Below are 56,543 nucleotides of genomic sequence, written 5' to 3' on the forward strand. Positions count from 1 at the left end.
TCTGTCCAAGGTCGCCTCTGTTGTTTCCAAAAATATCTCGAAACAAACGCAAGAGGGGCACTTTGTTGGGTGTTATCTAGACATATATAGTTTCAATCAAATTCTTCAACAAGTGTCAGAGTAAAAGTCAAACATTTGTCTGACACTGCCAAGTCACCGGCAAGTGAATCCCCTCAAAGGTTGAAAATAAATTTGATAACAGAATTATGAATTATGGGATGTTTTCTCTAAAGAAAAAGCCACGTTAATTTGGGATTGTATTGTAAACACCTTTTAGACATTTCATAAAAGGGTTGTCTAATTCTTTCCACAATACTGGGTGAAGTGATACAAGGTTGTGTTCACGACCCCAGGAAAATATTTATAGTGCTTTTTCCAGTATATAAGTTCCCCCCTTCCCTCTCTTTGTGTTTTATGATCAACCTTCAATTAAACTAAGAAGCAGAAAAGAACCTTCATGGTATGAGATTTTGAAGTGGTGCATTTCCCATACAAATGGCTGAAGTGCAGCATAGTAAATAAAAACCACAAAAGGAGCAGTAACACAACAGCAAGAACCCACTGTGAGTGAGCCACACTCCATGTCACTGTTAGAGCCTGGTTAGGAGCTGTGGGAGACGTTTTCTGAAGGAGATTTAATGTCAGGATGATGCTGTTATTGCCCAATTTTCCTCACTGCCCCAGGAACATTAACTGGCTCCTTTGCTGCTCCCTGAGCCCACGGGAAGGGGAAATGAAGGAGAGGAACCCTTAGGGCCAGAAGATGTAACGTGAATGTAAAATATTAGTGGAACAGGTTGTCTGTGGGTGACTTTCGGTGTTCTGATAGTTCTGTTTGCTTTTTAACGCGCTATAAAAACACGGCAGGCTCTAAGCACGGAACGAGGGAGATGGGGACAGTGTTTTATAAATACTTTATAAAACCTCCAGGGTTTTAATGCTGCAGTCCACAGAAAGCTGGTTTGGAGCACTGCATCATTTAATAGCAGTTAATAAGCAAAATGTACAATTTTAATATGATTTTACTTTTAAATGTTTCCATTTTTAGAATCCCAAGTTAATCAGCCATTTTTGCTCTTGGTAATTCTTCACTAATGGCTCTAAAATTTCTGTGATAACTGCAAAGAAATGCCTAAACCCTGGTTTACTCACCAGAAAATGCTGTAGTAGTGTAAACCAAGTAAACCGCCAAATTATTCATACTTTAGAGCTTCAACTGCTGTTTAAAAAAGAGTAATCCAGTTTCAAAAAAACAAACATTAATCCCCCCCCCCAATTTTAATTGCAGAGAATCATAATGGTTTTTAGGGTTTTTTCTGATTGAACCAGTTGTAAAATGTATAAAGAAATTGGGAGATTAGTTCCTTCATTATTTCCCTTACTTGGTCATTATTTGTATGCAATGTAAATCTTTATGGTTTTGTTGTTGTTGCTCCCAAAGTGCAAAGCATATTTCCTATTCCATTCCAGGAAAAATAAGTAGGGAGAGAGAAAGGAATTTATCTTTGATAACGGGTAAGATCCCATTTTCCATGTTCCTGTTAACTGCATTTTTCCTGGTATTAGCAAAATGTGCAGGATTTGGCTTTATCCTGTTTCAAGAGTAGACTTAATTAAGTGCTTATTGTATAAATGAGTGGGTTTAGAACTCGAGCAGTTGCAATAAAATTTAGAAGCTTTAAAATGACATCTTCTTGTGTAATAAGAGACTGAATTGAAGCAGGAAAATAGACATTGACTTGAGTAGATCCATTTGCAGGAAAAGAACTGCAGCTCCTGGCTTTCAACAAATGCTGGAAGTGTGTATCCTAATTAGCAAAACCAGAGTTTTTCTTTAGTACGCAGAATGGAAGGTCAAAAAAGGACAAAAACACACTTTTAAATAATAAATATAAATAATGCCTTTAAATACGAGGTAAAGAATACAGTTTTAATCACATGAGAAACGCACTAAATAGTTCCAGCACTGGATTTGTGCAACAGCCTCTCATAAATGCCTACTAAAAATCAAACCACGTTGCTCAAGACTTGTTATTTCAATTGTTTGTACTGAGAAAATCTTCCACAAACACTTAATTTTTGTTATAAATTAGAACATGTCCAATGGAACATTGATTTATGTTGGATGAAAGTCATTCTTTCAGATAATTACTGTTATTTTTATTTGCAGTGTGCTATAAATCTGATGATGGGCCCTTTAATTCCGGCTTGTTCTGTCAGGATGAAGAACGGAGCTAAATCCAGCAGACCTTGTTTTGGCAAAACTCCCGCTGAAGTCAGGGAGGGTTTTGTGAAAGGAAGGCCAGCGTGGTTTGTCTCCCAGTTCCTGCTGATTATTTGGGACATGTTTGCTCCCTCTCCAAGCCCTCAGAGCTGCTCACCCAGGGTGACACCACCACGGGAATCAGGGAAATCAGTGCCAGGCAAGTGTGAAAAATGCCCTTTTCACCCACTGACCTTGGAATAACACGGATTACCTCGGGAGTTTGAAGACTGCCACTGTGAAACTACTGCTGCAGAGACAGGCACAGAGAATTTGGAGAGCCCGCTTTAAATTCACGCTGAGAATTTAAAGAACTCTTTAAATGAGCTGGAAATAGGTCAGATTCTGATTGTTAGAAAACAACTACCCACGTGGGTGTTGCCAGACAGGTGGGACCTTGTGATAAAGTTGTTGATTCGTGTAATACTTCCTTACTGGAACTCTGGCACGGCCACGAGAATGTCAGTCCCGTTCCCATTGCACTGGAGAAAGGCAGCTGAAGGGTTAACGGCGTTCCCTCGGCAGGAACCTCCTGCCGGGAGTGATAACGCCGGGCACAGGGCTTTGCTTTTTACAGGAGCTCTGAGCAAACACAGGGCCAGAGAGAGAACCCAGAGCCACGGGCACCAGAGCTCCCCTTGTCCCAGACAGGGTGATGGAGAACAGCGTCCCACACCCCGCTGTGGCACAGCCTTTCTCCCAAGGGGACACTCTCAGGTGACAGCATCCAGTCTGTGTGTCTTCAGTCAGTCACCATCTGCCTTCATGTGGGAGCTGGCTCCAGGCTGGCCAAGCACTGCCAGGGAGGGATTCAGGCACTGCACCGAGCCAAAGGGCTCTGCATCGATGGCTCGCTGGGGACAGTCACCAGGCAGTGAACACTGAGCTGCTTCTGGGCCAGACACCCATCAGTGATCCAAGGAGCAGCTCTGACCTGCATTTCCAGCTTGCTCCAGCAAGGCACTGGGAGAACAGATTCCATATTGATTCCATAGGTAGTACATTATCCATGGACATCTCCAGGCACTGCTGAACACCTCTGCTGCAGCGTGTTTGTAACAGAGAGCAGCATCCCACTGAAGGGAAGTCTTGTCAAGAAAGCTCTGGAAATTGGGATATTTAAACATAATAGCAGGGCCTAACCTTCGTGACTGTGGGCAACTATATGCATGTGACATCCTGAGTAGTAATTTCCGTGTGAGTAAAGAGATAGAAATAAGTAATCCTAGATTTGGGTAGTGAAGGGAGTCTAAGAACATCCATTTTAGTTATTAGAGTTTAAATGGAAGTACGATGGTACCTCTAATATAAACCAAATAATCTGATACCCAGATGGTAAATGGCTGCTCCCATAAAACAGTGGATGTGCTGCTTTCTCATGCCTGTTTCTGATGCCTGGAACTATTTCATCTCTTAGGTCCATGTGGATCTTGCCGTAGCTCCAAGGACAGCTGAAATCAACATCACTAAATCCCTCAAAACTGCAGAATATTACAGTAGTTTTATAGCTGGGATGCTTCCTCATCCAGTTCTGGATAGGGATAAGGAGAAGCCTTTGGAAACATAGTGAGCTGCTGCTGATCATAGTGTTTCAGCTGGGACAAATTTGGTAAGTGCTGCAGCCCACAATTTACCTAAATTTTTGATTTATTTGGACCTTCCCAACAGAAATGCAAGTATTTTGCCATACAGGATGTTTAATCTTATTAACCAGTTAGGCTCTTAACAAGTACAAAGTAAAAAACTGGGAAGTTAACTTTTTGTTGCAAGATAGGAAGTAAAGATGAAACTGTGAAATTTGAAGATTTTTGAATGCTCCCATCAAATCCTGAACTAGGTGGAAAAGCCAGTGAACAGAATCCATTAAAGCTGCATTTATTAAATGTCCACTTGTATAAAAAGCTAAAAATAGTGTTTGAGTTTTTCCAATTTTCTTTTGATAACAGTTATTATGATTTTCTGCTTCATCTCAGAAAGTCATTTTGCTGCTGCTGCTGCAGTGTATAATCTGTGTGCCCTTTCTTGGTGCAGCACAAATGACAGAGCACTAATCAGATCAGAACAACAATCACGTCATCTTTGAGTAACTAGCAATAAACTGTTTTTATAAGGAAGAAAGATGAACTATTTTTAGGGTAACTCAGAACAGAAAACCAGAAAATGATTGTACTCGGTCTTACTCCACATCACTGCTGTGAATTTCCAAGGCATTGCTTTTTCCTGGGCTGCAGGCTAATCCCTGTCATACATCTTTGTGTAAATGGTCCAGTCAAATAGGATTTCTAAGGTTTGGTTAAAAGTTTTGACTTAAGTCTATGAAATCCCCTTTTTCCTTGCCCTGTCTAGTGACTCTGAACCACAGACTGATTCCTAAGTAACCTAAATGTCCATTTTTGGTGATTATCCCACGTTTTCAGCATGTCTCATATCTCCTTGTCTGTGTTATTTTACTATTGCTGTCAACCCTTCAGCAAACGCCTCCGTTGGAAGTCCAGGAATGGGACTGCCGTGGCTTTTCCAGCTCTGCAGCCCCAAGGAGCTGTGCAGGTGCTGTGTGGGAATGATGGCACAGGGCAGGAGGCAAAAGCATCCAGGTGTCTCCGGAGATGGCTGTGCCCACCCCACACAGCCTGGCCTTTCCTGAGCTTCTCCCTGCCAGAGATTCCTTCTCTGCCTCACTAAATCCCGCAGCAGTCAGCTCCTGGAGGCAGGGGGTGGTGGCACAGCTCTACCTGTGCCTTCCTTCCACCCTGTGCCAGAGGCACCCTGCTCTTCTCCCTGGCCTGAGGAGGGTCAGTGTGGAGCTGTTGGGAAAAACTATCTCCAGCTATTCGTGGGAGGGCTGGCATGAGGATGTCCTGGGATCTATGGATCTGAGACCCATTCCTCACACTCAAGGTGCACTGTGAGCCCTTAGGAAGCTTCTCAAATAAATGTCATTAAATAACCCATTTTTCCTGTGGCCCAGCCACCAACAATTTCCTTCTTTCACCTAAAAAATGTAAAAAAAGAAGAATACCATACAGTCAAAATGTAGTTTTGCCAGCTTTTATTTTAGTCCTGTTAACAAATATGTTTAATGCAAAGGCAAACCAGGAACTCTATAATTACCATATTCTCTGGATATAGAAATCAGCAAAAGATCTCATAGTTAGGTATCAAAGAAAGGAAAATTACTTTTTTTTATATCCTGAAAAGACATTCTACTTCAGGCAGGAAAATCTATAAAAAACCCCACCAACCTATCTAGGAATCCAGTAAGCCAAAGGAGAACAGCAGGATTTCTGGTCCCATGAATTATCTCTGTGCTGCTGATCTGTGCCGGGGGCCAAGAGCTGCTCGTGCAGAATGGTGACGTGTGAGGGACACTCTCAGTCCTCACCTCCATCCCTGTGCCCCCGGCTTAGCCGTGGGGCACCTCTGAGGGCAGTGACAGCTGCCTGTGGCTCACAGCTCAGGGCTGCACTCCAGGCCAGATGCAAGAACCACTGGGCCATATCTACATCCATGGATAACCTCCAGCCCTGGGATGACCCTCTTTGGCTGTGTAATCCCTTTGGAATTGCACTGTGCAGACAAAACAACTCAAAACTCCTCCCTGGGGAAAGCTTCAGCCGAGCTCCCTTTACATTTTCACACAGGCAACTCAGAAAATGTGAAGGAGGTAAATGTGCAAGAAAAATACTTCTGTTAAAAACAACAGCAACAAAAGATAATGGAAAAAGCTCAGAATCCAAGTGATTGTTCTCCAGGCTGACTCCTGATGCTGTAGCAGTGAGGTGTCTCCTGGAAGCACAATCAGCTGAGCCCAACCGTGCAAGGAAAGAATGACCAGGAGTGTTCGGGCCAGGGCGACAGCGGCCCCGCTCCTGCTGCCACACTGGCTGGGTAAGGACAATAGGGACAGATAGGGCCAAGCCAGGAGGGCCACAATTATACAGTACCAAGTCCCAGCCCTTGCAAAAATGTAACCTTAACGGTAGAGAATGAGAGGCAGAGCAATTACGTGAGTTTTCTGTGACCCTGCAGAAGGATTTGTTTCCCTTTGATCTCCCTACAGTGCGTGCCATTCCCAGCCTCATAAAACACGGATTTACGAGCAGGTTCACCCCAGTGCAGCCCTCCCAACAGCTTCCAACCATGGCACGTTGTCACTGAAACAGTGGAGCAAAAGCTTCCAGAAGGGTTCTTTGCTCTCTCTGTTTATGCACCAAAACCAAACCACGTATAAAAATGGTAGAATTGATGAAAGCAACAGTATTTAACATTCCTACTTCATGTGGGTATCAGGAGGAAGAATTCATAACACAAGCCTATCTTTACCTCCTTCCTGAATGACCTGACCAATGGCTGCTTGATTCTGTTGTTTCAGAAAACATTCTCTCTTACATTCCATTAATTGCTCGAAGTCCTGCCACATTTTCATTTGCTTCATATTTGGCCCGTGACTTTCCCGTACAACTTTCTGTTTCTCTCGTAGTTTCTGTTAAAAATATAAAAATATCAGATTTCTGCAACAGCTCTACACCACAGAAGTTGCTTGCATAGGCAGCTTGGAATGACAGAGATTTTTATATGCTATGGAAGTATTGTTTTGTTCACATTGATAACACGCCCTGCAAGTGCTAAATGTATTAACACCTGGGATTTAGATCTTTGTATGGATTGACAACTATTTCCATGGTTTCTAACTGTCTGAATATTAATCTTATCTATTTGAGAACTTATGCTAAAAATCTGACATCATTTCCATGCAAAGCTCTCGCAGTATCAAGGTACAACGCACAATGGATTCATATCATGATACTGTAACATTAAATCAATGTTTTACAATTAAACCCCCTGCTGATTATTAATAGTGGCAGCCCAGACCTGTAAAAATCACTCAGACTTACTGAGAAAAGGAAATTAATAAAAGCTGTTTGGTGTGACTTGCTAAGCCCAACCTCGTCCCTGCTGATCTGAGCTTCATACAAGATTAAAACTGGACAACTGCTTTAGTCTGACGCCGCTGATGCCCTGGCCTTTAGCAGCAGTGATGAGGTTGACAGGCTCAGAATTTATTGTCTTCAACAGGTTGCTTTATATACAACAGAAAATCTGAGCTGGCACAGTTCATTATGCCCCTGCTTCAGGGTCTTATCCAAACGGTTTTCAGGGAATGTGCTGTCACACTGAGCTGTTTGCCTATCCCTTAGAGCAGCTTGTGCTATTCCCTGCAGGAAATCAAGCCCTGAGGAGGGAGCAGGATCCTCTTCCAGGGTATTAGTTACCAATGCCAGCAGTGATGGAATTTTCTTTGTAGGCTGCACTATGCTTTTTATAAAAGACTGACCACAGCCTTTGGGAATAAGCCCCACAAAACTATGAACTGTACAATGTCTGTACAAGGTAAAAGCCTCATTCTTACCTTCCCAAGGTTTTCTTGTTCAAGGATGATTCGTGTATACTGTTCTCTAAAGGAAATATAAAATGATTTTATCAGGATTTGGTTCTGTGTAACAGGACAGAATAATGATGCCAACATGGAAACTAATGGAAGTATTGGGAGGTTCATAAATGAGACAGAAGAGGAAACACAAAAAAACCCATTTTTGTCATTGGGCAACACATGTCGTAATATGAAGGATCACATCTCCTTGTCTCAGCTGTGCAGCTGGGAAAAGTGATACTGGCTAAGGTCTCTTACATTTTTGAAGCAGGCATGATCACTGCTCCTTCCAGCTTGAAGGCAACAGCGAGACCATGCAGATGAGATACTCCTGATGCCTTTTATAATGCATTTATCCTGGTGACATCCCGAGGTGAGCCACGGCCTGGCTTGTACGAGTGTCAGAGTTTACAGACCCAGAGCCCTTAATTGCTGTGAATGCAGCACTGGAATGAGTGGGAAAGTACAGGAATGAGGGGGAATGGCATTTCAGCCCAGGTCTGACAAGTCCAGTGAGTGCAGTGGGAATGCTGCACGTTCCTCTCCCAGAAAACAGCCCTCACATTTCAGGGCCTCAATACAGGCTAAGAAGTGTTAATGCTGACATTCAGCACGGAAAGCCCTGGCTGTCCACCCCTGTCTGTACCAAGTGGCCACATCACTCTGCCATACCCAAAGCTGACACATGACCCTTGACAACAGAATATGCAAACCACAACAGCACTGTCCACAGACAGCACTAGGACGTATCTTTAGTTTTTTTGAAATGTGACAATAGAAAAAAACCTGTGCACTGAGCCACTTGGAAAAAAAAAATCAATTGTATTTTCTGTGTAATTATTATATTCTTTGTGTGTGAGAGTCAGCTAGTGGAATTCAAAATAACCCAGCTCATTTAAAGAGCTTTTCAAATTGCTTAGGGCAGATGACTTTTGCATAGAGAAATCCTAATTTTGAGAAAGAAATTTCAGCCTTCATGATGCCAGAGCATGAAGGTTTCCTGGAGTGTGAAAGCAGCTGTGTGGACCCAAGGCATCACATTCCCTGATTCCTTCCCTTTCTCCCCAGTACTCCAGGACTTTGACTGGAGCACTTGGGCCTCGGGCCAGCTGGTCTTGCCTCCACAGGAATGGATCACTTTAGGATCTCTTGCTCTTGGACAATTCCAGCCAGAACAGATCAGAGCTGTGCTGAGGCTGCTCCAGGTGCTGTGTTGTCCCACTGATCTCAGCAATCCTCACCCAACTGGAGGTGAGGCTGAAGCTGCTTCTTTGCCCTGGCACACAGCACGTGTTCTCACACATTTGGCCTCCAGAACACCCTCTTTTTTTTTTTTGAAGTAGAGTTTTCAAAGTAATCATCAGAGGATTTTATGTCTTTCCTAGTAAGTTTTTCTTTACTATTTATAATGATGACTGGAAAGAATGTAACTTAATAACTTTGTTAAAAACCCCACAACTTTCTATTTTTAGAAAAGAAAATTAACTTTTCACATTCCTAACAAGTGACTCCACGGAACAGAGAGTTTATATTCAATAAAGAGGGTCTGAATTAAGACATTTTTTGTTCAATATGTTGTTAGGAAAGTGCAAGTCTATTTATGGTTCATTTTTACTCCGTTTACATTCCAGTGCTTGCTGAAAAATACATTCAGGTTCTAAAGGGATGTCTAGAGAAAAATGTAATCGTCTCATTTTATATTTTGCTAAGATGTCTCTATTGAACTTTGCTGTAACTCATTGAAATGAGACAGCACTGTGACCTCTTAGAAAGGTCAGGACTGTGGCTGGTCCCTGTGGGAGGATAATTTCCACAGTCGGGAAGTGAAATGGGGACAGCACAGAGGGGTAACAGCCTGTTCACATTCCCTCACCATACCTGGGATTACATGGCTGGGCTCGTGCTCCATTCCAGCACTGGGCTCTGATGGCTGCTCCGTGTGAATCCCCATATCCTGGATGTTCAATTCCCAAGTATTTGAGTTGGAGTGAACCAACCTGAGCTCCCACTCCCTGCTGTCTGACCCTGCTGCCTCAGCTGCTCCTCATCCTCATGAATATTCATATCATCACTAAGGTTTTATCTGTTCATCCTTCTGCTTAATTTTGCTGTTTCATCATTCCTTCATTAGTTAAATGTTTATTTCCTACAGCCTTCCATTATTTTGTGAGATGGAGCAAGAGGCCTCTCAGCCTCCAGCCCCTTCTCTCTCCTCGTCCTTCTCTTCTCCCTCCCCAATATTTGTAGTTTTGATTCTTTTCTTACTCTTACTTTCCACTGTTTACCACTCTTTGCCATACAGTGTTTGAACATTCCCAGGCCTCACATCCTTGCAGAAGGTCATCTCTCATGGATGTTACTCTGGTCCTTCACTTCCTGGTGATCTCTGCCTCCTGTTCTAGAACATGGAGATGCAGCTCCACTGGTACCAGTGCAAGGGGCTTCAGGAAGGGTCTGATGGATTCCCCTGAGAGAATCCCTGGAGTTTTCTCACTGTTTGACAATTTCCCTGTCGATAGCCATAAAACCGAACAAACACCAATTTTAAAACTGTTTTGATAAATGTTTTTGTGACTGAGAAATACTGTGGTGGGAAAGCAAAGACCACCTTGTAAAGCTACTGACACCAGCTGGATTATTTTGTCGACAACAAGGCTCTAAGATTTACTTTTCTGGAAAACAGAATTTCTATTTCATGCAGTATTCTGAAATTTTGAAAAACTAATTATGAAGAATAAGCCCCGGGTATTTTGACACTTTTACCAACTGGAAATTATAAATGTTTTGGGTTTTTCTGATGCTTAATCTTGAAACAGTTTGTTGACTGTTGCCTGAATTTTGTTTCAGCTTTTATGTTGTATTAGAAGATTGAACATACACAAAATTTTCAACAGGATACTTTTACAAAAATATTTAGTTAAGTGTAAAAAATCTCTATGACATGGTAACATCTAGACTTAGCACAGATAATGAATCTGAAATATCTCATTCTCAGAAAACATTTCCATCTTTGGCAGGAAAAATTTCTATTTAAAATAGAAAACTACACCAAAAATAATCAGCAGCTCAATTTATAGTATTTCCTGTTTCTCTCCCTGCCAGTCAAAGGCGAGGGGTCCTGAAAGAGTCACGGGATGAAGGAAGTGGCTTTTTACTGGAGTCAGTGAAACTGAGGGTAAGGATGGAGGTTCATGGGATGGTGCAGAACCATCCTCAAAGTGTGGGGCTGCCAGTTGAAGCCCTATCCCAGGCTGAGAACCTCCAATGAGAAGGGCAAATCTCCTGGTATGTCTGAGAGAACTTGTAGGTTTACAGCAGTATAGGCTGGAATCCGAGATGCTTATTTTTAGATTATTATAGTGTTTCTAAATTTATCAGGTGAACTCCTCTGGTCCAAATGCCAGTGAGAAAATTCCTGACTTCAGCCTCAGTTTGTGAATCTCCTTCAAGTCACCCCAAGGGGAGCACCCTGCCCCGCTCACCGAACCGCCTTGCGCCGCTCCTGGGGGTCTGGGGACACATAGGCCTTCATCTCCTCCTTGGCACGCTGCAGCTGGATCTCCAGGGTCTGTAAAGAAATCCACAATTTAAATATATGTATGTGTGTATATATTATAATTGCTATTCCATTTCACTGGGAACAATTTGTGCTCTTACCCTTTTCATGCAGTTAATGTAATGGTAGTTGCTCTCTTCCTGGGCACACTCCTCAAGAAGCCCTTTCACCTCCTGTGGGAAAAGAGTAAGATTCCAAAGGATATGGTGACTGAAAGTTCCCAGGAGATGCCCTGTGTTGCCATATAAACCACAAGAGTTTATAATAATAATAATCCTGAATTGATAATTTCTCAAATGTTTATATAATTTGGGCTTCTCACAAGTCACTTTTAAAGTGAAAGACAACTGAATGGCTTTACATTGGCAGCCTCAGTCACAGTCAGAGATGCAAAATGGCTGTTAACAGGTTTTTATTAATGCCTGACTTCTAACAGACTCTTCAGCAATGCTGCCAAGACTCCTGTTCCTCAGCACATCTGAAGTGCCAGGCACAGCTGTGAACAAGCATTTCCTGGAACACATCTGCAAAGTGCATGTTAGTCTTGCCAATAGTATGTTAATCAGCAGTCAATAATTACATGGAGGAGGAGTATGGAGATAGTGGGTTGCTCCCATCTCTAAATGGTCCATCCAAAAAAACCCTCAATGGAATTCCTGTACACATTCCAGGCTGCACAGCATTTGCCATTCCAGAGTTCTGTCACTGTGTGATTTTCAGACCATCAGCTGGAAAACTGAATTCTACAGTTCAGCTCATGTCCAGCTCAGTGAGTGGATGTGATTGTCACCACATGCTAGAAAATGACTACGAGTTGTCTGCCAAGAAAAAAAGCCTTGACTGCTGTTGTAAAATAGTTCCTTTGGAAGGTCCATTTCACACCAGGTCCATCTGGTGTGAAGGACCCCACAGAGGAACTTTTAGAGCAGGAAAATAACTCTGTATATCCACCCACACTTTAAAGGTACTCTCTGTTTATCTTGCAGTATTTGTGGGCAAGGCCTTGAGAAACCAAGCCCAGTCAAAATTCACAGGAATGATGGAGTGAGACAAAGGAATACAAGACAGTCCCATTTAATGAAGTCTCCTTGCCACCAGTTTCAGTCATTAATTATCCATTGAATTTGTTGCTAGTGCAGTGAATCTGCTAAATGCATATAAAGATTTGTCTTGATCAATTAATCTTTATTTTACGTTCAAATTCTTCCCTAACAGATACTGTCCAGGGCAGCAGAATTTCTGGCAGATGCACGTCCTTGCTGATCAGAGCTGGATGAAGCACCCTGAGTCCATCTGCTGCTGTTCAGGACCTGTGTGACTGCAGCCACCCCACACAGCAGCTTCAGGCATGACCTGTGGGTCACACTGACTCATTGACTGGATTTGTACTTTCCACATCCCAAGGGAAGGCAGGGAAACACTGTACCACAGCATTCATCCATGAGCAGGAGCCAGCCCCACCTCACCTGTTCCAGGGCCGAGCGATTGGTCTCCAACCCGGCCGCACAACTGTCGTACTGGATTTTCTTCTCATCACATTCTTGAGTTAATTCCTTGGTGAAAAGGGCAAAAGGGCACATAAATGAAATCTTCCTGTGACACTCAGGCCCCTCACACACCAGCCCCAGCTCCTGGCACACTCAGGAGTGTGACCCTCACTGGCACATGGTTGTGGTTACACAGGGAAGCCACCAAGCCCCTCACATTCTGGGGATCAGAGAGAGGGAAATTTCCTCTGTACAGCACATCCATGGCTTTACCCTGCCAGGGTAACAAGGCTGTATTTGCAAGAAGAAAGAACAAATAATGATAAAAATAGACATTGAGAAAGGATCAATATAAGTGCTCCCTATGAAAAGCCAAATTTCAATTACAGTTGTGCACAACCAACCCCTTCACTGGATTTCATCTGTGACACTTTGAATGGAACCATTAAATGTAGGTTTTCTGGAAATTTCATTGATAGATAAATGCACCAGTTTATTTAATTCCATGGTAACAAGCCAACTTATGGCAGCTGTAGACCCAAAAGACTTTTTTTTTTTTCCCAGCTCTCTATAAAATTTTGAAAACAAATGGACAAATTTGTCAGTGCCACAGACTAATGCAGGAATTGGAGCAATGTATCCAACATTTGGATGGGAACATATCTGCAATCCACTCAGAAAGGACAGTGTTGGTTGGGATCATCAGTGCTGAAATACAGAAATAGCTTTGCAACTAATCTGAAACTAACTTTGCTTTGGGTTTGAACTATGACTTTTCACATTTTCCCCTGATGTAGTAATTTTTAAAATTGCTATAAAGGACTAAATTTTGTGCCTGCACTGTCAGCTTTTACAAATTCCAACCTTTAGCATGTTGCCTGCTGCAAACGCTGTTGACAAGTTCTGCTGTTTCCAGCTTTCCCTCAGAGTTGATCATGTCCTTGTAGACCACTTCAGAGATCTATAAACTGGATTTATTTGGGGGTTTGACTCGATTTGCAGAGAAAGAGAGGAGTGTTTCTACAAACCTGGCAGTTCTGACGCAGCTGCCTCAGCTCTTTGATGACGGGAGCAAGGCTTGCCTTCTTCTCTGCCACCATGGCATTCAGTTTCTTCACCTGAGAAAGGGACAAAATAATATTCATTAACTCTGTGACCCTAATTGTACATTTATGTAATTAGGAATGTGAAAAGAAAGGGAAGTAAACCAAAATACAGAGAGAAAAAATGTGTGATGAAACCTTAATTATGTAACTGAAGTTCAGGCCTAACTAAAAAAGGGAAAGAGCCCATCTGGCAGTGGGGTCACTCCCACAAATGAGGTAAATTCTGCTCCCATTGTTCCAACTGAGAACATCCCAGAAAAGTCCAGGACACTGCCCATGTGCCAGACACCAAAGAGCTGAAGGAGTAGGGCAGATGAAGTGGATGCACAGAGGGGGCTCAGAGAAAGGAAGAAATCCTTAAGAAAACAAATAAACCTGCCTAGGTTAAATAAAGCTTGAAAATGCTAAAACTGAGTGACTTTGACATACTTAGACTGAAAATTCAAATTGCATCCACCTTTCTGTTTGAGAGTAATTCTATTTTAGTTACACCATTTTATTTTCCTAATGAGTTAAAAAGATGCTATTTTGCTTTTTGCTCTCTTATAATATTTTCTAATTAGAAATTCAAGCTCATTCTTGCTTCTATGGCTATGTGGGCAGGTAAATTAAAACATGACAGTTCTAAGGACAATTGAAAATCAGGCTATAGAGAAAAAGACAAGCTATTTAGCTCTTTAAGCATATTAAGTATCTTTTCAACAAATGCTTAACTCCAGTGATTTACAAACATTTTAGAAAAACCCTCCATTACAGATTCAAACCATTTGTCTCTTTCAAATAATGTGTCAAATAAGAACAAATATGAAACCACTTCTGAAATCACAAAAAAAGTAAAAATTCAAAGACAAGAAGATTTGATATCCCTAAAGTTTCTGAAGGGGAGAAAAGAAGCATTTATTTGTAGGATTTTAAAGACAAGAAATGCACATTCTAGTAAACTTTGTCAAGATTATCTTTGCAGATGTATTTGTTAGAAATATATATATATATATATATATGTATAAACACAGATTAAAGGAAAATTAGAAACCCAAACAAAAACATTAAACTGGGTTTTATATGCTGAGGACCCAGATACTCAAACTGAGGAAATACAATAGTTTAAGACCAAAATCACCATTTCAGACATGTTATCTAATGTCTGGCCTTTCACTTCATCCATTTCACTCTTCACTGCAGAGACTCGTTCCAGCTCCTCCTGGGTGTAGCTGTATCCAGAGATTCCTTTCTTCTCCTCAATTGCTTGCTGCAGACACAAACAATAAATGCTGGATGTGAGTCCATTAACCAAGAAACAGCAAATTCCTTCTTGGAATATTGTAAAGAAGTGAAAAGGGTAAGTACTGCAATCAATTTATTTTATTAATCAATTGATTATTATTAATCAATTTATTATAATTAATCCAGCTGCCAGAAAAGTAGATTTTATCTCATGCCTGAACAGCACGACAATAAAAACTCTCTGTAAATACAATATTTGGTCATCCAATGAAGTGAACAGAGAATTTCCACAGGGTAAAGTGAGCTGGAGGTCAGGCTCTCTATAAGTTCAATGTGTAAAATCTGTCTGCTTGATCAGAAGATGCAGCTAATTATTTTGTAAAGTATTTTGGTAACAAGAATACAGGGATTGGAACAAAATACCACAGAGTGTTCCTGCACTTGGGATGCTTACAGTTATCCAGAGCAGAATCCCTTCTGCTGCTGTTCTGGCTTAGGAAAGATTCATCCAGTTTTAAATTTAAATGCATTTTCTTCTAAATATTCTGGGGTTAGAATGTTTCCTTCCTGCCTGCTCTTTCATTAAATATCATTCCTATATATTTTACAGCAGTAACTTGGATCCTATTTGCCGTTGGTCATTCTCTAAGCCCTCACTACATCTGTGGATACCAAAAAGTAATTTAAGCATCCAGCCTTGCCCTAAGCAGCATTTGTGCAGATTTACCATCAACTTTAAAAAGCAGGGTCGGGCCCTTCAGTCTAAAAAGAAGCTGCAGAGCAGTCCTGATGGACACGAAGTACAGCAGCCTCCCAGTCAACAGGCAAAAGTACCTTTTATACCCTAATGGCTCCTTCAGCAGGGGCAGCGGGAGCTGAGGGGGATACACATCAGAATAACCCAAGCAGCATCCCTGGGATCCTAAGGCTGTTCCCGGGGCAGGGAGGGCTGGGGGAGCAGCACGAGCTCGTGTTACCAACTGCTGCTGAATGGCCTCGTGGCGCTGCCTCAGGAGCTCCTCAGTCCTCTGGAGGATCCCGTACTCCGCTGTAATTTCTGCTATTTCCAGTCGCTTCTTCTTGTAAAACGTGTTCTTGCTCCGGAGCTTGTTCACGTACTGCTTGAACTGGGGGAGAGAGAGAGCAGGAACTCACTTCACTTACAGCCAGGCAAGCCTCTTACTGCATAAAATGTAATTATCCTCTTTGTCCTGCACATTGAAGATGCAGTGTTTGGAACAGAGGGCTGGAATTCAGGATTCCCAGGGTCTATTTATTTTCAGCTCTGCATTTGTTCACTGAGCGAGATCAAGAAAAGCAGCTCCACTGCTTTCTGTCCCAGCTCACTCATTTGCAGGCCTGAGATCACTCCCTTCTGCTCACCACCATTTGACAGCTGGAAAAGTAAATACTCCTTGCAAAACGTTATGGGAGTCATGGATAATAAAAACTTAATGCAGCAGTAATTTGCACTTGTAACAGAGCCCCAGCTCTGCACTGCACAGCCCCAGCTTTGCAGACCAAAACATGGTAACAGAGAGCAGCAGAATTGGAAGGGAAGAGGACATGGGAAAACATTTTATTTCTTTTTAAAATATTCTCAGTAGTTTAAACGTGTTCTACTCTTTCCTTGACTCCTGCAGACCTAGATGATATCGCTGGCTAAGTTTTCAAACACAGGAAAATAAAAGCAGAGTCCTTGCATAGAAAGAGAAAAATGCAATATTTATTTCACTCAAAATCTAAAGCAATGGAGAATTTATATTTGTATTAAAGACTGAGCAAAATAATAAAAACCCTTACAGTCCAGCAGCCTTAGCTAATTTATACCTGAACCTGTGTGTGTTCAATTTGTAACACAAGTACCAGGGGTTGAAAGAAACAGGTAAGATTTTTCTGTGCCTTAATGTTTTCCATCTGTCGTGCAATCTTAGCTCTTATTCCTGGATTTTACATGAGAGCTATGAGGTAAATGCCAATCACAGCTCAAAAATGCATTCTGATCCAGAGATGGAAAGCAAATAAATTTTATGAGAGTAAATGATGTAAAAACAGGCTTCAGAAGGCTCCTGAATGAGGAGGAGTTCAGTGTGTGCAGGGAGCACAGACCAGGCAGCCCCAGAAGGAAAATGAATCCCACTCCCACTGATACAGGTTTGAAATTCAAACATAAATGAACTGAAATTTTGGAATTTACATTAATTTTTCTTTTTGTGAAATTATCCCTCTCCCTTCTACAGAATAAATCCAAACCCCCAGTGTGACCATAGGCTAAGAACCCCCAGAGTAACTGTATGTTCTATAAAAAGTGTCCTGGGCAAAATGCCCACAATGAAATCAACCCTGTTCATCTGCCATCCTGTGCAATATCTAGGCCAAAGCTGCCTCTCTCTTGCTACGCTCCAGAACTATTTTTAAAGCCAAAAGCTATAAACGTTTTTGGTGAAAGAACAAACCCACAAATTACTCAATGTGCTCTATGCAGATTGGCCTCTGTGTGGCTTTGGGATAACATCCTACATCCTGCTACTACCCAGGACAAGGATAGACAAGGTCACCTGAGCCCTGTCACACTCTCTGGTACATTACTGGCACATTTCATACAGCAGTACCAAATTCATTCCTTTTCATAGCAAATTCAATCACATCCTCTTAGTTAATACAAAAGACTTTTTTTCTTTCTTTCTTTCCTTAGACAATACCAAGCTTTCTGTGATTTCCAAGTGATTACAGAAGTATAAATACAATCTCTGTCAATTGAGGAAAATCTAAGGCAAGCATAGTCATCTGTCTTGATCCCTGGGACATTTCATTTGACCACTGGAATATGAGAAAGAATGAGGTAAAGGATTAAATTAATACGTGACCACACAGAGCTATCAAATCTGAACAATCTTCTGTCAGTGTATCCCAGGATGAAAAGCAAACTATTATTCTCTTCACTTTTAAGGTCTTGAAAATAGCTCGAGTGGGAGGTAGAGTATTTGCATATTCAATATTCAAAGCATAATGTATTTTACAATGGAAGTCAAAGGATCTTGTTGATTAACGAACCAATTCCACCACTGTTCTATTATTAGTTGATTAACTTAGGACTATATAATACAAATTTCATCCAAAATGAACTACAACTTGCTCACAGTGACAACTGAAATCTGTTCATTTTAGGAGGTGGATGTCAGTCAGCACAATCTCTGGCTTTTTAAAGCAAACTTAACCTTTCACACAGCTTTTATTGCAGCAAACAACATAAAACAGTTATAAACAACAGTAGGAAAATGATCATCTGTGTAGAAAATCAATCAATAATTTGGCAAAATGTTCAAAAGATCTGATCTACTCCAAGGGCAGCACAGATTAGCCTCTCAAAATCTCACTGCCTGAAGGCTCCTTTAGATCCAGGGCCAAGCTCTTAGATTTGACTCTACTTAAATCAGAAGCTTCTAGGGATCTTACAGCAAAATTAGGTTTCTTCAGCCTAAAAGCTGAGAATCATTTCATAGGTTTCCAAAAATTAAAAGAAAATATAAAATACCAATGTTTTTCATCTGTGTGAGCATTGCTTCTGAGGCTTTATACACCTCATGTGTACATGAGAAATCAATGCCACAAAACACTGCATTTTACTGTGGTGAAAGGTCTTTTAAATAATTTGAATAGTTCACAGAGAAATAACATTGTTTGGCTACATCACTTTCAAGTTGAGTAACCAAAGGAATCCACTTCTGAGCAGCAGCATTTTCCCATAGACCAAGGCAACTGCTCCCTGTGTCCAAACTCAGCAGGCTCATCCTGTGGAATTCCCATGGATCTGCCCGTGCAGTGATGTTCCAGTCAAGGCCACGTCCACCAGTAGCTTTTCTTTCTCAAGCAATTTAACACAAGCAGTTATTTCAGCTTCAAAGATTAAATGACTGGACAAGAACCAAGTGCTGGCACTGAGGGAGCAGCTGAAGCAAACCAGCCTGGAGCCCATGTCAGCTGAGTTAGAGCCCCTGGAGACACAAAAACCATCCAAGGGAAAGCAAGCAAAGATTCTGCCTTTTCACTTGGCTATTTTTATGGGGGACTGTAACATAACAAGCATGGAATGCAGATTATGGAACATGGTGAATGAAAACAGGGCTTTGATCTCTCACACAACGTCCCACAGCACCCACCATCCCTGGGCAGATTTCCTGGATTATGCTCCATTTTTATTGGAAGAATCCAGCAATGCACCTACTTTATGCTTCTCCATTTATTAGAATCTGGAAGAGGTTGGTATCACCAGATTCAGTCTCTCCACACTTAGTGAAGTAATTATTATAACAGTTCTAAATAAAAATCAAATCTGGGGTGTTGAAATGGCTTCTCCAAGGGCATCCAGAGCCTGACAGGTTATCCCCCTCCAGGAAAGGACATCACCCTGGTGACCACGTGCCCTCTGTGGTCAGAACTGGGACCAGAGCCCAGCTCCTCTATGTCAGCCTTGGCCTTTCACTACAAGCTCTTCACCTCATCTCCTTTAACCTCACACTTGCCCCAGGAGAAGTTTTCACAAGGTTCTTATTCCAAGATTATCATTAAAGGAGAAAATGGATAAGCCTGTTTACTCAAAAGAACAAATCACAGATAAATCACTCACTTCAGAGTCAAATCTTTTAAAATAGTATTTTCTGGATTAATGCAGCAATTTGATTGTGTTATTGTAATCAAAATGCTCTTCATACGAAAGTACTACAGAAAATAAAGTATTAATTGTAAAAATAAAGTGTTTCTTTATGAAACACATAACTAAACAAGGTTTCAAATAAACAGTTTAGTTAAGAAAATTATTTGCATAAAAAAATAATTGCAGGAAATCTTAGCTGACTATATCTGTTTCCATTAAGAACCGAGGAACAGATGTTTTAATTTCTAACTAGACTAATTAATGGATACAGACTGTCCAAAGTACTAAAATTCAGTTAGGAAAAGTTCCTGAAAATGACAGATTTTCCATACTTTTTTCCTAAGAGGCTCTAAATTTAAGCTAGTACAGCCAATGTTGGACAGAGTTAATAACTCAGACATTGAAGGATGGGCTTCTAAAAGATAAGAGCAGTAGAACCTCGGTCTAATAAAATGAAAGTATCCTACAGTCTGCTCATGGCACAGCTCAGCCAGGAAAACTCCTTCTTAGCATTTTCTAGGAATGCTTGCTTCTGCTTGCAAGAAGTATTAAAGCAGCCATTAGTAATACTTTGAATCAATCCAATTATTTATAATGAAAACCCATTTTCAGTGCTCAGGGAAGATGTACAGATCAGTGAGAACCAGGATTTATCCGTGGCAGGGGGTGCTGAAGGAGTGCTCAGCTCTGGGAGATTTTCCTGAATCTCTGCATGTTTGGTTCAGGTGACAGGAAGCTTCCCACAGCAAAAATCTGGCAGATTCAGGTGGATCAGCAGTTTTTGAGGAAAAGTGACAAGATCTTTGGTCTGAGGCTGCTTTCTCTGTTTGCAAATGGAAACGTTTGTCTTGTTTTCCCAGGGGCAGGTAGGCATGGATGAGCATTTGTATGGAAAAAAGATTAAACTCCTTAAGTAAATGCATATGCAAACCTCACACACCTGTGAACAAAGTGGGAGGACTTCTATGCCAGGTTCTCAAAACCAGACTAATTCCCACTCCTGCAGCTCAGCACAGCTGAGACAACTCCGAATCGTTGGGAAACTCGATGTTCTTGGGGCCCTGTGCTGGACTCTGGAAAGTACAATGGGTTGTGTAAAGGGCTAAAAATATCCCAGCTTTACCTAGGATCACTTGTAATTGAACCATCCAGCATTCCAAGTGCCAACATGTGATTCCCTAATTTTCAGGATGTGACAGCTGCAGCGAGGAGCTGCCAACTGTGCCCCCTGCTCACTGCACTTTGTTTGAAGTACTTAAAAAGATTTCATAATCCCTGAAGCAGACAATTTATTCCTACTTTGCTGTGTTTGATGTAAATGAATTGGTTATTCCCTGCTGTTTCTCCTGAGTTCTACCCAGGTGTACAACCTCTCAAACCCAGTGGAATGCTTTTCATGATTATGGAAGAAAGCAAAACACTGGCACCTAAAAACCTAGGCCAGGCTTGACCTTTTGGTGAATGAAGGGCTAAGACTACCTCAACTGGAGATCCAAATGCTGGTTTGGGAGCACAAGTTAGGAAGGTGCTGATTCTTCTACTGCCTAGTCTTGAGAGTGCCATGGGATGTAAGAGGACAGAGTAAAGTGAGGTAAGGCAAAGATTAGAAATGCTGGGTATAGGAGAAAAACAGTCCTTTGATTCAACTGTAGCATGTTGATAGGATTAAAAAATCCATTTACATTTAAGACAGCAAAGCTATTTGTTAAAAACCCCTCTTTCTCCCTTCTTAAAAATGGAGGAACTAAATGTCAAATGTGTGACTGAAGAGGAAAGTGTAAGGAAGCTCTGGGCTGTCAGAGTGTGAAGGTTGAATGTACAACTCCTCCTGTCCCCAGGAACCCCTGAACTGCAGCACTGACTCACCACGACATTAATCAACATTTCCTTTGCTATTGGCTCAAAGCTGGAGCAGCAGAGCACTGAACCAGAAAATACAAATCCTAAAGCAGAACATATCAGAAACAAACCTACAGCAGAAGGTTGGCTGGGAGTGAGGAACCAAGACTTTCACTGGGGAGGGAGAACCTGCTCACACCACTTTTGCTTCATTACCTCTTCCGTGCCAATCCTGTCTCTTCTCTCAGTCCTGGCTCCTCACACCCCAGTCTGAGGCAGGACTGGCTCTGTGCATTTGCCATGGACTTTGAGGAGATGCAGAATCTACACCACCAAGGCCCTGTGCAGCAATTTTGGCAGTAGACATTTACAAAGAATTAAATATCACTGTCTCCACCTTCCAGATGAGGAAACCATGACCTTTGAAACAGAAATGATCAAAAACCATCAAGAATTCAAATCCTTTCCTAGCTTTTAGAGACAGGAAACACCCTTTACACTGGTGCCTGTGAGTACCACTGCACTTCACTGAAGGAAGTAATAAACACGAACAGGACATGGATTTATATATTGGCTTCCTTGCCAATACACATTTCCTTGCAGAAAGTATTTTACAAACAAGGAAATGCTTCTTATGAAAAGACAAACAATTCTGATTTTAAGCCAATGGTTTTCTCCAAATTGCTCAGTCATTTATCCTTCACTCTGCAAAACGAAGACTTGAAAATATTTTAAAAATCAAAAGCAGAACATATTTGACCAAAAGGAATGCAGGTCATGTCCAAAACAGGTCTTGTCCTTTTTCTGTATTGAGCCACTTCCTCGTGTCAGACAATTAACTTGAGCTTTTCATTACTAAGCCTTTTACAAGGTTATGAGGTTTCCTTCCTACCCTGTTCTCCTCAAATTTCTATGGATCAGTTTCTTGTCTCCCTGAAGAATAGGCACAATTATTTCTTACCTTACAGTGCCTGTGCAGATAATGTAGAACATATGCTGCTGTCTTGGTAATACATTCTTGTTGATTAATTAAACACTTCTTTCCATCACATGTCACAAAACACAAATTATCATATTTCTGCTTTTAGTTTTGCTTAAAAACTTGTCGAAGACTCCAGCAACGTGCCTAGTGGAGCTGAAAACCTTGGAGTGGAGAGAAATCTAATGCAGGGGGGTCCTTATTATTGCTACCTAAGGAAAGGGTACAGTGTGTCATGGGAAGAGAAACCAACATCTTCATTTTCCACGTCACAGGTAAACTTCATGCCATTACTCCCACCTGTATTTTCATCCACACTTTCAGATTCCTTTAAAAGTAACTGATTTTGAGGAGCAGGCACATCCTATGGGATTAGGAAGGGAGTTCCTTCTAAAAAGGGCGTTCCCTGTATTTAGTAGTATGTAAAAAAAGCACAAAAACAAAGAACAAGCAAGCAAAGAGTGTGTGCCTCTGGCTAAATGATGGCAGTGCAAACAAAGACAATACGTGAGAGAATGATATTAAGTCAGAGAAGGACGCAGATAAAATTCTCTTCAGTTTAGTGATGCTGCCTGTAAGTTCCCTTAGCAGGATTCTTCCCGACTGGGAAAAATTAATGTCTGAAGAAAAGCTAATTTATTTTGCTGACAAACCAGTACCAAACTGCAGCTCCCTTATTCTTGGCAAACTTTTGAAGCAGAAAAAGCTGCTTTGAGAAGTGCAGCTGCAAATCTCACTTTGCCTGGGCCAGACTGTCTGTGCCAGTCAAAGTCGGTGTCGCAGGTAAACTTCAGGAGGGTCTGGGAAATCTGGGTTTTAAGTAAGAACTTTTGTGGGTAATAAATACCAGAGGACTAATTACATCTCTGATAATCACTGGTATTATGCTTTATAATCATACAGAGTTTCTATATTATTTATAATCATACTGACCTTTATAGTTAGTTATTCACCATCACACCACTGTGATGGTATTGCCATTATTTTGGCTGGAATGTTAAGACAGCCCAACACTGAGTCCTTGTATACCTTGCAATGGATTAGGCACAATGTGAATAACAGAAATCAATAACTTGAAAACAGCTACAAATCCCTACCTCCTCCTCAGTCAGGACTTCAGAGCCTTCCAGCTCATGGGCCTGACTGCTCTTCTGCTCCATCTGCCTCTCCAGGCTGGACATCTCTTCCTTGGCAGCCTGAAGCTCTTCTGCCTTGGCTTCCTTCTTCCGGGAAATTATAGAAGCCTGCAAGATCATTAATGTAAAAATTGCCTTGTTCAATCAGGAGAAAAATGATTTTTAGAAAAAATGCATAAATTACATACAGCAAGTTAAACCACGACCTCACTGAAGTTGGCTGCAGTATCCCAACTTTCTCCAATTTGGATAAGGTTTCCAGCACAGCCTTTTTTCCCAGATTCAAGCTGATCTATTTTACATTTTAGATTTACATTTCTTCACCTCATCTTTTCATTTTCATTGAGGAAAAAGGCAGGCATTTTAGCTGCTCCATTTCTTCTGCTTAGTCCCTCTTGGTGCATATGTAAGGTACACCAACATGGCTTAACTGGAAAGTTATCCAAGATTTCACAAATGTCATAATACAGATTTTTATAACTCCAACCTACTCCAACCTACAGAAATATGTTGCACTAAAGCAGAACTGAGCCACTAAATCTTGGCAAATAGCTAGAAGATGATGAATAAAGCAATAAAGTACAAAAATAGTGTAGATTACAGATTTTTCTTTCTTTTTTCTGACTTAGAAGATAAAGCACTTAAAAAATAATGCTTTATACAAGATTGAATATTTAGTAGTACCTGAGTTTTGACCAGAACAGATTTGGGAGCAAAAGTATACATTAGTTCAAGGATTTTTTTAAAAAAGCATTTTTCTCTTGCCAAAGTATCCTGTTGAAAAATATTCTAAAATAACACAACACATTCATTTAGATGCAGGTGCAGGAATTTAAGGCATGGCTGGTTTCTTCAAGTGAAAGGGAAAACTTAGAAAAAAAACGAAGCCAAAACACACCAGCTTTCTCACACTCAGCTGAGAGGACCAGCTTTCTTCCTAAAAAAAATCTCCAACAGAATTGTGCTGGGGTGGGAGCTCAGCTCTTTGCTGCATGAGGTGTCTGTGGTGACAAACCAGGGGACAACAGAGCTGATTATTTTGTGAAACAGAACCCAGGCCCTGGCAGAAGAAAGCAAAGAGCACCACGGGCTCTGAGCTCCCAGCAGCAACCTCAGCTCCTGGGGTGGACCCTCCTTGGTCCCAGCACATTCCAGAGCAGGATTTTCTTTCAGGAAGAGCATCTCTTCCAAAATAAAACGGTGTTTCACGTCGCGGTTGCAACTGAACTCCAGTACACATCTTATCCCCATTTTTTCCCTCCCACTGATACATTTTCCTTAAGTCTTTTATTTTTCAAGCCTGTCACCATAAGCATCACGCTGAAAATTGTCCATAAAATTAGCAGTGGTGCAGGTTGCCTGGAAAAGGAAGCGCTCAGGTTCCTGCATAAGCTCTGAAAATCTCTGAGTTCATAAATCCTTTTTATAACTTGGGAATTTACTAAGCCTGGACCAGCCAGCCTATTTTGTAGCAAGATTATTTTACAGCCTCAGGATGAGAGATCAAAGAACTCCTTCTTATGAGATGCAATGGAGAAAAATGGCATGTGGTCAGACACAAGGAAGGGACAGAACTGCAGCAGGCAGCCCTCATGCTGCCTTGTAAGAATCCATCCACAGCTGGAACTTTACCGAAATAGCTCCTGCAAAACGCTCCTTCCAGAACTGCTGTGATGCAAGGACAGCAGTCAAAACATTCACTGAAACGACTGAAAGCAACATTTGACTCAGCCCTAAACATACATATGTTCAACAGCTCTTTATTTTCCTTTTGTCCTCCATTATTCTGTATTTCTACTGGTTTCTGCTCGATAAATCAAAGGAAAAAAATCAGCACATAAACCAATCAGTGACTGATTTTCTCTCCTGCTTCTGCTTAAAACACATTTCGTTCCTTCTTACCTGCTGGCGATACATGGAGAATTTACTATCAGTTGGCTCATACTTCATCATCCTTTTCTCAATAAGCTGATTCATTTGTGCATTGACTTCATTTATCTGCAAGACAGAGTGGAAAACTAAGGAAACAGAGCTTGGTGTCTTTGTCTTCTCCAAGAATTAAATGCTTTGCAACCCAGATTTACAATCCAGGAAGTTCCTTTTTTTAAAGCAGAGAAACAGACCCAAAAAGCACCATGAGTCATTAAGTATTGGCCAGGAAGAGGCTGTTTTTGGATTTCCAGTTCTGTGACTTTATGATAAGGCAGAACCATGATTTTGGCCCTGAAAATGAAGTAAACTGGTGCATGTGGAGAGAAAATGCAGTGAGTTGGTAGAAAAAAGACTGATATTGCCATATACTGAGTGATAAATGTGATTTTATTGACATGAACTAAAATTCCCTTTCATTGAACCCTTTAAACATAAGTTCAAAGGGAAGCAAATAAAGATTAAGTGATAAAGATTTCATCAACACTTTGTAGAGTCACAGACCATCATATTCCAGGTCTGTAGTGCCTTCCTCCTCCTGCCACAAGATGCACTTGATTGTCTTTACTCCCAAACTGCTGAGCTTCATTCCAGTCAAAGCTTCAGAGCTGCTGCACCTGGAGCTCTCAGCCACACACCAGACTGCAGATTCCAGCTTTCCCAGTGCACCAGGACTCTCACCAGCCATGGCAAACACAGTCACAGCAACCTTCCTTTAATTCTCTGCCACTGCTAAGGCAGCAGTGCAAACATGTGCTGCAATGCTGTGGAGTCAGACCATAACAGGGACAGTGCTGGGCATCACCCTGGCAATTCTGGGAGCAATATCCATGTGCTTGAAAAACTGAGAATCTCAAATAAACTGCTCAAGAGGACTAAAAATACTCTAACACCTGGAAAAAAACCCCAACTCTCCTGTGAATTCTATGTTATTAGTGGTAGAACAGGCTTGAATTTTAAAATGGCTTAAGAATTCCCTTCTGTGAATAAATTCCTGGGTTTTATATTGTAAAATGCATGGTGGAAACATGCTTAGTGCAGTTCAGCTCCTTTTTAAGGCACTGAGATAATAAAAGGCTGACTTAAAAAAAAAAAAAAAAAAAAGCTGCCTAAGGCCATGCTGTGATAACAGCCAAGTGTATGACATGTTTCTATTATCTTTCAAGAAGAAGATACTTCCAAAATATAACAAATCAAAGGTTACATCATGGAGAAAGAGGAAAAAACATAAAGCTTTTTAAAATATTGCCATAAACCAAACAACAGTCTTGGAAAAGAAATGTGCAAAACAGGGTTTCAAGCATGCCTGAAAGACATAACTGCAGCCACAAATATTGTTTTGATTAGAGGAACTAATCTAGGAAAGCAGAGGCTGAATTACAGAGCTGGTTTATTATTTCAGCCCTAATCTGCCATTTATTAATGCTGTCATCCCTTAAGATGGATACTCTGTTTCCTCATTATCTCTATTTCATGGCAAAGCCTGAGCTGGGAATCCCAGGAGTATTAAACTGGTAAGAGAAGACATTTATGATGTAGGACTACTCTTCTTGCCTCTAACATTGGTGTAAATCTTCATCATATCATCAGTAGAAATACTAATAATTAGCATTCCTCCAAATTCTTCTAGGACATAATATTTCATAAATTATCTTTCATTTAGGATTATGCAAATATGAAAACTTCATTGAGTGAACATATAAATGTACTTCTGTGGCAATAAATCCCTCTGCATGTTCTGGATATATCTGACAAATAAGGGTTTTTCTAAGACTATTTGCCTTTAACTTATGAAAAAGCCTAGAAAGGTGAATCAAGTATTTGATGCCCAAATTTTCTTTGGTCTTAAAAACTAAACCAAACAATGCAGGGCTCTTCCAAACACTGAGGAGTTCTGAGCCACTGCACATGGATTAAGGCACCATCTTGTGAGAATACATCCCTCAGGGAATGCTGTTCCCTCCATAAGCTCTGTACGTGTTGGTATAAACCCCCTCGATGGCAGGGAGAGCTTCAATCAAGTGAAATCTGAAGAGAAGAAAAATCAGCTCTTTAGTGCTAAATTAACACAATTTCCTCAATAGCACCTAAGGATATGTTTGGGTTTGGGGTTTGGATTGGGGTTGGTTTGTTCGTGTCTCTTTTGTGGGTATTTTAATAAAACCTTATCAGAGAGTTTGCATTTAGTGATTAAGACACCTTTGGTTTTACAACTGAAGGGATGTTCCTCTGGGAATGAAACATTTTCTCCAGGATATGAAGTAGGGATAAGAACATTGCAAAGTCCAGGAAGCTCAGACCATGCTACAGAACACAAATTAAGTGTGACCTTGGTCCCTCACCTCACTTTCCAGTGCAGTGAGATCAGCTTGAGTCATGGCTGGCTCTGCAGCCACCTTTTTTAAGAAATACACTGAAGTCTTTTTACTTTCCATCTCTCTGGGCATTTTTTCAGTAACCAGGTAGGAACTGAAATTCATCTCCTCTTCTAGTTTCTTCATTAAACCTTAAAAACAAATCAATTCAGTGAGTGTCTATAAAAGCAATGTAGCAGATAACTAAGTTTGATTTCCCCAACACATGAAAGTATTTAGCAGCTGATTACAATAACAACAGCATAACATTTGAGTCTTCTTTTCAGTGCTCAAAGAAAGGGGGAGTTACTGGATTTAAATTTTTAATCTGGATGTTAAACAATATAAGAGGATTTATTATGCACCTCTATCTCGAACATATAACTATCAGCTCCTTGAGAGACTCTTCTCACTAATAACAAGTAAACCCCATCTCACATGAAACTCCAGCTGAATCAGATAAAAAATTCAACACACAGCACTGATATAAACAGCCATTGAACCCTTATCTGTAGAAAAATCTTAATTTGTCCTACCTCATTGACAGATTTATTATATCCTTGGAGAGTCATGCTTAAAATCAAACTTTTTTCTATCTGGCATCTAAAAAGGCCTTAAAATGGGCAAAGTTTAATGTATGCCTACTTTAAGGGTCCTTTATATTGCTGGAACCCAGATTGCCTCCCTGTGAAGATTTCTTCTTGCAAGAACAAACATTTAATCTCAGGACAGTTTATAGACTGAGAATGCAGAAAATAACAATCCAATAGAAAAAAGCAACCCCATTTATAAGCTGTGCTGGACACCAGCCTGATGCACCTACACCTTACCAGGCTTAGGAGGACTTGGCTCTTTCTAGGCAGAGTAATTCAGGCTCCTTAACAGATCATTTATAAATAAACCCAAGTACATGCAGATAAGAACAATTCACAGAGAGAAAAATGCAACAGAATAAAAGGAAACATCTATTTAAATTACACTGCACAGTCTCCACTGACAACAGGCTGTTCAGTGCAATTATTCCTCTGAGACAACTGTGCCAAGGCCTACAAGATTTGGAAGCTGCACATCAGATGAGAGTGGGAATGAGTATTTCAGAGAATTTTTCATGATCTAGGTGACTGAAAGGTAAGCATCCAGGGTTCTTTCTCCTTTTCAAACAACTTGCTAGGGTTGGGATTTTGGTTCTCTCCATATTAGGGAGAAGATGGAATTGTGATGAAATGCCAAGGAAAACAAGAAGTTCACAATTTCCATCTCTTTCATTTACTGCACAAGCAGAGAAAAGTTGAGCACAGAGATACAAAAGTACAGCTGATGCTGCTGAAACAGAGATGGGAAAGGATGTAGATGAAAACAGCTTTTGGTTCTCAGGCTGAGAAGCCTGACTGCCAAAGGGAAAGGTCAGGACAAAGTGAAAGAGCCCAGGAAAAGGGGCCCCCGTTTTTCTGCTGCCATTTACCTCTAAATCAGTGTCCTGAGAGATCCTCCTGAGCCCTGCTCCCAGCCCACTCTGACAGGAAAGCTGCCAGAAGGGAAATAAGCCATCAGCTCTTGAGAAAACCTCAAGAACTGGGAGAAAGAAAACAGGCCCTGGGGAAAGCAGCACTGCCAATGAAGTCGAGTCAACAGAAAGTAAAAATGAGTGGGAATTCCTCTTTCCCAGTTGGTTGATTTTTGAGTTTATGGAAAGCAACACTACCACAGGACCTTTTCCCCTTCGTGGAAGGGTCATTTATCAAAACAAACAGCCCCCAGACTGGTTTTGGAGTGGGAGAGTGGAGTTGCTCTGCCTGTGGAACAGCCATCGTGCACTTGGCACTGCAGCTGCACCCTGGGAAACACACTGGGACTTTCTGGGAGAGATTTCCCACTTCTTTCCTCCAGAAGAACTCGATTCCAATCTTCCTCAGCCCGCGACAGAGCTGGGCAGGAGGGACCACATTTTATGTCTCACTAGAAATCTCCCACCTCTGCAAATGCAGCAAAGCTGCTTCCCACGTACCCTGTGAGCTGAATTATCACCTCAGAACTGACTGGAACACCACTCCCAATCTGATATTTATAACCAAAATCTTTGGTGTGGAAATCAATGTGATATCAAATTATTCTGGTATGAAATATTAATAATTTAATCAATTTCTTGACTTTTTTAGCAGCAAAGAAACCTGCATATATAACCTATACTTAATTTCTTGTGCTACTCCAGTTTTCTGATAAAAATGTACATGCCTAAAGGATTTGTTCTAAATATGACAAGAACCACAAGAGCTTTGATAAGAGCAGAGACCTTCTGACTTCACAGGGTATAACCTTGATCACAATCTGATTTATTTCTCAAATAACCTCGGAGCTGCTACCAAGTCCTGTTACCCCCTGAGTGGTTCTGTGTCATCCTGAGTCCTGATGGAGCAACAAAACAAGTTAAAACTTGATATCCTGATGGGGAAAGACACGATGTCAACATCCCTCATGACTAATGTCATTTCTTTCCTGAATACATTGGATATATTTTTCCTCCTATACAACTCAACCCATGGAGAAGTAACTACCTAAGAGCTACTTTTGCCTCTTAACACAACCTTAAAAACCAAAACACAGGGCAGCTCCTGGTTTGAGGGTTTTTTTCAGTGAAAAACATTCTTTTGCAAATTCCCAGGCTAGAGGGGAAGAAAGGCCAGCATACTTCAGATCTTTCCATTACACATATAAATTCTGTTTTTAATGTTTCAACATTGACTTGTGGTTACAAAATCTACACACGTAAGCGGCACAGAAATCTGGCGCTGTGCCCTCAGGTTATTTTAGCAAGCTTCTGCCAACCACGTATTTACATGTGGAGAGCTATTCAGAGCAACTCCTCATGTTTTCCATTCAAATTTTTTTATTATTATTATAAAGAGAGGGATGGGAGAAAGAGTTTATTCGTGCTTGCTCAGTCATGTAGAAGAGAGGCAATTTTCTCTCCATAATTCTGTTAATGGAGCTAAAACTTGATTAACCTTGTGCTCAGAATCCCACTTCTTTTCCCTCTACAGGCTGCCAACTGGGCATCCTGGACCAGAACCATTTGCAACAGGAATTCAGTTTTTAAAAGGGGGGAAAAAAGAGAGAGGGACACTCATTTCATAGACTCTCTGCCAACAATTTATCTAATACCACATGGGAAGGCCACGACCAAGTCCAGAACAGACTTCCAGCATCAAATCCTTCCCTTCCCTTTCTGCAGCCACAAAGGCTGAAATGATTCCCTCCACAGCTTCCAGTAACACCACTCCCACTTTCCCTCTCTTAAACAGAGACCTGGGACATGCAAACACTGGCAGATCAATCATCCCTTCGATATATCCTTGAAAAACCAAAAAGCTTCCTGAATTTGTGATTCTAAGTTCTGCTTTTCATGTTTGTAATTATTACCAGAGCTCTTTGAAACCTCTCTGACCTTTCAGAGCTCTTCTTGAATGTTGAATTGGCCCGGGGCTGCAGGGCTGGATGTACCAGAGCCAAACCCAGAGGCAAAGAAACTCCTCTGGCATTTTCTCCCAGAAATAAATGCAGGGAAGGCACCCCATGTATGACAGTGGGAGCTCCAGCTCTCCCATTCTCACACCTGACCCACAAATTCTTCTCAGACACTTCTTAGGGAAGAGCCCCACATGCCATAAATATCTTGCATATACATTATTCCTAGAGGAATATAATGGAATTTTGCTATTCTTTAAAATATGTCTTGTTGGTATGGGCTTGGGTTCCTGAGTGATGATGGTCACTTCGAATCAACAGTCTCCTCATTATTCAGTCATTTCCCTATTTTTATTTCACCAGTGATCATTAGTTATTTTCTTTCAAGAATCTGGTGTAAATACCAAACAAAAAAGAGCCAAACACCCATTCCATTTCTCTAAAACTTCCACTAAACTCCTTTTAAGCCTTTTAACAGAGACCACATTGAATTTTTGCTGCCTTGTTTGTTCAAAAGAGTTAATGACCTTAAAAAAGTCAACCATAGCAACACCACCAATTTTACCAACCAGACTTGTCTTCTCATCACAGATATCAAATTATCTTAAAAGTGCTTTACCACGACCTTGCATCAATGGACAGTGACTTTATAATAAAAAAAATCATTGCAAGATGAAATAAAGTTCCACCTAAGCCAGTCTCCTTTAGCAAACAGTTCTATAGCTTTAATTGTAATGTGTTCTGCAGTGTTGGAGGAGATAATTTAAATTTGGAATTTTAGGAAAAGATCATTGTGTGGAAGAGAAAAATACTAATTTTTTATACCAAGTGGAATATTTAAGTAATAGGTTCCTAAATTTCATCAAGAATGAAACAGGCATCTGTACAAAGCAATTCCTCTTTGACAAGTATCTTTGAAGTTCTCAGTGTTCTAAATCTATTTCTACATATTAACTTAATGAAGTTTATAAATTACACATTTTACTGTTCATCAACAAATCATTTTAACACATTCTTTTAATCAATATTTTCCAGCTACTCATTCCCATCTTCATATTTCTGCCAATAAAGTACCAGTAATGTCCTGGAAAATGGACAGAGATCAAGAATTCAGTGATTTGGTTTGTTTCTTCATGTTATCAATTTCTGTTTGTGCAGCAGAGATACTCAAAGCAAGATGATGTCAATCTTGCAGAGCTGGTGTGAGCTGGGTTGTGGTTATTCAGACCAGAGGCCAGGGTTCATAAAAACACTGTTCATATTCAGTACAACAAAGACCACAAAAAACCCCTCCAGAATATGAAAATTTATATTACTTAGTGCTACCAGCAGCAAATCCCTCTCTAAACAATATCCTGAGTACAACTGAAGTTATTAAACAGGGAAAGATTGAAGTTAATAAACAGGGAAGGACTCAAATTAATAAACAGGGAAGGAGTGTTCTGTGAACCAGCATGATCACTTTCAGCTGTTTTGTAGCAGCTCATAACAATTAATGATACAATTCAAAGTCTTCTAAATATTATGTTTCTAAGAGTTAAAATCCTACCAACCACAAGGCATATTCTCCTGGCACAGCTCAAGCAGGCTGATGCTAATTGCATGCTAATGATACTCATGAATATGTGCTAGTTGCATTCCTTACAGAGTTCCTTTACACTTCCTTAAATGTAAAATTAATTATAAAGTGAAGTAATCAAATCCATAAGACCAACAACAAAGCTTCTGCTCATTAGCAGCAACTTTGAACATTTTATCTTGTTTAGGCAGTAAAAACACCTGAAGTATTAAAAATGCAAGAAGTTTCTTTTAAAGGGAAGGATCCAGTGAAAATCCAGCTGTTGCACTGTCAGCAGACAAGGCTACACTGATACCAGGAGGCAGCTGAGGTACCAAACTGCAGCCAAAGGGAATTTTCAAAATGAAATAAATTGTGCTATCTTGTAGACCAACAAAGCTTTTAAAATAAATGGAACCTATTCAGTGCACTGTGGTCACCTAATTTCAATTATTAAAAAACCCCACAGTTGGCATTCTGTAATTGCTGCTACAGGCAGTGCCTTTGTAACTGGGGAAAGCAATTACAAAGCTGAGTCCTGAGGTCTTTCTTTGGGCAAAATTTCAACACAAGTTTTCTTAAGTAATGACTCCAAGCTTTGATTGGGAACATCTAAATACTTTTTGTTTTTTCTCCTGCAAGCAGGACTCGAGATAAGGAAATTAAATATGTTAACTTTATTTTCATCTCAATGATTAAATGATATATTTACTGGCTTTTTATTATGTTACCTTTGCTTCTGTGAACTGAACCCACCGAGTTTCCATTGGCCTTAAAAAAACCCAGGAACTGAAATAGAAATGTTGACACAGCTTTGCTGTATAAACTCTCAGACAGCTACTGCAAAAAAGGAACAGTTATAAAATCCACTGCAAGTCCCTGTGAGTACAGAAGATGGTTCAGATACTCCTTTAGTTCCACTTGTGGTTCAGTGGCAGATGAAAATCATTAAAAAAATCAAAGTTAAATTACAAAATAATAACAATGCTACAAGGTGGTGACTGAAAAAAATCCTTTAACTCAGAAGAGCTGCCAAAGTAGTTGTGTGATGCAACTGAAATAGTAAATGCTCTTTTCAAGAGTAGGACAATGACTCCGTTTACTAGATTTAAATTGAGAAGTAGTCAGATTCTATCATTTTGGAAGTAATTTATACACCATTCTTATAGCATGTTTTGCATCACACTAACCTAGGATGCAACAGGAAAAGCCCCACTTACTTTCTGGTTTTGAATCTGCCACCACGTGCTGCATCTCCTTCAGCTGGACCTGGGCTCTCTGCAGTCTCTGTTCCGCATGGAACAACTTTGGAGAGACAATTGGACACACACAAGCTCATTCCTTGGAAATCCATGTGCAAACAACTAAACCAATGGAGCCCCAAAAAAACCCCAAACACAAAACATGGCAGCTCTAACATCTGGTGATTTTCTGTTTCACAAGGGAATGTGCCAGACCAAATTTTCAACACTTGGCCTGAGTTTACTTGGTATTCCCTCCTGTTAATTGAGAAGAGTGTTCTTGTTCTCCCAAGTGATATTTTCTCTGATGGCAGAAATTCATCCAACAGTTTTAAAAAAAAAAATATGAGTGGCTTGAACATTACAACAACAAAAGGCAGCAGGCATCAGGATTGCAGCAGATAACTCTCCTTATCCTGCAATGCAGCTGAGCTGCCACAGCAATCCACTGTCCATCCTGAAAGCAGTCTGGAAAGCTTCCTGCCAAACAAGACCCAGCTGATTTGCATTTTTGTGACTTAGAGAGATGTGTAGGAAGAACTGGAATTAGCTGGACATCACATTCATTTTAGTCGTGATCTCACTCAGGCTCAAGCAAAGACCCAGTAGCCTGAGAGGCCACTGATTCCCATTGATCCCACATCCAGACACAGACTGCACTATGAGAAATCTGAGGGCTTTTCCCATTTTAGTGAAGTTCAGGCTACAGAATTTGGTGAGATGGTGTAACAAAATGGCACTGGATTTTACATAGGTCAGGAATAAAACCCACCCTTACACCTGGATGTCAACAGCTCTAAGGGCTTCTCAGGACATCATTTTTCCCAAATTTAGGGGCGTAAATCCCAAGGCTGCTCCTGAATACATATTGCCCCCACCCAAGAAAAAGATGAGGTATTTGCTGCATTGCTCAGCCCCTGAAATCTTCGTGCAGATCACAGAGACAAAAATCAAACTAAGGAAAGATTTGCTCACTACCATAAATATGAAGAGTTCCCTTCGGGTGCTCCGGCAGTAAGTCATGGAACGTTTCCTAGGAATGCTAAAGGATGATGTCAGTGGGAGCTGAGGCAGCCAAGTACCTTCACTGTGGTGTTCAAAACTTGCAAGGTCAAGCAAGCCTCTTCTTTTAAAATGTACACAGATCTTTTACATGGGATTTAATTTTCTGGGGTTGGGAGAAATTCTCCCAACTACTGTTGATCCTGATGTATTTCGAAAATGCACGATTCCCAAACAAACATCAACAACTCTTTATTTTAACAGGTATGTTGTTATGCCAATACCTGACTTTTTTGTTCTTGTTTCTGTTGAGCCAGAGATTCTTCTCTCTCTTTCTCTAAGCGAAGCTGTCTTGCTATTTCAAGCATCCGTTGATGATTTTGTACTGTCTCCACCTACAGCAAGCAGATAAATAGTGCATGTTGCTGTCAGATAGTTGAGAAATACATTAAAGAGATCATATGTCTCACAAGCCCACTTAGCACTTCACTTCCATACACGTTACTACTCAGAAACGACAGCAAAGTACTGGACTCGAGATTCTTAAAAGCTCTGGATCAACGCCTGGGGAGATTCCCTGTAGGTCAATTAGTTACTTGATTCCTTCCTAGACATACAGTGTGTTTATCTTAATCCTTGTTTGCATTCCAAAATCAGAGTTGCAGGCCAAGGATTATGACACTGAAATGTAGGAGCGTTACTTCTCTTATTACCCTCTTCTTAAGACGCTCTACTCTTTTGGCCAGTTGATCTTTCTCCTCTTCCATTGCACTGATGTCCTAAAAAGTAGGAAAAACAGATAAAGAAATATTAGTTTATTCCCCATGTATATTGGATTGGACTAAATTCTCTTCAAATTGATATGAAAATCAGAATTATTCCCTGAATACATGGAGGCGGTTATAATTTTATTGATCTGTGATCAAACATCCAGGATTCCAATCTCTCTTCTCTCTCACTTCCCCCACAGTTCCCACTCTCTTTATGCTAACATTCTTCATCTGCATCCTTGAGTATTAATGTGAACATTTAAAATAAAAGCAGGTGGAATTCTCTAAAATAAAAACAAACAAACAGAAACCACCAAGGAAAAATCAGCATGAATTCAACATCTGATGCAGTCTGACATATGTTCTTAATGTCACCAGCATTACCCACTTCCTGGCAGACCAATTTGCATGAAGTTGCTTATGAGCGATGTCTGCTGCCACTTTTTGTATTAAAACTGTCTTAAAAGAAACACTTTCTAGTGCTGAAACATGTATCTGATTATTATTCTCCTTTAGTCCTATTTTACAACAGCAGGGCTCCACAGATTGATAGTTATGAGAGAAAGGAAAATGAATTCTCCAAATGTAGACCTTATCTCAACATTTGCTTGGCTTGTCTGTGTGTCCACTGGAAAGCTGTACACAAGCTTAATTATTCTGCTGAAACAGAGCAAATATCTCTACTTAACACTTGAGCCACGTGGGTTCATCATTTCAGTTGACTTAAGCTCTTAGTTCATTCAACACCCTCTGGAATTATTAGCCACTATCAGGAAAGCAAAAGGCTTTGTATCAGTTTGCATTCAGAGGAAATGGAGCTCTAATATTTGGAAATCATGCTGCACAGAGTCTTGGCAGCCTCGCTCCCCAATCTGCTTCAGAAAGCTCAGCTCTAAACACGAGCGAGGACTTTCTGTTTGCCAACAGAGAGCAGTTTCAAGAGGCAGCTGCAGTGCCCACCAGCTCTGGCCTCTACGGCTTTCACACTATCCACAAAGCCAACAAACACGGAACCGACATTCAAAAAACCAACTACATAAAAAATTGTGGAGTTTTTTTACCCTTCTTATTTCTGCAGTAGATAAACCAGATATTTTGAGCTGCTCGTGCTCCTTATGTAGGTTTTTAAATGCTTCCATGAGTTCTTCATACTGTAAAATGAAATGGAAATCAGGCAGAATGAGCTCTGTGTCTATGGATTTTCAGATCAACACACTGTTTTACCACTAAGACAGTAAATGTAGACATAGAAATATGGTGAGAACAAGATAAAAAGGCATTTTTTCACTGCAAAAGCCTGTCAACTTACAAAGCAGAAATAAAAATAAAATCACAGTGCATTATCTTCCATTTGAAGGGACAATCAGAACTTCACAATTTCCTCAGTATTTTCATCTCTTGTAATACACAGTGTATTTGCAAAATAGGAAGATAAGACATCACCTGAGAGGGACAAATTAACAAATTACTCTCTCTTACTATACATCTGTATATACCAGATATACAAATTTATCAGCCCCAAAAGGAAGAGTTTGCTCTAACAACACTCTTGATGGAAGCAATTGCTGACTTTCCAGAGTGGCCCAAGAACAGAGCTGAGTTAACATGTGAGAAATGGCTGTGACACGTTGCATAACCCTCAGAACATCCCAGAGATTGATAGATGCAGCTCAGCACTCAGAGACAAGGAGACAGTGTGCTACTTCCACACCAGTACTTTGCCCACCAGGAATCTTAAACTGAGAGGCAGTGTGAAAGTCTGTGTGGGTAGAGAAATAACAGGGGACAGCAAGAGTTTAGAAATATGGAGAGGAAATAAATTTAGATTCGACTCGGAGAAACGCGAGCTGAGGTATAAGGAAAGATAATCTCCACAGAAACAGCCCTTCAATGAGATGGAAAAATCTAAAAGGAGAGTATCAAGTCATTTTTTACTTCCTGGAAAGAGCAGTTGATATGAAAGGTGAATACCAAATAGCAACAGCAAAGACGAGTTCAAATAAAGGCATCACAGCCCTGAGCAGTGAAGCAGCAATTCCCTTCTATAAAACCCTGGGGAAGCAGCACCCAGAGCATTCTGCTCAGGTCTGGTTGTTTCAGTATCTAGCACACACTGACAAGCTGGAAGGAATTTTTAAAAAATAGCAATAAAATGGCTAAGGAGGAGAAGATAAAATCATAAAGAGCTGGATTAAGTGGCAAATAAAGGTGTGACAAGGAATGCACAGGCTGGACAAGGAGAAACGAGTTACAAAATGCAAGAGTAAAGCCCAACTGGCTTCCACAATACCCCTTCTGCACTCTGGAAATCCTTTAACAAAAATTAAAGAGCAGATGGTCTCTGAGCAACTGCATTCCCATTGCTGGTGTCCAAGAGTTTTCCTTTGTGTGTCTACCTCTGTCAAATGAGGAGTTCCATAAGTCTTTTCCTCATTGGAATGTAAAATTTCAAGGCCAATGGCAGGATTCAAACAAGAACAGAGCACAGTTTGATGGATCATAACAAAAAATAGTTCTCACTTTTCACTGTGGGTGCCCCACCTGTACCTGAAATAAAGGACACGCTCAAATGACCAAAAAAACACCCAGGTTTTTGGATATGGATATTTCCCTATATGGAAAGAGAGATATCTGGTACCTGGAAGCAACTCACTGAAGCCTAAACAACTAGATTAATGCCTGAAGTTGCTTATTTCTTAAACTATATATTGCAGGCAATCCAATGTCTAAATCACAACACAGCTGGGAAGGTGGCAGGTTGCTGAGTATGTTCTACAAGTAATTTACAAAAGTACATTTGAGTTTAATTCTACACACCCATAAAACTTGACCATGTTATAAGGTGTCCGAACTCTCCTTTTTGAAATTTCCCTTAAAAGACACCACTGCAAGACTGTATCTAAATAATTTAGGCTAATTGTTTAATTCATTAGTATCTAAATATTTGCACTGTCATGTTATATTGCAGTAAGGCATTTTATTACCCCAGCTTCTGTTTTGAATTAATCAGCAGGGTATTAGTTTAATAAGATGGTTCTATTACTGTAATCCCAAAAAGGAACGCATCTTACGTAATGGAAATTATGGAGGTGGATATTTATACACATTAAAACTGTGACATACTGAACAAAACATACAATCTGCATTCCTTTCTCTCTCTGCTACTTCTGCTGAGTTATTTCAAGGTATAAATCCAATATTGTTAGAGGTAACAAAAAAATAAAAGGCTTAGTCAAGCCTCAGTCAGACTGTTCAGCTTTGCTGGTGCACAGTTAATAGATCAAGTTACCTCTTACAAACACTCAGAACCACTGTGGTTTTACAGAACAAAAGGCACAGAAAACTGGAAAAAAATTAAGTAAATATGTACCTCAGGTAATAAACCCAAAACTTTGGTGCACTTCGAGTTTTACATTTCAAACCCACCCAGTCTATCTAAAACCAACATTTAATGCTCACAAATGAAATGGGAACATAATAAGTAGGAATGTCAGCACAGAAAAAAAGAAATCTTGTCCTTATTCACAAAAAAATAAATGGTTAAAGTGGAAGTGGAACGAGGCTAATACAAGTATTAGGCGTCAAATACTATCAATTGACTATCATGACTACCAAATACAATCAACGGACAATTAGGTCTTCTTCTTCTGGTCATAACATTTTCTGGACTTGTCTGAAGTGGTAATTCATAAAGTTAAAAATATCCAGGTTATATTTCATAGAGAAAAACCCCAAACCTGTTCAAAAATTAAGAACTATAAGTCTGTCTGAGCCAACATGGCTCTGAACATTATTTGGCACCCAGTACTTAATGGGCTTAAGGCCTTTTAATTCAATGCTACTTATTAATATATAATTTCAGGGTTATTGGAAAAAAAGTGGTCAAGACATCTACTTTTTATTATGAATCTTTGCTTATCCTTGATTCCAACAAGCTCCTAACATAACTCACTTGAACATGTATCCCAGCATTAACTCCCTGATTCATTTATCCCTCCTCCCATTGGCACGTTAATTAATGTAAAATGTTGGCATTCATGAGAAATGGTACCTGTTTGTTGAACTCAGCCACAGTATCATCCTGTAGGAACTCTGCTGGCACTTCCAATTTCACTAAGAAACGTGCCAGGTAAGCTCTTTTCTTGAGTTCACTGGTCCTCTGAAGAAGCCAATGTAAGACAGGATGAATTACAAGTTTGCTTCCAGTAACCAGCCCTTGGCGAAAAGCACTCCTGTATGGAACCAACCAAGAGAAAATGCCAATAAATCTCAAACAAAAGAATGCTGGCTTGGAACAAAAAATCTGCAATGTTTTGACATTCCTTCTCCACTTGCCTAATGATTTTCGTAATGCTGTTAGAAGAGGAAACGCTCTTGATGAGGCTGAGAATTGGGTTTGATCAGCCTGGAAAAGAGAAGGCTGAGGGATTTGCACATTCCAGAACCTGAAGGGAGCACGAAATAGAGATGGAGAGGAACTTTTTACCAGGGCCTTGAGTGCCAGGACAAGGGGGAGTGGCCTCACAGTGACAGAGGGCACAGTTGGATTAGATATTAGGAAGTAATTCTTCCCTATGAGGGTGGTGAGACCCTGGCACAGGTTGCCCAGAGAAGCTGTGGCTGCCCCATCCCTGGAAGTGTCCAAGGCCAGGCTGGATGGAACTCTGAGCAACCTGGGATAATGAAAAGTGTCCCCGACTATGGCAGCGGGTTGGAACAGATGATCTTTAAGGTCCCTTCAAACCCAAACCATTCTGAGCTGGAAGTCTTCAATTTAGGCTCCCAATTCTTCTACCCTGAGTCGGATAAAAACCCCGTAAAACACTAAAAGAATAAAGCCAGCAGCGACAACTCCTCGTTTCCTGTGACAGCCTTGGGGGATGCCGGCAGAGCGGGGGGAGCGCGGGATTTGGGATCACCTGGCGCAGGTGAGACCGGGAGCGGGAGCGGGACCGGGAGCGGGAGCGGGACCGGGAGCGGGCCGACCCCGCCGGGCGGGCGGCGCCCTCTGCCGGCCGGAGCCGCCGCTGCACCTGCGCAGGTGCGGGCAGCGCCCACCTGCAGCCACACCCGGGATCCCACCCCAACACCCAGACGGGGCAGCAGTGCTCACCCCAACTAAAGGCCCTTACCATCTAACCTAAACAAGGCGTTTTAACACGATTTGTAGGCAAAAAAGGTACTCACAGGTCCGGCACAGTCCCGGGAGGTTTGTATTTGAGGATTCCAAGGAGATTCAGCATTCTTTTAGCTGTTTGTTCTGGCAGCTCCTCTCTAATGTCGACAGCATGCTAAACGGTTTATAAATTAAATAGGTAATTTTTCTTTATTAATTGCTATTAATATAGTAAAAATTATTGTAACTATTTATTATAAAACAATCAATGTAATAATTGCTAATTATTAGGATAACACTATATTATTTACTATAATCAATTGTTATTATTATTTTTATAAACTTGTTTGTCCAAGTGATGTTAATTAACTGGCAACACTGAAAGAAGTGACTTTATTAATTTACCAGATGATAGTGAGATACTCTGTAGGGAACATCCCTTAAATCACCAAACTTCAATTCTCTTCTAATGGATTTTCCTGCAACATGAGCATTCAGGTCAATTTACTCCAGGAATACCTTCTCCCTGCTCATGGGATCTCATCTATGCAGTCACACTGACCACATCCACCCGGGAAGTCAGATATCCTGGCACTCCAAGGCACAGATATCCACACCCCAGGTGTATGAATCGTCCCTTCTGGTCTCACACACACTTTTGGCAGCCTCCAAGGAGAGGGATTTAATCTCCATTGCAACAGCACAGTCGTGAGGTTCAGTTCTTGCTCAGTTCCTGCCCTGGCTGTGTGCAAGACACAGCCTGACTTTGACTTAACACAATTGTCAGTATGAACCAAGATCTGTATCCTTAATTTCACAGGAAAAATATAGTCATCAGCCTCTGGGGGACAAGTATGCTGCCTCCCTGTCCCAAGAAACAACTGCGGGTTTGCCAAGAGCACTCAGATGCATAGGCAGGAAGGATCCTTGCCAGGCACATTTATTTCCTGGAAGATTCATACAAGCTGTTTTGGTGAAACAAACACGCCGCGGGATTATACTGAGCCAGACCTAAATAAAAGCAAATTCCAGTGTCAAGCCACCTCAGGAGGTCTGAGCACCTCTGAGTGCCCTCCTTACCTTCGGGTCAATCTCCCCCAGAACATCACTGAGCAGCTGCAGCAGCTGCAGCGACTCCAGGGAGTCAAAGGAGATCAAATTGTAGTTCTTCCTGAAGGGCTCCTGATTGAGCTTCTCAACAATGAACTGGATTTGGTCACCCATAACCGTGTCCCGGGAAAACCTCTGCAGAGAAGACAGAGCAGATGCCGGGGGGGCGGTGACCGGGTCCGGCCGCCCCGTCGGCGCCGGCAGCGGGGCAGGCAGCGGGGCAGGCCGGGCCCCGGCAGGGCAGGCAGCGGGGCAGGCCGGGCCCCGGCGGGGGCTGCGGGCGGGGGGGCCGGGCCGGCAGCGGGGAGGCCTCGACCGGAGCCTCCCGCGCGCCGTTACCGCGGGGACGGTTGCCAGGACATGGCGGTGACGTCACTACCGGCGCTACCGCTGAGCGGCGCCAACCGAGCCGGGGCCGGCCGGTGAGGGGGCGTGGTCACCGGAGATGGGGCGGGGCCGAATTACGAGGGGGCGTGGCTTGGTCATGAGGGGGCGCGGCCGAACTGTGAGGGACCGCGACCGGCACCGGGGCCGGGACCGGCACCGGCGGATCGTGGATTGCTGCCCTCGCGAGCGACCGCGACAGCGTGGAGCCCGCCGCACCGGGAGCCCTCCCGGTGTCCCCACAGCATACCCCGGGCAGTCCTTCCCGCTGCGCCCGGCGGGCCGCTGGAAAACGCAGTCCCGTCCCGTCCCGTCCCCTTCCCGCCGCGAACAGCCCGGGAATTGCGGCTGAGGCCGCTGGCGAGGTGTTGGGGCGGACACGGCACAGGGCAAGTCTCTGGTGGGGCTCCTTCACAGCACAAGCGCGAGGAGCGGCAGAAATAGGTCCGAGATTCAGCCTCTGGAGGATAAACTTGGCTCTGCGGCTCCTTCTGAGGGAGGTTGTTGTCGCATGTGTAGGAGATGTACAAACAGATTGCTGCAGTTACCCAATTAAGATTTCTGGCAGCCTTTGACAGCACAAAGGGATGTCAAGTGTGGCTGATGTACGTGTCAGGTGAACGGTTACTTAATTCCTTTGAAATGGAAAGGTGCACAGAGGATCTGTGTGGAACAGGAACAGCCAGTCCTGGGCCCAGGCTTCATCTGGAGCAAATGGCAAATTTATGTCCTCGAGGCTGAACATCAGTTGTCAGCGTGCCTCAAAGCAGCAATAAATATGTAGTGCATAAATCTGAAATAAGGACAGCAGCTTTAAAAACACCAAACAATCCGAACCAGACTACAAATTAAACTCAAACTTGCTCATGAAATCTCTCAGTCTGCAAGTTTGTTCTCGCAGATCCTTCAAAAGCCATGCTTAGGCCTGAAATAGTTGGATTTTGGAGCCTCTTTGCTATTTCAATTAGGTTCTTGGATAGTCTTAGAATCCCATGTGAGTCCCCAGATGATGGATTAAAATATGCAGTGAGTCATGTTAAATTGGTGCCAATTGAAATGCACAGGTTGTAAATCACTGCAGAATTTGACTCAGTAAGTAGCAGCCATAAATGTAATACTTTGCAATTCTAAGCATTGCGACTATCTTAGATTATCTCCTCTTTTCCTTCTGAGAAACAGAAAACGCTTCATAAAATAATTTCATAAAATTTATTGGTCTTCACAGGAAGGCTGAGAAGTGACACTGATTGGTGTCCGAGCTTTTAACTGGTTAAATGAAGTGACAAAGGGGATGGGCGGGTGCCTTGAGGTTGGGCATGAAAGCTGTGGTAGAGCCAGGAACATAATCCAAGTCTCCTGACTCCTGGATTTGAACTTTAAAACCAGATCATATTTCCTTTGTGCTTTCAGTCCATATACTGACCTTTAGGAGTCGTATTTACCTACAAGTTCCCAGAAGAGATCTGCTTTCCCTTGTCATGCTTTCCTGGTATCAGTTACAGTTTTTTCTGATGAGTATTTTGAGCATGTAGAACACTGACCGCAGATGAGAATTTTATTTCTGATGGAAGTGCTTGTGAGTTCCCCATCACTTAATCCAAGAGAAACACTGTTTCTGTAAATACTGATACATATCCTTCCTTCCTCCGTGCTGAGGGGAGGGCAATTGTGGTGAGGATGGAGAGGGATCTGTGCTGGGTACAGTGCAAGGCTGCTGTTCTAAGATTTTCCTTTACATGAGACTATTCCAGTCCTCACACCTTCCAAGAAGGAAAGGACTGTTCACCTCTTCTCATTTCTCTGTAACATTAAAGATAAAGAAGAGGAAGAATGAAAACTTTAGAAAATGCCAGGATAAGAAGAAAAAGATGGTGAGATTGAAATCCATGAAGTCTGATTGTTCTGACTCTTGGAAAGGAGACCTCCATGACCAGACATTGTTAGAACTGGACTGGCTGAACTTGTTGATGTGTTTGAAAGCTCAAGTGATTGAAGGCAGGAGCAAAATCGTACATTGGAGACCAGTTTTGTGGGACTTTCCAACCTGGGGAAAGTGTGAGAGATCCTGTGTCATCCTCAAAGTTTTATGTTATCATGATCCTTCCTTCCATCAGTTTTGTGCTCTTCATACATGCAGCACCCAGGCTGCCCCCCTGCTGCTTGGTGTTTACAGTCTGCAGTGGTGTCTGAATACTCAAAATTACTGCCCAAAGAAAAAAATCAAGGCTTAGCTCAGTGCCTTGACCTCTTTATCACAAGAGAATCTTCATAGACATGAAAGAGATTATGAGATCTAGTGCAGCCTTGGGTAAATTACAGGAAGCAGCTGAGGTTTGTTTATGCTTAACTTGTCTTAAGTTATCTTAGTTAGGGTGATGCGATATCTGAGTCAAGTCTTACAGAATTGAGGGCCAGTGTTCCAGTATATTTGTTGTATAATTCTGGGGACATTTTCCACATTCCCAAATCAGTTTGCATGGAGAGTGATACAGAATTTGAAGGAAAGTTTGACATGAGAGTTGTTGTAAGAGTTCAGCCCTACAGTTCCATCCAGTTCTCTGGATAGAATTTGTCTTTTATTTATCTTGGGAAAGACTTGTGGAAGCTGCTTATTGCAAAGACATCCTGCAGAGGTAACTTGTGGAAGAAAGAGAACAGAAATAAACAATCCAGAGCTCTCTGGATCTGCAGGCACATCTTCACTGCTCCCTCCTGAATTTCTCCTCCCTCCTGACTTTCTCCTCCCTTTACAGCCACTACTGTGCAGATGCTGCCGAGCAAAAGTTGTGAGAGAGCTCAACCAGAGAGCGAAGCAAATCCGAGTGGGACGAAACCTGAGCAAATGAGAATCCTGCTCCCCTGGCAAAGAGAGATCACCTTATATGGGAACATCACGGGCAAGAGGATGAACAGTCCGGCCAGGCTGCTGAGGTCAGATCCCAAACAGAGGGAAGATGTTAGTGTGAAAACAAGAGCATTTAGGAAGAGAAGACAATAGTTCTGCTTTGCTCAAGCAATCTGACCCCTCCTGTTTGTTTGTTTCTGTTATAAATATTGTGCTGTATGTACACATAGGTCTGACTGTATTCTATTAAAAGTTAATTTCTTTGTGGCTATTCTAGTACCTAAATGCATCCCAAGCCTGTTTCTGGCTCCCACTTGCAGCTGTACTGTGGTGAGCTAAAGCCTAAGGAGCAGTCACAGACATCTTCAAAAATTAAGCCTGTTTGTGCAGAATGTGGCCTGTTCCTGTGAGCTGAGGCATTTAAGACTATACTGACAGCCAAGAAGTCTGTCTGGTTCTGAATGTTTTGTCATGTCTACAGTTGTGATTTAAAGTACTAAAGGATTGGAAGAAAAACGTTAGATCTGTGTTGAAGGGTTTGTATATTTTGTGCTTTATGTGAGTCTTCTGTTCCAAGAGAGAGGGCTCTGGTCCTTTAAATCTGGGTCTAATGGATTCTGATCCAAACGTGTGTCTTTCAGACTCTGAGCCTGGGATTTACAGGTCTGACTTTGAGAGCTCTGCATCTTTCAAGCCCCACCTTCTGTGTGTACAGTGTCAGTGGTGGCCTCACACCTCTCCCTGCCCCCTGGACCAGATGCACACTGTTGGCTTGGAAAACAGCTGCAGCTTTGTGTGGCTCTGTGCAGCAGGAGAGGCACAGCCATGGTACGTGCCAAGGTATTGGCTCTGCTGAGAGGACTAGTGACTTCATCACTTCTTTTTGATGCAAGACCAGTCTAAGACCATGGCATCCCATGCAATGTGAGATAAGAAGCTGGAGATCTCTGTGGCTATTGATGACCCCAGAGTCTGCTTTACCACTGCCCTGCACCTTCCATGGCATCGCCAGCCCTGTGGAGTGAGTGTTGTGTGTGTCTGCCCAGCCCAGAAGAGCATTACACCTTCTTTGCACTGGTGGGAAGTGTTGGGGGTGGAGAGTCAGGCCCAGAAAGGAGGTTGGCCTGATGCTGGCTTCCATCCATTTAGCTTCAGTTGTCCCAGCATTATTTCAGACTGGCAAAGTCTGGTAGTACTGAGGAGAGATGGTGCCAGGCAGCAAACAAGACCATTGACCTGGTGTTAGACCACCTTGGAAGGTGGATGTGGTTGTGGGAACTCTGAGGTGGGAGTGTGGCATAGGATGTTATCTATCAAGGTGGGGTTGGTTGGACAGAGTTAACTCAGCTTCCTCTAGAAAACACTCAGAGTTTTGTTTCTTGCCACGCTGTCTGGTTTTGTTTCTTGCCTGAAAAATCCAAAATAACTCCACTGATTAGTCTCAGGTTTACACCAGTGTTTCTGAGATTAAAGCCTGCTCTGTAGAGTCTCCTGTTCAAGGTCAGATGAAATGGCGAGTCACCCCTTGCAGCAGATTCCAAGAACAATAAGATGTTTTAGGAATATGCCATAATTGATTGCCTCTAAAGGGCAAATTTTGCTCTGTGCTGCCAAGCAAGGGCTGTTCTCATTGATAAGTGTGTGCTGAACAAAGACTGCCAAGGTTCATGGAGCTGGTTTCATTCTCCTGGGAGGGCAGCAGGCCAGGACATTGCGCACACTGATCCCAATCGCCCCAAGAATCAAGTCTGCAGGAAATCCAAGTTCCCTTACTAAGGTTCTATGCCCACCTTCTGCTGCTCAGAGCTGGGTTCCCACTGCCACTTTCCAACAACATCGTTATCCCAAAGCACTGTTCTCCAGAAGGAAAAGGCTGAAATGCTGTCAAAATAGAGGATATAAATAAAGGAACATTGATCAGTTGCTTTGTATTTCAGTTCTTCAGATCCTATTTTATCCTCATCCAGAAAAGTCTGTTGTTAACCTGAATGGGTGCAAGTGCTTGTGGCTTGTTTTTCAAAGCAAAGCTTTTATATCACTTTTATGTAATGTAGCAAGTATCTTCTGAACATACAATAGTTTTTCAAACTTGACAGTGCTTTTATGAGTTAGATGAGCTGGGTGACATTCCTGTCAGCTTTAAAACAGCGGTGTCCTTCCTCCTTAACACATTCAATTCACGAGAAAGTGAAAATGTTAGGCCAAGGTTTTTGAAGCAGTCAGCATGAGGGACAAAAATAGTCACTCTGAAAAGTTAAAGCCTATGTATTTTAAGCTCTTTTAAAGAAAAACAACATGGACAGGACACTACCTTTTTTGACAGAAAAAGTCAAGTCTAGGTCCACAGCAACGCAGCATGGGGGAAAGTTTTTGGATGACATCAAGGCCTGTTGCAGAAAATTGCTGTTTCCCAAATGGCATCTGAAGGGTCAGGATGTCACCTCATGTAGTCTATATCATTTAGGATGGGAAAATAGAAATTCTCTTCTTGTGTACATCGATTCACTTCTGACAAAGCCAAAAGTTGTGAAAGTGAAACCGAGGCAGAATTTGGTCCAGCTGATGTGTCTCACTCAAAAATTCTCTCAACTATTTGCAAATGTCCATCTGATTTTTATCTTGGAGTGCATTTTGTTCAAGAATTATACAAAGAAGCTGACACATTCTTATGGGCTTTTTTGTGCTTTCTGTTTTGTCCAAACAGTTGTATAGCCATTGCTCACAGACTCTGTCAGGAGAGGATGAAGTTAACAGCTCAGTGTACCAATGTGAAGGAAGTGGCTCACAAAAGAAACAAGATCTGGCATACAGCAGAATACACTGTACCAATGCAGGCAAGTCTTCAGGTAATGTCAGTTCAATATTCAGAATTCAGATTTTCTGCCCACTTTTACATCCTCATTTAATTTGCTCACATTGTTGAACTAAACTTCTAGCTGAAACACTTGATCTCTCAATCTATCACCAGACCCAGATATGAAACTTCATATAAAATTGTGAAGGAAATTACTTCACCCTCAGCCCAAACAATGACAAGCACTGTTGACCCAAGCAAAGGGCTAAATAAGGATTGATGAGGTGTGGCAGGACCATGGTTTGGGTAGTTCCTTCTGCTGCTTCCTCCTATAGAAAGCTGCAACAATCTGAAATGTCAAGCTCCCTATCTTACATTTGAGGAGGACAGCTTGAAACTGTCTCTAAGTAGCCAAAAAGCCTTGAGTAAGAGCTTGTTTCTTTACAAGAATTCAAACAGGATGATGTGTGAATTATAATGCAACTGTTAAAAACCTGTGAGGTCGGGGGGTCCTGTGGAATCCACAGAAAACCCCCCTAAGTGAAAGACATCTCTACATTTTTTTTATGTTGAAAGAAAGATACATGGACAATGTAATGAAATTTTAAGATAACCCCTCTGCCTAGGCACTTATAGATCTCATGTATGTAAATCAGCTATTTCCTTCACAGCCATACTGTTAACACTCATTATAATACCTGAATAATTGACTTCTACCAACCTGCCCTGCTGTATGATTCTGCAGTGAAGTCATAGCCTCCAGTTTGTATCATCATGCAGCTGCCATAGAAACAGCTTTAGGTGTCATGGGCTCATCCCGAATTCGCTGGAGACATTTGGCTCATTAATTCAAATGTCAAGGAAAATGCATCAACGTAAGAGAGCTTTAATCAGGGACTGAAATAAAAAAGTTTCCTAACGTCGGGTTTTCTTCTGCAAGGCTCTGTGGTGTGGAAGTTCTGTGTGGGTTCATTTATCACAGTGAGGTTCCTTCCACTTCCCCATGGGTAGATTGGTTGTGTGTGCTTTGTGCTGCAGGCTGGTGTTTGGGGATTCTCCTCAGACCAAAGAACAATCTCTTCATCCTCCCTACATAGATGATGAAAACCTCAATGCTGGCAATCTCAAAGAGTGAGATAAGAAAACTCTAGGAAAAAGACTCCATGGAACAAGGCTGCTGTGACCCAGAATAGGATGGAAAGGCTGCATAGCCATCTTTTGTTGTAATCCCATGACTGTACAATATCCAAGATAAAAATGTTCTATTTCTAGTCTGTAGCGGACAAAGGATGAAAAAAAATTATAAAATATTTTATTTCAACTGAAATTATGGAACTGATACTCTAAGAAAGGAAATTGTAATGAATTTTTGCTCCTCTCAACCAGCTTTGAAATATATGCATAAGAAACTAGGTCAATTAGCACTTTCATTAGCTCATTTACAAGCCCGTAAGTATATATTCATATAAGTTTCTACATTTATATCTCATCTTCTCCCTAATTTGGGGGTTTCTGCAGAAATGGAGCAGTTTTTCCACTGCCAGGTCCCCTCCAGAGCCCACAATGCCTCCTACAGCTCCTTCTGCTGAGGTTTTTCAGCACTTAAGAGCAAATTCCATTCCCTTCTCATGTGGACAGGGTTATGATGTGAAAAAGGCTTTGTCCAACAACAGGAAGGCTGTAATTGTTCATACAGCATCCGGGAAAGATATGCATGAGCTTCCTGAGTTAATGAAATCGTAAGGGTTTGTTATAAAGTTTCAGCGACTGCCAATCATTTTGAAATGTCACCCTGTGTAGGTTCCTGCTGGGATGTTACAGAGGGAGTTTTGCTTTCAATTACATTGCACAGTTGACACATTTGTCTTGTTCCCTAACCTTCTTCTAACATGCCAGGAGTCGGTCACTACAGGCACCAAAAATAATGGATGAGAGGTTTGGTCCAAACCTCTGATGTATAAAGTCCTTCACAAGTTCCATTGGCAAGGGAAAAAAAATGGAGGAATCACTAAAAAGCAAAGCTGAGTGTTTATTTTCTACCAGAACAATACCAAGGTCAGAGCCCAGGAAGCTCTGCCATGTGGTTGAGATACTGAGGTAGCAATGTGGGGCTTTGGTTACACCCATGATTGTCTTTATTGACCAAATTCCTTTGAAAGGTAGATCTCATGAGCTACACAGGAGGCCTCCTTTTCCTTCCTGGTAGTTATGGCAGGAGCTGAACAAAGCCACTGTATGTTGGCAAGAAGGTTCTCTTATTTTGCATTGTTCATTTCTGCCTGAGGGAGGGCACTGTTGTTGGATTAGCTGGGTGAAGGACTGGTGTTTATAACACGTTTTTCAGAAGAGCTTTGGATCAGGTTCCAGATGCTCCCCAGTAGATAATGATCAACAGTTTCCCATTATAGGTTCATTCATTTTTAGTTCTTTAAAAATTAACACACATAATGAATATCTTTCCTATTATACAGTGAAACTAATCAGTGACTTTCATGCCCAGGTAGCACCCACAAAGGTTGATTTGGTTTGCAATTAAGTCTCATTCGTTAACTTGGTTTAGAAGACACGAGAAGTCCCTCATGGAAGCTGCACATCATCCAGCAGCTAATGTGCTGCTTGTCATCACAGATCTCTGGTGCAGAAGCACTGCTCAAAATACAATGATAGGAAAAATATTTCCTGCTTAGGAGCACTCTCCTTTACAAGGATGACTGCTTGGAGGACTGGGTTTCCCCGTTGGAATGTCTGGCTGTCTTGGTGGAAGTTCAAATACTCCTGATCAAGCTTATGGCTCATTCTTACCCTTTTAGTAGCTGTGCAGCTCTGGTGTAAATGACCACGTGTCTGTGGGGACCAGCAGTGAAACCACCAATTCATGGGGCAGAAATCAGCAGCTGTCAAATGGTGTAAATTCTTAGTACTATTCTATAGCAAGATTTATATCAGAAGCCTCCTGAGTTCATATTTCAGCTGTAATTAGAGACTCAGGTTAGGCTTGGCCCACACAAACAAGTACAATAAAGAGAGAACAATTGATACCCAAAACTAAGAAAACCACCCATATCTTTCTTGCTCTCCTGAGCCACCTAACTCCCTGTTATTCTTAGCAACATATTCCTCCCACTGACAGCTTTCCAGGTAATAATATAGTGGCATAAGAAGTTAGCTGATTTGATATTTCTTTTTTGGCCTGCAGTTCTGAGGAGTTCTGAAGATTTCACTGTGCCAATAAGCACAACATTCACTTCCCGAAATTTAATTACACCATGTAAGTGCAAACATTCCTCAATGCTTTCTGAAGAATAAGTAGTAGTGCTCTGAAAAAATTGTGTAAATTGGCATTATTTACTCAAAAAGGCTGTGCATTCAGGACTGTATCTGCCTGAGTGAAAAATAAAAAGTTTCTATAATTTTTTTGTCTTAGTAGTCCTTCAGAAAACAAGGGAAAAAAGGAAAGCTTGGGAACACAGCCTCCCAGCATAACTATTTCTCCCATGCACAGGTCAACAGAATTGCTTAGTCAGCTATACTGGTTTATATTAGGATAAAATCACTATAGCACAAACAGATGTGTGATTCAAATTATAAGGTGAAAGTATTTAGTTTACACAGGTAAAATTTTGCTGGTGCTAATATCCAAAGAGTAAAGAATTCATCTGAATTCCCAGATCCCAGTAAGGGACATATAAATCTGGAAGCTACAGACCAAAAAATTCATATGTTTACAAACCGAGCAGATATAACACAGGTTCTAGACAGAGATAAGACAACTCTGAACAGGTCAGCTCTGAGCACAAAGCTGCCACAGAGAAGGCTTCTATACCACCAAGAGCAGATGGGAATTAATCTCTACCCTGAGGGCTAGAAAAAACCTCTGAACCTGGAAAGAGTTAGGAAAACTCTCAAATAAAACCTGACTGACCTGCAGGCTAAAAGCTGGCCCATAAAACATATCCCTGGAACCATTCAACACAGAAAAAAGGGCATTTCATGTCTGTGCAAGCAAGGAGATAGAAGAACATATCACAATGTGATGTATGGAGTGACTCACAGCCTTCAGAGAATACAAATCATATAATGGTGAATGGGAAGCAAGTACTTGCATGATCTCAGGAGCTCTCATTAAACCACTCAGAGTCTCCCAAACTTAGCTTGCAGTAGGATGTGCAGGAGAGAATGGAATAAATTAAAAGCTTGCTCTGGACCGGTTTGTAGGCATCAAGATGGCAAAGCACAGCAACAGGGACTGAACCCAAAGAGAAAGGGGGAAAATGAGTTTTTCTTTAGATGTCTCTATCTTCTGAATACCTGGAGATGGTAGCAAGCAGAAGGCTGAGCTGCTGGGTTTTACACCAGACGTATTCTCTTAAACAGTTTCCTCTTTTGGTACTTGAACAGGCAACCAACTGTAGAACAAATTTTGAATAGCAATGACAGAGGGATCTGTGCATGTCTGCCACTCCTGGAACTGACCCTTCAGCTAAGCAAATTCCTATTCAAATTATTTATTTAAATGAAGGAGAACAGGACTTAGAGATCACTCAAGTAAACCAGTCAAGAACAATACAGCCCTTTGAGTCCTGACAGCATGTCTGAGACAGAAGGCATATGGGTGTTGTTATCAGAGCTTGGATATTAGTACCATGGTGTAGTAGGTCTTTCAGTTTAATGATTTTTGTCTGCACTGCCAGCTTTACATTGTCACACTTAAAGGATCTCTTTGTTCCATGCTCTGTGACTGCTTATTGATCCATAAGGTGATGTGAGCTGTGCATCAGGAAAGTCAAGTTTTTGATAGACACTGGAAGTCGGTTAAGGCTCCCATGACTCTTGCCACTCTCTACTGATCAGAGAATGGAAAATGCTGATATCCAGAATGCTGAAGTGTGCTCAGGAGTTAAGAGCTGGTCTAGAATAACATGATTTTAAAGCTGTCAGAACATGGGCACTCTGTGACCAGAGGATGTATTTTCTTGAGTCAACTAAAAATTGCTGCTTTCCTCTGGTGGGCACGTGCCCGCGGGAGTGCGTCGGTGTTGAAACAACTCATGAGGTGTCGATTTGGTTCTGCTGGGGTGGGCGATGGCAACACAGAAAAACAGTCCTCCTCCAGATCTGCTGATCCATCATCATTATCCCCATTGTGCTGTGTCAAGTGCAGAACCCAATGGTGAGGATCCCTGTTGAAAATTCTCTCTGTGGTTGGATGAAGCAGCAAATGCTGTTTTCTTTGATTTATGCTGGGAATTGTTGCAGAGCCACCCTGTGAAATTTTGTGCTGCTGGCAAGCTGCTGCACCAGTTAGTCCAATGAGAACCATGAAAATGAAGAATCTGAGCTGATGTGTACCAGTGAGTCCAAAGAGAACCATGAAAATGAAGAATCTGAGCCAATGTGTACTGGTGAGTCCAATGAGAACCATCATAATGAAGAATATGAGCTTGGGCTAACCCTTAGACAAAGAGCTTGTTCCCCAGACTGCCAAAAGTGGTGCTGCTGTGGCAAACACCAGCCAACTCAGAAGCACCATGAGCAGCTCTTGCTGAAGGAAAAAAGGGCAGTGTGTCATAACCTGAACTGGTTTCAGCACCTGGTGCTGTCTGATCGCACCTTGAAGAAAGCCAGGACTCACCTCAAAGCATGGCCCTGAAGGAAGGAAGCCCAAAAGATATATCACCTAAAAAATGTGGTGCTGAGCATTTTTCTGCCCCAGCCTTGTCAGCTTTCTGCAGCCCTGGATCAAGAGGCTCTAGAAAGAGGCCACTGAACAAGTTTCATAACTCACCATTGGAGGCCTCATGGTCAAACCAGATCAAACACGCTCATTTTAGACAATTCCAGTGACACCAAGCATTTTCTGAAAAGCCCAGCTGGTTCTTTTTGTATTGTTCTTTTTAGCTTGAACCAAGGAATTACAATGAAAAGTACTTTTACCATATTCGTGTAATATTTTTGGGCATTTCATTCATACTCATTGGAATTGTAATGTGGGACTTTGGCCTCCTGTTTGCTCTTAGCTTCAAGCAGGCCTTGCCTCCTACACCTCCCCCTGAACTCGTGTGAGTAGCTTTGTGCTATGATGTGTAAGGCCAGAGTACAGCCAAGGAGCAGCAAATTCAGGGTAAATTAATCTGTGCTCCAACACATTTTCTGTTCTCCATTTTTGTTATATTTAGACACGTTCTATTTTTGTAGAAACAAGGTGAGAAGGATTGTAACAGGTATGTTCTGCACTCCTTTCAATGAAGCTTTGTCCTTTCTGAGCTAACCCAGCAGTTTGCCATTTCCATTTCCTACATACATTTTAAGATATATTGCTAGCAGATTATGCTGATTGTATTTATATCACCAACCGAAAAATGCATTAATTGTGTTAATATTCATATTGCCGCATCTTAATATCTAGAGTGGGAAAATATTACCATAGGCATTAATGCATTTCTGTTCTATCATATGAACCAATTCTCCTTTTGAAAATTACACTGAATATTCACCCATATTCCTATCCTTTCCCCACTTTTTTGGGTCCTTTCTGTTTTGACTGTTTTTGCAAAAATTAAAGCATTTTACTAATATATAGCTGAACTAAAGGGTCTTAATAGTTTTGTACTGTCTGAAATTCCCACTGCCACTTTGTCAATTCAGTTCATGTCTTCCTGATTATTTACCTGCTCGTATGAGGGTTATGATGATGTTTCTGCAATAAGGATTGTGTTGGGTATCTCAGGAGGTGGAGGGTACATGAACTAGGTGGCAGATCCCTGCTTTTATAGCAAAGATTAATTCTGAAAGAGGATAAATAAACAATTTGGTCATTGTGGATGGGAAGGTGCGAGTGCCTGCTCCTTGAACTGACTTGAGCTGTGCCAGGGTAGGTTTAGGTTGGACGTTAGGAATAATTAGGAAGAATTTCTTCCCAGAAAGGGTGATTAGATATTTCAACGGGCTGCCCAGGGAGGCGTTGGAGTCACCGAGCCTGGAGGCGTTTAAGACTGGTGTGGCACTCAGTGCCCGGGTCTAGTTGACAACGTGGTGTTTGGTCACAGGTTGGCCTCGATGATCTCAGAGGTGTTTTCCAACCTAATGGGTTCTGTGATTCTGTGAAAAAAGCCGTGGAAAGTCCGTGGCCGGCGGAGCCGCTTTCTCCGCTGGCCTCGGGCAGAGCACCCGCTCCGCGCCCCGGGGCTGCGGGAGCGCGCGGCGGGCGGCTCGGGGCGCTGTGGGGCTGCGGCCCGGCCCGGGACGTCTCCGGCCCGGCCGCCCTCCCTTCCCGGCTGCCGCCATGGCGTTGTGCGGGGCTTTCCACAGCTTCCTCTTCGAGTACGACACCCCGCGCATCGTGCTGATCCGAAGCCGCAAAGTGGGGCTCGTAAACCGCGGGGTGCAGCTCGGCATCCTCGCCTATGTGATCGGGTGAGCTGGCGGCGGAGCCGCGGGTGTCCCGGAGCGGCCGCCCTGAGGGGAAGCGGGCGGCGGGGCTGAGGGCGGGAGCCGCCCCTCCTTCAGGGGCTCTCAGGGGCCGCGGGACCGATTCCGTCAGGGCGGCGCGGGCCGGGCTGGACCGGCCGGGCCGAGGGGCTGAGGGGAGCCCGGAGCTCACCGAACGTGGTGGCACTGCGTAACTGGGCATCCTTAGCTGGGATTGTGGGGCTGCAGACAGGACAGAATCACAGAATATTCTGAGTTGGAAAGGACCCGGCAAGGATCAAGTCCAGCTTTTAAGAGAATGGCCCAAGGGCCCCTCAGGAGCAGGACCGTCTCAGGAAGTGATTGTCGTTCACCCAGCAGGGCTGGCCGTAAAAGGAAATTAGACCCTGCAAACCAGTCTGAAAATAAAAAATATCCCCCCAGAAATCAGACAGGAGATTGCCAGTCTGGCGACCCTTTTGTAAGGAAATGCTGTGAAACTCTCTAGGCTGGCCCTTTCAGGTGACATATGGAAGGAGAAATTTCAACCACCAGAGCTTGTTTATGGTGTTTATCTGTTGTTTCTTGCAATCCTTCTCTTTCAGGTGGGTTTTTCTGTGGGAAAAGGGCTACCAGGAAACAGACTCCGTGGTCAGTTCTGTAACCACAAAGGTGAAAGGAGTAACACTGACAAACACATCCACCTTGGGAACCAGGATCTGGGATGTAGCTGACTATGTCATCCCTCCCCAGGTACCAATCACTTTCACATGCAGAGAGGAGGTTACCTAAAAAATAGCTACTGCTTTGCTAAAGTCCACTGAGGGCTGGAGCAGCTTTGGCTCCAGTGTGGCCATGATACGAGAGAATGAAGAAGCTTGCTTTGTTGCAAATCA

General features: G+C 42.0%; 2 protein-coding genes across 3 annotated transcripts in view; one reads left to right on the top strand and one right to left on the bottom strand.

Moving 5' to 3' along the window:
• Window positions 1-5,411: 5,411 nt before the first annotated feature.
• On the bottom strand, window positions 5,412-42,373 carry IFT81 (intraflagellar transport 81). Its single transcript, XM_082293300.1, has 18 exons — window positions 42,188-42,373; window positions 41,179-41,282; window positions 40,043-40,223; window positions 37,053-37,142; window positions 35,935-36,000; window positions 35,506-35,616; window positions 34,199-34,283; window positions 27,947-28,110; window positions 25,578-25,673; window positions 23,637-23,783; window positions 16,045-16,194; window positions 14,964-15,092; window positions 13,766-13,855; window positions 12,717-12,803; window positions 11,352-11,423; window positions 11,177-11,262; window positions 7,674-7,719; window positions 5,412-6,746 (listed from the first exon to the last, which is right to left on the bottom strand). The coding sequence occupies exons 1-18, from the start codon at window positions 42,329-42,331 to the stop codon at window positions 6,564-6,566; spliced, it is 2,031 nt and encodes a 676-aa protein (XP_082149426.1). The 5' UTR covers window positions 42,332-42,373; the 3' UTR covers window positions 5,412-6,563.
• Window positions 42,374-55,522: 13,149 nt separating this feature from the next.
• P2RX4 (purinergic receptor P2X 4) overlaps window positions 55,523-56,543 on the top strand; it is a gene marked incomplete at both ends in the record, with an annotated part of 7,106 nt that continues 6,085 nt past the window's right edge. For both annotated transcript variants that reach the window (XM_082293535.1, XM_082293534.1), the window contains 2 exons: window positions 55,523-55,653; window positions 56,253-56,400. In XM_082293535.1, the coding sequence (XP_082149661.1) occupies window positions 55,523-55,653; window positions 56,253-56,400 (279 nt within the window). The remainder of the gene's footprint in view (window positions 55,654-56,252; window positions 56,401-56,543) is intronic.

This window comes from Coloeus monedula (assembly GCF_965178545.1).
Source record: "Coloeus monedula genome assembly, chromosome: 18".
NCBI classification, from domain to species: domain Eukaryota; kingdom Metazoa; phylum Chordata; class Aves; order Passeriformes; family Corvidae; genus Coloeus; species Coloeus monedula.

Excerpts from the sequence above, each read along its gene's own strand:
- IFT81 (XM_082293300.1), bottom strand. The coding sequence starts at position 42,331 with ATGGGTGACCAAATCCAGTTCATTGTTGAGAAGCTCAATCAGGAGCCC. Across the intron at positions 16,195-23,636 it reads AAGTCCTGACTGAGGAGGAG|TTCAAGCAGTACGTGAACAA; the intron begins GTAGGGATTTGT and ends TCTCTCCCCCAG. Across the intron at positions 6,747-7,673 it reads AACAAGAAAACCTTGGGAAG|AAACTACGAGAGAAACAGAA; the intron begins GTAAGAATGAGG and ends TATTTTTAACAG.